General features: G+C 36.0%; 6 protein-coding genes across 9 annotated transcripts; 2 read left to right on the plus strand and 4 right to left on the minus strand.

Moving 5' to 3' along the window:
* The first annotated feature begins 6,760 nt into the window (after positions 1–6,760).
* Positions 6,761–9,857, plus strand: LOC100258773 (probable trehalose-phosphate phosphatase J). 3 transcript variants are annotated; one of them, XM_002263042.5, is made up of 12 exons: positions 6,761–7,025; positions 7,145–7,425; positions 7,544–7,684; positions 7,812–7,883; positions 8,067–8,159; positions 8,300–8,356; positions 8,452–8,553; positions 8,643–8,720; positions 8,843–8,912; positions 9,153–9,223; positions 9,342–9,434; positions 9,540–9,857. In XM_002263042.5, exons 2-12 carry the CDS (start codon positions 7,171–7,173, stop codon positions 9,603–9,605), a joined length of 1,098 nt encoding a protein of 365 aa, XP_002263078.1. In that variant the 5' UTR covers positions 6,761–7,025; positions 7,145–7,170; the 3' UTR covers positions 9,606–9,857. The 3 variants fall into 3 exon arrangements, with proteins under 3 accessions (XP_002263078.1, XP_059593671.1, NP_001306211.1); XM_059737688.1 differs by having other exon boundaries at positions 9,342–9,857; NM_001319282.1 differs by lacking the exon at positions 6,761–7,025 and having other exon boundaries at positions 7,171–7,425; positions 9,540–9,605.
* A 5,128-nt stretch (positions 9,858–14,985) lies between these two features.
* LOC104878321 (NDR1/HIN1-like protein 6) lies at positions 14,986–15,714 on the minus strand. Its single transcript, XM_010648486.1, has one exon. The coding sequence runs from the start codon at positions 15,712–15,714 to the stop codon at positions 14,986–14,988; it is 729 nt and encodes a 242-aa protein (XP_010646788.1).
* A 3,001-nt stretch (positions 15,715–18,715) lies between these two features.
* Positions 18,716–20,037, plus strand: LOC100854560 (PLAT domain-containing protein 3). Its single transcript, XM_003635171.4, has 2 exons — positions 18,716–19,272; positions 19,359–20,037. The coding sequence occupies exons 1-2, from the start codon at positions 19,204–19,206 to the stop codon at positions 19,815–19,817; spliced, it is 528 nt and encodes a 175-aa protein (XP_003635219.2). The 5' UTR covers positions 18,716–19,203; the 3' UTR covers positions 19,818–20,037.
* A 4,267-nt stretch (positions 20,038–24,304) lies between these two features.
* On the minus strand, positions 24,305–29,526 carry LOC100854530 (TPR repeat-containing thioredoxin TTL1). The gene is made up of 7 exons (XM_003635170.4): positions 26,900–29,526; positions 26,546–26,741; positions 26,250–26,422; positions 25,810–26,143; positions 25,489–25,699; positions 25,300–25,400; positions 24,305–25,106 (listed from the first exon to the last, which is right to left on the minus strand). The coding sequence occupies exons 1-7, from the start codon at positions 27,871–27,873 to the stop codon at positions 24,954–24,956; spliced, it is 2,142 nt and encodes a 713-aa protein (XP_003635218.3). The 5' UTR covers positions 27,874–29,526; the 3' UTR covers positions 24,305–24,953.
* Positions 29,527–29,630: 104 nt separating this feature from the next.
* Positions 29,631–54,600, minus strand: LOC100854421 (protein SCO1 homolog 2, mitochondrial). 2 transcript variants are annotated; one of them, XM_059738461.1, is made up of 8 exons: positions 54,529–54,565; positions 54,324–54,451; positions 41,328–41,454; positions 41,115–41,193; positions 30,547–30,747; positions 30,370–30,459; positions 30,111–30,243; positions 29,631–30,023 (listed from the first exon to the last, which is right to left on the minus strand). In XM_059738461.1, the coding sequence occupies exons 2-8, from the start codon at positions 54,392–54,394 to the stop codon at positions 29,912–29,914; spliced, it is 813 nt and encodes a 270-aa protein (XP_059594444.1). In that variant the 5' UTR covers positions 54,395–54,451; positions 54,529–54,565; the 3' UTR covers positions 29,631–29,911. The 2 variants fall into 2 exon arrangements, with proteins under 2 accessions (XP_059594444.1, XP_059594443.1); XM_059738460.1 differs by having other exon boundaries at positions 54,324–54,600.
* Positions 54,601–61,727: 7,127 nt separating this feature from the next.
* LOC100244487 (succinate dehydrogenase [ubiquinone] iron-sulfur subunit 3, mitochondrial) lies at positions 61,728–63,246 on the minus strand. Its single transcript, XM_019218349.2, has 4 exons — positions 62,940–63,246; positions 62,625–62,863; positions 62,210–62,419; positions 61,728–62,086 (listed from the first exon to the last, which is right to left on the minus strand). The coding sequence occupies exons 1-4, from the start codon at positions 63,207–63,209 to the stop codon at positions 61,900–61,902; spliced, it is 906 nt and encodes a 301-aa protein (XP_019073894.2). The 5' UTR covers positions 63,210–63,246; the 3' UTR covers positions 61,728–61,899.
* Between the last annotated feature and the right edge of the window lie 7,788 nt (positions 63,247–71,034).

Raw genomic sequence — 71,034 nt, forward strand, 5'->3', positions numbered from 1 at the left:
AAATTGATAAGGAATATACAATACCCAGAGTTAGGCAATTATTGGGGACCCATGTGGTCAACTCCTGCATCAATTCTGAAGTTAGGTCTGGCTTAGTGTATTAATTAAATTACTTTGTTATTAATTGAGGGAAGGGTAAAAGATGATAATTTTAAAAAAATACAAAAGAGGTTGAATGTGACCTGGCCATATATAATAATACAAAAGGACCATACTTTTGTTGTATCATAGACTCATAGTGGGTCTTGAACCGTCCCATAATTCCTCTAAGGGAATGTCACTTTTTTTTTTAATCCTGCTTCCTTCCCATTTCCTCCAATATTCTCGATTTTCGATAGAGGACGAGTCCATCAATAATTTGATTCTAGTCTATAAGTGTATAATATACATTGAACCACTACTTAAGCATTATAAAGCGAAAAAGGGTTGCTAGAAGCCCAGAATCAGTGCCATCTTTACACATATATGACATTTATCAAGGCATTATGCCATCTGTCACCTATTAAAGAATCAAAATTTATGTGCCTCACGTACTTGCTTAGGTAATCAACAATTGATCCACCTGGAATTTAACCAAAAGGTTACTTGATTATTAAGTAACAAAAAATGTTTATACATAATTAATATAAGTGTACGTTATAATAAGGTATTGTGGGTCGACCATTTTTTTATATTATTTAATACTAAGAAGGAGGGGGAAGGTTTGTGATTTAAAAAATAAAAAAAAATAAAAAGAAAAAAAAAATGGGGAAGGAAGAAGACAAAAGAAGTGGATATTGGGAAGGAGAGAAAAAGGGGAGATAGGGAGGGACGGGACGGGGTTGTAAATATGCGGAGAGCACTGAGCACTATGAGGTTATGGTGGGACCAGGGCAGTCATCTCATCTGTCAAGCTCCTAAAGTGAAAGAGGTGGGACCAGTTCACGCGTGGCGCTTTCACAGAGAGGGCCACTTCTACATGGCCCCACCTCTAACCGAAAGTTTCAAGGATTTATAGTTGCCGTGGCAGTTATTTTGGTTTCCCCTGTCATGGTTTCCTCCTCTTTCATTTTATTTATTTATTTTTTTTTTCCTTTTAATTTTGAGATTGATTCCTCCTTCATTCTGGTTTCCTGAATCTTCTATGTATTCTCCTTTTATGTGATCTGATGCTTTAAGAACTTGCCCAGGGAGCCCTTAAAAGCGATATATCCTTAAATAAGCCTCGATTAGGTATGTGGAAAATTTTAAAAATATAATATATGTAAGCTAATTAATACTACTTTTAATCTAAAAAGTGTTTTTAAAATTATATTATGTGTTTAACAAATTTTAAAAAGCATATTTAAAAATTTTAAAAATCACTTATATATAAAAAAAATACTTATAATATTTTAATATTTTTAAAAATATTTTTATTAAAAACACTTTCAATAAAAGTACATATTCTAAGAACATGTTAAACAATATTTCTAATCAAAGTGTTATTAAAAAAAAATCTTCTATCAAATGTTTTTTCATAAAAAACTATAAGTGATTTTTTTTAATATTACAAATGATATTTAAAATTTTTTTAAAGTATTTCCTAAAATTTATCAAATACTAAATATTTAAAATTTTTTTTTAACTAAAAACACTTTTTTAAATCACATATTTTAAGTAATATCTTAGATTTGAATGTCAATAAATGATAAGAAGATTAAAAATATCTATAATTTTACTTGATGAATAATAAAATTTTGTGATTTGATGGATAATCTTTTGAAAAATATGTTGTTTTTATTATTATTTTCAATAACAAATTTTATTAAAAGGAATGATACATGTAGAATGATTTTTTTTTATTAAAAAAAAAATCATATTTTCATTTATTTCTCTTAAAACTTAACAAAAAATCACATCACTTTTAAAAAAAGTTCTGGGAAAACTATTTTGAATAAATAATTTATCCTTAATTTTTAAATTTGTAACAAATGTTTTCTAAAAAAGGAAAATTTTTATTAGTCTCCTTTTTTTTATTTTTGTTTTCGTTTCATAATAAAATCACTTCTAATAATAGCATAGAAAGTAGGCCAAGCTGTACTAGGAGTTGCATTATTATATGAGGGAGACGCAGCATATAGATCATGTACTATATGAGCACATTTTCCTTTGGGTCTAGTCAAAATTAATGTGAGAAATAGGGTGGCAGCAACTAGTTGAAAAGATTATAAAAATTTGTCAGTTAGGTGATGATGAAGATGGCAGAAAAAAATCATTATTTCCACGTGGATGTACCTATTCAGAAATTGGAAATATTTGTGATCTAGTGCACGCGAGAGGACTCCCACCGAACATCACAGTCGCATCGTCAATAATGGCACAGAGCAGTGGGAGTTGTTTATCAGTTTAGGCAAGAAATATGATATTTTGCCGTATCCCAATTGGCTCCAACCCCATCACCCATCGCCCCACATTCAAATTTGCCTCTTTCCTATCGAGCCTTACCCTGAAAACGTCTCAAAACTGAATTACCAGTCCACCCGAGTCAATCACCTCCCACTAATACACTTGTCACCTTCCCTAGGCATTATTGGAATCCAACCAAAATATCATTTCTTTTTTCACCCGATTTACAATCAGTGTGATACTCCATAGTCAAAAAGTTAGATGCCAGCTAGCTAATTGGACTGGCAAACGTCCATCACAAGGTACAATGACTCATTCCAATCATCTCCATCTTACCGGTCATGAAGTACAGGAGTTTACCATTGCTGCACTCAAGAATGTGACACGAAGAAGCAACCGAATGAATAAGTCATGGCAAGAAAGAAAAAAGAAAAGGTGACAAGGTAGAAAGTGATGAGTTAGGTAGGCGCATTAAAGGTGGTGTGTGTATTAGTATATATATACATGCATGGTTTATTTACTAGGATTTAAGTAATTGGCTTGTCGACAGAAACACAACACAGTGAACTCGAGAGTAGCGAGGGTGGTGGTTCGGTTGCATAACTGGTAAAATTATGGGTTGTTTTTGTAAATGGTAAGACACGTTACATGCAGAAACACCACCAACATGTGAGGGGCTGTTTATTCCTGGAATCAGCCGACCATCGTAGTGGGTTTGTTGCTCAGCATGTGGCTCCCAACCCTAGCCCCACCATCTCTCTCCTTGCCACTCTCTCTACTCATGCGCCACGTATCCAAAAAATTTTACTCGCTTCTCTACAGGTAAAAGATTTCAAAGCACACGTGTGGTGTCGGGCATCCAGCCCTACATCGGGCGTGCCTACTGTCCCTCTGGTTTACACTACGCGTCGTCTACGCGTGACACGTATACGAACACGTCAGATTCTGATGTAGTGGGGATTCGTGGGTGTTTCTTGTTGGGTAGACCGCAAGCACTTTACCATTCTGGGCAGCCCAGCTTCTAAAAGTTTAACAAAGAAACAAGGAAGAAAGTTTAATTAAAGATAGGGTGAGAAACGAGAAAAAGGGAAAAGGAAAAGGATGGATAAAGTATGCTTTCGACTGTCCAATTAAACTTCACACTGTCAAGACTCAAGACTCAAGACCATAATTTAAAGCTTAATCAATTTGACTTCATTGATTAGGTTTGTTAGGTCAATAATGCTCTTATATGCCGTTTCTATTCATTCATACGGTCTGGAGGTTTGACCATATTGTTAGGTTTCCATTGTGACGCATATGCCGTGCATTAAAATATCCTCATAATTTCTACCGTCTATTTAGAAACTACAAACCAAACTTCATCAACTGAATAATTAAGTCGTAACATCTTCTGGTGGTGTTCACATTGACGTATTATAATGGGTGTTGGGATTAATAAAAGGATTCTCGAGAAGATGGGAAATCCAGGAGAGAACCTAAATGAATAAACAAACCAGGATTGGAAGCATTGATTTAGGCGGTGAAGCCGGAATCACGTTTGGATTAAGAAATACTTTCACTTTTACTTTTCTTCTACGACCCAAATACATGTAAAGTACTGGGAGGGCATCTCCAACACAACCCCTTGTTTTGAAAATAAAGTATTAGTAAATGAAGATCTCCCCCACCCCTACCCCCTGCAGGCCCCATCTTCTGATGTTCTAAACTTTAAAGTAAAGTATATGAAGAAAGCCAAAGATACCTGTATACCACCCGGCTACCCAAATGCCCATGCATCTGAAAAAGATGAATATGAACACCATAAGTACATATAATATATATCAGAATCTCATACTTTCTCATGAGGTCAAACAAATTAACAAGTATATTACAAATGTGTAGAGGCAGTTGTTTGATTGATTTAGCGTTACCCTGAACATATATTCTTTCCTATTACTCTAACACTTGGAAGAATCTTTCACATTCACATTCACGATCACATCCTCAGCAAGACCATGCATCTTGGATTGAAGAAAGAGTACTGTTGAAGCTAGCATTGTCTCCTCAACAAAGAGAGAGAGAGAGAGAGATGGAAGTTAGGAAAATGATGGAGCCTCTAGTTTCAAGTCTAGATGCAAAGAAGCGAACAATGGGCATAAAGACGAATCGTACGTTATTGGCTCTTTAACCACATTCACTTCTCTCTGTCTCTACCCATTATTTTGTTTGAGACCATTTGGAGAGAAAGGCTGACAAAGTAACGAGTGTTCTTGGACTCACGTGCCTCCAGTTCAAGCTTTTTCCATGTAATATTGCTTTCATATGAACTCAAAATTATTGACTACCTGCCACTGCGCTCTGCACATCACCATTTTCTCTACTTTTTTTACACCTGTCACCCTAATCAATTTCTTTTTCCTTTTCTTTTTTGCCTCTACGAGCCATATATGTATATTATGATTATAAAATTACAATGCGAAAAGATGATTGGTCAAAGCAACATGCAATGCAAGTTATAACATCAATAAAAGTTTTGATTGCGGGTACGCAACTGTTAGGTATTCTAATTATTGTGGTATCTCATGCATGACTTGAAGAGAAGTCCGGAATATAATATTAATAAAACGTAACATAATAATTTCAAGCATAAGGTGATAAAAATAAAATAGCGTTACATGATTATATTATTTGAAGAATTTATTCTTAAAAACCCTTATTCAATGATATGTCAATTGGCTGGTATATTGCAAATTTAGGATGATTTATCCTTTACATCCATTAGAAGTAATTTTTGGAGACCAAGACAACAAAATTATGACCGCAATAAGCAAATTAGGAGGCATAGGTATGTGAGATGATTGATCCCTTGCTTGGAAGTAGTGTCACCAGAAAGCAGGTAGGATTTTTGTGAAATATGTGAATGATAATGGTGGCATAGCAGTTAGGTATATGTCTCAAGGACTATGAAAAAAACAATGTCAGAGATCATTGCTAGAAAATAGAAAAGAAGTAGTGGGGCAACAAGGAGGCAATCAAACATTTAAACATAACATTTTGGGTTTGTATGGATTGGACCTTGGGTACCCTATATATGTTGTGATTTCAGCATAGACAAATGAATTGATAGGACACCCTTGATGCTGGGAATTCCTTCCGCCATCCTCAGTTGATTAGAGGAAATTAAAAAAAATAAAATCAGTGTGCCTAACCCATGCCAGTGCATGTGACCCAAGGCCTAGCTTTCGGTCAGTCTGGACTTAAACCTAATCCATGTCATAGTCACTCGATCTCTATGGTACATAATCCAATCTTCTCGAATGGATCTTCTATCCAGCCAGCTTGTTCCATTATAGACCAAGAGAAAAAAAAGAATCCTCATGGCCTTCCCCAACAAACCCTGAGGGAAGGAAACAATTCTGCCAACTTCCTGGCCAATATGGGACTTGTTTGGCTCCCAGTTTCATTGATTGTTTGGTTTGTCACAAAGATTGTTTACCCGGGCGATGGGGTTTGTATGCTTTCAGCCAACTTACAAGAAAGGATGAAAAGGAGACTAGAAATAGATAGGATTAAAGTAGGGTTGTTGATGTTTTAGTAAAGTTAGTTGAATGGACGTCCTGTGTAGTCGCTCTATCTTTGCAAGTCGGGTGAACTATTAGTGGTAATAACCACGTACATTTCCTTTACCCTTCAAAGTGGAAGATAAATAATGTGGAATTTTGGTTATGTGAGAAGCGTGCAACAAAATATAAAGTTGTGGAAAGTGAATTCTGTTAAAGGTCTTTTTCATGTACGGGAAGAAGGATGAATTAATGGGCGGGTGGAGCTCTTTTGGTAAAACAAGAAAGAAGAAGAAAAGAGAGAGGAATTTTTTTTTTTTTTTTAAATTAAAAACAAAAGTGGTTTTGGTAAATGGGTTGGTATGTGAACGATGAGCCGCCTGTTTTGATGGGTTTACAGGGGGCGACGAGGCATTGAGGCCCCAATTAAATATTAGAGGCAGAATTTGGTGATTTGAGGAAGGGTTTTGAAGGGTTTGAGCCATGAAACAGGGGGTTGGGGACCCAAAGCAAGGGTGGGGGTTCTATTTTGGGAAAGCCTTGTAGAAACCGTGGGTCTCAAGTCTCAACCTCGACCGTGAAGGTCTAGAGGTTTTTATCCACGTCAAGTGGCCCGCCAAAGAATGTCGGCCACGTGGAAAAATACCAGCTAAGCCGAGGCTGTTACAGTGACGGCGAAGACGGCGCCAGAGGCCAATATGGGAGTGGTGGGGGGCCACGTGGCCCTCTGGATTTCAAAGACTTGGAAGTGGGATCCACCGGGTCCCACAGAGCTTTGGGCATTGCCTTCGTCCTGTAGCGTGTGGTTGCAACTATAAATCAGCCCAAAATGGGCCGCCTCTCTCACTCACCTCCTCACACTCTCTCTCTCTCCCCCCCTCTCTTTCTCTGATCTTTGTCACTCGGTTTGCCTTTACGGCTTCTTTGTTTCCTGCTTTATTAAGCCTTCCCTTCATTTAGTTTTTCTTCCTTCTCTTTTTTTATTCTTTAATCCCTCAGCCTCAGAGCTGAGCTTTCAGCACAGAGCACTCTCTCGGCCTCCCTGTTTCTTTAATTTTTTTTTCTTTCATCTGCTTCACCGGCGCTCGTTTCCCTGTAAACTCTTAAGGCCTTTAGGTATTGATTCAATACCTTAATTTCCTCAAATGGGTTCCTTCCGATTTTGGATTTTTCGTTGTTTTGATTGACTATGAAAATGGTGTATGTGTGATTGAAAATGTCGGATTGTTGTGCAGTGAGTTTGATTGGAGAAAGAGCAGAGATGACGAGGCAGAATGTAGTTGTAGCCGATAGCAAATCCGGTATCAACGTGGCGATAACGATGACGGTATCGAACTCATCCCTGTTCACGAAGGCGGTACAGAAGACTCGGGAGACACAGGGGGGATGCATAAACATTCCACCGAAGAAAGTCGGAGGTGGAGCGAGAATCAACGCGTGGGTTGATTCAATGAGAGCTTCCTCCCCCACCCGTGTCAAATCCGCAGCTTCTCTATCCGACCAGAACTCTTGGATGGTGAGTACTACCAGTTTGGTAATCAATCTCTGTTTCACATACCAAACTTGAGTTTTTTTTGCTCTGGTGGTTTAATATGATCTGATGATGTCTCTGGTTTGAATTGCTGATAAAACAGCTTCGCCACCCATCAGCTTTGAACATGTTCGAGCAAATAATAGAAGCTTCAAAGGGCAAGCAAATAGTGATGTTTTTGGACTACGACGGCACGCTTTCGCCCATAGTTGATGACCCGGATCGCGCTTTCATGTCCGACGCGGTGAGTTCTTCAAAGCTCTCTTTCACTGTTGTATACGCGTATCCCTTTCTTCCCACACCCCCACCTAGCGTATGAGCCGCGTATGAGTCGACACTAATTAAATTTTCTTCTCGTGACTGTTCATTAGATGAGAGCAGCAGTGAGACAGCTTGCTAGATATTTCCCCACTGCTATAGTGAGTGGAAGATGCAGGGACAAGGTACATTTTTCAAGCTAGCTTTTGTTTCTATGCTTCTTCATCTTTCTTCTGTCTTTTCATCTCTACACAGTTGAAGCTTTTAAACTGAATTTGTTTACCTTTTCTTTGTTTTTTCCCTTCTCCTTCTTCATCTTTCAATACGTATTGCCTTCAACTCATCTTGTAGTCATTTTTAATGTGTAGGTGTACAACTTTGTACGATTAGCAGAGCTTTACTATGCAGGCAGTCACGGCATGGACATTAAAGGACCAGCAAAAGGTTCCAAATACAAAAAAGTATGTGAGCTGTTTACAAATATGCACTATAGTCTATATATATTACAGAGTCCTTAGTTTTCTTTTCTTTTTTCTTTTCTTTTTCCCTCAAAAATACTTCTTTTTTCTCATCTGTTCCACATCTTTCTACTCCTCATCAGGAGACAAAGGCTGTCCTCTTCCAACCAGCCAGTGAATTCCTTCCCATGATCGACGAGGTGAGTTCATCTTTTTCCATCGGAAAAACGTATTATTCACTATTCAAAGCTTCTTCTCCTTTCTCTTCTAAACTCTGTTCTCTGCCAATTTTCAGGTTTACAAAGCATTGTTGGAGAAAACCAAGTCCATCCCAGGAGCAAGTGTGGAGCACAACAAGTTCTGTCTCTCTGTGCATTACCGCTGTGTTGATGAGAAGGTACATAATCACATAACCATTTACAGCTTCTCATACGCATATACGTATTTCATTGAGCAAGTATCTGACTGGATGCATGGAAAATACAGAAGTGGAGTATTCTGGCACAGCAGGTTAGATCAGTGTTACAGCAGTACCCTAAGCTTCGACTGACTCAAGGAAGGAAGGTGGGGGATGCCAGACATTAACCTGTCTCAATGTTATTATATTTAATTAAATTTGTATATTAGGGTATGAGACGAGTGAGGGAGATTTCTCACTTTGAATATTGTATTGTTTATTAATACAGGTGTTGGAGATCCGTCCTACCATTAAATGGGACAAAGGGAAGGCTCTTGAATTTTTGTTAGAGTCGCTCGGTGAGTTTAGAACTTCAAACTTTAAGTTATTATATTATAAATCGTACGTTTGTTCCACAAAGTCACTTGAGAGCCCCTTGTTTGGTTGTTGGAATATATGTAATCCAAACTTTGACAACAGGAAAAAGTGTCCAAAAGGAAGCACCCCACTTGATTATTTTTGTTCACTTATAATAATAATGGTAGGCCAAAATAATATTGTTTTGTCACTAACCCATTATATTAAATATTCTTTTTTAGGATTTGGCAACTGTACCGATGTTTTTCCTGTTTACATTGGAGATGATCGAACTGATGAAGATGCATTCAAGGTATCCTATGTTGTAAAATTGATATTATACTCTTTTTTTTTTCCTTTTATTTATAGAAAATATTTGTTTTTTCCAAGCTTTCACTAACAGCTCTACGAATGTGTTTTACTGTGATCAGATCTTAAGAGATAGGGGACAAGGTTTTGGCATTCTAGTCTCTAAAATTCCCAAGGATACCTCTGCATCTTATTCCCTACAGGAACCCCTTGAGGCAAGAACCCTATCTTATTACATACATGCACTTATCTTATTCCTTTACTTACTTTCACACCTGCTTGTATTAATTATCATTTTTTTTTTCTTGATAAATCTGTAGGTTATGTACTTTTTACAACGCTTGGTAGAGTGGAAGCGACTGTCAATGAGGCAATACAGGGTGTAAAGAGCAGAAGAAATTGAATATTCTCCCTCCCTTTTGAGAAATGTCATAAGGGTTGGATGAAAATATGTAATTTCTTGTTGAAGAATTAGTTTAAGATAATGATTAAAAAAAAAAGGAGGGAAGAAAAAGGACTTCCCCCTTGGCTTGAAGGCCTTGTACATCTTGTAAGTTTGTCACTACCTGTGTACAAGGAAGAAAGTTTGTAACTGTGCAACTTGTCTAAATGGATAAAGCATCTTGTTTCTGCCTTAATCTTCCAATAATGCCAAAATGTTCAGCTTAAATAAACCCGTACTTTAAAACTAATACAAGTTCTTTTTTGGAAAAAAAAAATGGCAATGGTTCAGCAGAGGTGTTTGGTCGGCACATAGAGCGTGCACAAGAGTTCAAATCCAGGCAAAATGCAATAAAATTTGCGTACTTTCCAAATCAACTAGAAATTGTGTCGCATCATCTGCTAACTCAGGCGCCCCAATACATACTGTTGCCTCACTCTTCTTATTTCAGCAGACAAGACAACGTACAGCTTAATATTAATATTCAAGGATTTGTACGTTTGCAGTATGGATGGATGTTAACCTCTTTACGACTTCAAGTCTCGACCCATTCCCTCATTACAATGATTAGAATTGTATCCATGACCAGTACCCCTAAGGATTACTTTGAAACCCAAATCCACTCGTGCCAGCTGAGTCAAGACTCAAGGGTGGTTGCTATGGAGGGATCTTTTGAAGTAAAGCAAACTCTCAAACCTGGCATTCTATCTATTGGTTGATTGTAAATTATGGGTTTTAGTCTGCATCTTTACATTGATGGCTAAGTTTGTCAGACCTCCTTTGGGTTGAGAACAGCCTTTTTGATGAGATACCAGTACGGGCTATGGCCAGTAAGGGGTTCCTGAAATTTTAAGTCTCAGAGGTGAGAGAGCTAGAGTTCAGTTGCATTTTAAAAGAACCAGAAACATATTCTGGCCAAGCATAGGGACTTGGTGCATAGCCGAACATAGGATGAGTGCACATGAATAATTGAACTCATATTCTAGATAGCTTAATGTCATTAATAGTATATAATGATGAATGTCTTCAACTTTTACCTGAATATAGGTTTGCTATTCATGCGTGATAGATATGATTTTATGGATTCTTTTTTCAAATGGCATCGCACATAATCATTGCCATATTATAACCATGTATGCTTTATATATCTAAGGGCAATGATGCAGTTCTCTTTCTTGTTTTATTCACCATCAAACACCTTTCCAGCTTTGAAGAATAATGAGGAAACTAGCTGCAGCAATGAGATACAAAAACAGGCATGTAGTCTTTACACTGTGCTGTACCACTTCATAGACAAATCCACAAAATTGAAGATAAAGATCATAACAATTTATGGCTGAAGCACTGGGGATTAAGGAAATATGCTGGGCCCTCATAATGAAATATCCCCCTGTTCCATTTAACCTCATTTTCTCATGCTGAGTCAAAAGGATAAGTTGTGAGGAAGATATTCGAGCGAGCTCTGAAAAGATGGTTCTTCATATCGATATCCCATTGAAACTTTTACTTTAGTGTCAGCTTCATCATTTAGTTCTCTGTCTATAACAAGAATTAGAACCTTGATGCCCCCCGGCATCATATCTTATGGATAAATCCTTTCCTCGCACCATGGAGTCATAGAGAAGATAATTTTACCATCAACCAGTACAGTCATATATGGTTATAGTCAAACTTGTATCTCATATATTTATATATCTATATATATGTCATCTCTCTACATGTTCTTAGGTCAATAATTGGTGCAACATAGGGTGATTCTCTATCTGATGGAAACAGGACATTTACCTTTAGCTTTCAAGGATAATTGCCTCGCTGCACTAAGGCCTCGTTGGGTTGCATTCATGTGAGAAATGATTCAGGTCCCTGAAAAGTGTTTTCTATTTGTCCCTAATATGTAAATTTTTTGACATTCTTTCAAACTGAAGAATACTAGGCCTCACTTGCTCCTTTATGAGTAGTTGTAATCAAATGCAGCCCAGCTATAATCTATTGATTTAAAAAAAAAAAATACATTAATCTATTTGGTAATCTCATGTTAATAGCTGTCTCCGCTTTCACATACCATAATCTACATACAACCTTTCTTGAGACAAGGGAAAAGAAAAGATTTGGGATAACTTTGATGAGCTTTAGAGATACACTTTTAAAATATAAGTTGGCATCATAATAGGACAATAAGAGTGATCAATATAAAATTTCACAACACAAGTTGTATGAATTTGACTAGATATTTTTACAAAAAAAAAAAAGCTGATCCATGTTGTCGAAACAAGAAACATATTATAGGAAGCATGCACCATTGGAGAACGGGTTCTAACATATACATGATCCTTACAAACCCCACAAAGAAGAGGTCTTTTAGCTTATGGTATTAGGGACCTAGGTGGAATGTGGATTGAAGAATAGCCATTGCTCACAAACAGAAGAGCAGACCTACCCTCATTGGGTACTTAGATTTGAAGGAACCCCACCTGAGAGATGAATGGAATCTCCTCCATCTTTTTTTAACGTTTTCTTCTTCCTTTGTGAAGAGAGTGAGGAAGGATAAACCTTTTGGTTAGGTTGTGACAGGGAAACCCACCACTAGGTGAAGGGAATCTATGTATTGGGTTGAATGAGGAGTTGGAATCCACTTAAAAGAGTGTTTGATGTGAAGAAAACTCGTGGATTTTGCAATGGGGACACTAACATGGCTCCAAGTTTTTGACAACCTCGGCTCTTTCAGACGTGGAAAGATGGAGTCCACTAGATTCACCCCATCATTGGTGCCTTAACACAAATAAACTAAGCCCAGTGTTAACTTCAATTATTGGAGGGAAAGGAAAGAGAGAGAGAGAGAGAACCCTCCTCCCTATGCAAGCAACAGCCACTACCAATGCACCAACCCTTTTACTCCTACATCATTCGTGCCTTGCCTTTGCCCAAAAAGACACCTGTTTTCGATCTCGATTGTGCACTTTTATCTATTTTAATAGATATATGGGTTCTTGATCTTCGATGTTTTAGATACGGTCACGGCTGAATCCCTCTTGCTCCCACCAACCCAAACCCGTGAAATATGGTAATTATACTAATACTCATGTGAACCCCCTACACCAATCTCCATTATAATTTACATAATCGTACTCCACATAATGCAAGGTCATATATAAATATAAAATTGGCTCAGTGTGTTTGGAGATGGCTCGAGAGTTCGAGAAAGGAGGGGTTGGCAAATGGCAATGGCATGTCAGAGCTCATGCTGCCACTGCCATGGCGGTGGTCCTGTACCATACGTGTCTATTAACCGGGGATAGGGGAAATAGATTTGAAACACGTGTGTCGACGTCGGGAATCGGTCCCCGCATAGAGGGTCGAGCCAAGAAGGGTGGTGGTTTGTCTTGGAATACTATAAATATGTGTATACAGTGTAAGGGAGGGGTATGGTCGCGGGTGCCCAACTCTGTTCACATGGATTCCCATGTGACCCAGATGCCATTGTTATGGGGAACAAATGAATAGTGCCTATGTGTGATTTCTCCATTGATCCGAACCTGTCAGAACTAGTCTTGAAATGTTTGAAAGAGATGCATGAAGGATGAGAAAATTTAATAATTGATGTGTGTGCTGTTGGGCCTTCGGTGGGTTACCTCACAGTCCTGATCAAAGGGCAGGCGAAAATGTCTCTTCGACTCAACTCTCACCTCACCTTCCATACATTTTTTATCATGGAAATGGAGGAAGCGACGTGAGAGTTGGACACTTAACATGCTTTCAACTAGTCAAGTGTGTGTTTTTTCCGCATTCAAGATTTTTATCACTTGTGCTTCCATTAAGATTTCACAAAAGGCTTGTACTGCTAAAGTATTGCAGAATGATGCCCCATCTTAACTCACTTTAAACTCCATGTATTATGACTTATAACCATGTTATTGAAACCAGCAGGATTGCATTTTGAATCCAATAAAGATGGACATTGAAACCCGAAAAAGAGAGACATCATTTAAGACTAACCATGTGCTAAGTGCAAGTGAAAGTGCAAGTGAAAGTGCAAGTAGGAAAAAAAAAAAGGTGGGGATCCGGAGGCTCCTTTTCAAAGTTCCATAATTACCATATTTTAAAGTATTTTTTGTGATGAGAAAAAGAGACGGCCAGTTTTTAAAGTATCCATTGTCTATTCTTCTAAAATAGTTATCATTCTTTCAAAGCTTCTCTCCTTTAATCCAACACTCTATTAAAGTATTCCCGTCCTTTGCAACATCGCATACAATTATTGTTCTTCTCCACTGCTCCTTTGTTTTTAACATCTTTAGGGGAAAAAAATAAGCTAACAATGGGCTTCCACTATTGTGTGGTACATCTTCCCCATTCTGTATTTTGGTTGGTGGGTTCCGTTGTCTTACCTTGCATATCACTTTGTATTTTATCTCTACTTAAACTACTTTAATTGTTTGCATCGGCTAATCTAGTTTTGGAGCTTCTCAATTCACCCAACTCCTGCTTTTCTTAGTTGTAGTTTTGGACGAAGATTTTGCCCCAAAAACGAAAGCAATCTAAGAAACTATAAATGCCTGGTAGGTTTGTTTCCTCCACCAACTCAATAACAAGTGATGCGATTTTATTAAAAAACGTAATATTAAAAAGGAAATTGTGGGTGCCCTTACATCCATGAAAATGACACCAGACATCGTAGTCCAAAGGAAATAAGCCGCCTTGTGGGCTTCAAAAAGACCAAGTCCATTTCCAAATTAAGTTCATGAGTCTTACATATATCAATTGGATGGGCTCAATTTTAAGCTTTCCTTTGTGAAAAGGCCTCAACACATCATGGGCCTTGATTCTTTGAGGTACATCTGGGCTCGGTCTTGGAATCTCATAGAACTATGGGTGTGACAAACAATTTGCTCTGCTAATGCACTTAACTGACCAGACACATCCTTCAATTTTTTCTTACTTTTATAAGTATTTAACAAATGATCAAACGTACCCCTTTTTAAGTTGAGAAACTAATCATTTATTCTTTATACTTTTATGGGTTGATCGTACTCGTAAACTGCAAGCAAACCCCATCGTGGATGACCATATTATTGTCTCTTAGGCTCTAGGCTGCTGATGGTAATGCAAGAAAATGAAGCCAGTGGTATATAACATCCAATATCCAATCAAAAACTCTTATAATGTACAATTTGATTTGGAATATATGATATCTATACGTAGTCTAGCGCAAGATATAGAATATTAAGACCCATCTAATGTTATGCTTGCATGAGCCGCTATTTATAATAATTTGTAAGAGGGGTGAATTGGAATACAAAGTAATCCAGGATGGCCGACAACCAGCATCTTCATTTGGGCGGCGCCTTGATAGGGCATCTTTGATATAGTATGCGAGAGCTGTTGGCCAATGTGTTCACCCTAAACTTACAATCGAACACCAGCTCCTCAATCCATATCTTCGTCGTCCAGATCTTCATCCTCACCGGAACATTCATTGTGAGGCCTAAAGATAGAGGCAGCTTGGACGTGGTGTTTAGGATGCTGTTTCGGATTTCATGAGGCATCGTCTTGTTTGAGGCTCTAAGGACCATTTGCACCGCACTTGAACTCTTGTCTCCTTGGGCGAATGTTGGAAATGGCCCAGTAGCAACGCTTTTTTTCTTGAAAGAGAGGGCGGCTCTTCCGCCCTTCTCATAACCAACACCCACTCTGTTGTTGGGATTCTTGGCTTTCAAGGAGATCAAAAACCGGGGATGTTTGGCTAGTGGGTGTGTGACGAAGACATTGGAGATTGCGAGTTTAGGATATTTGGGGCTGAGAAGGAGGTAGATGACTCCAAGGGATGTGCCGACTATAAGGACAAGTGAAAAAAGAATGAGTAGGGTGACAATAACACGGGGACGATTAATGAACCCTCTCTTGTTGGAGGGCTGGTGGGGAGTTTCAGAAGCGGAAGCGTTATAGGGAGGAGGCAGACGGTGGGCTTCATCGTTTGGGAGGGGGAGGGTGCTGGTGTCGGAGCGGAAGCCTGGTGATGGGTGGAGAGGGGGAGTAGGGTCATCGAGAGTAGGTGCCATTGTGGAAATGGGGTGCGGTGCACAATGAGAAAGGGCATGGTGATGGGTAGTAATAGGGGTGAGCAGTTTGGAAGCTGGGGTGGCAGTGGCATGGTTTGGGAATTGAGAGGTGCGGGAGACATGGGGACGTTACAGCAGATACAACCAATAATCCATGAGAGACCCTGCGTCACTTCTTTACACTTATCCTCTTCCAACTAATCAAGCCTCCGATCCTATTTTTGTATCTTTTCCAATTAATCCGGCATCAACTCCTCGCTCCACACTTTTCAGTAGCACAAATTCAAGTTGTAAAGCTGATTTTAGAACCATCAAGTGAAGTGACCTAAGCTCGTTGGGCCTCATAAACCCCAGACCTATTCCACAACTTGGGTTGGGCCTTCCCACCCGTCTTTCTGCTGTTGGATTTATTCAAATTCAAATTTTCAAATAATATTAAATTACTTTCTAATTTGACAAAACTCTATCTATTTGACCGTGTTAAAATTCATGTTGAATAATATTCATCGTATCAAACTGCTATGAAGTTCCCAAATCTTTCTAAGTCCATGAATAGTATATCAATTCCTTATCAAAATTTTTAAAAATTGATAATCATTATAATTTCAATCATGCATGTCAATTTTTGCTCTTTTTCTCAAATTGTCACTTAACATTATCACGGTCTCCTTTGTGCTTTACTTACTGTTTTGAGACTAATTTTATTATTATTAAATATTAATTTTATATTAATATTACTAATATTAATATTATTTATATTATTTTTTTGTATTATTCATATTATTATTATTAAAAAAATTAGTTAAGTAATTTTAGTCTTATTTTTTGAAATATTAATAATATTATACTTATTATTATGTTATAATTTATACTATTAATATTTTCATTCATACTGTGACGATGCTTATTTTAATATTATATTATATTATTGTTGTAAGTTATCATAGTTTTGGTACATTAATTTTCAATAGATAATAAACTTAAATGCTTAAAGAAAGTATATATATATATATTATGGAGGTGGTTTATGTATGTTATACAAAAAATCATAAGTAATTGTTCACTAGCACTAAAAATCTAATATTTGGTCATGTCAAAGACAACATACTCATAATGCATTTCCCTTAAAAGAAAAAATAATTTAAGTATTTATTCTTAATTTAATTATAAATATTTATCTATTTATTATTAATTTGAATTAAAGTAGAAGTCTACTATTAGTTTAAATTAGAATAAATGATAGAATTTGAACACCTTAAATGTATTTGTATATAAATATTTATCATTATCAATGAGAATAAAAAATCATAATTTTCAAAATTCTCTTTACCTCTTGTTATGGTGCATTAATGTTATACAGGTTTGTTATAATAAATTTAGATGCTTCGAAGTATTTTATTTAATAAGAATGACTTGTATCATTACTTATTGTAGTTTTAATACATTTATACACAATTTTTACAAAAATCCAAAGTGTCATGAAAATGTTAAAAAGTATTGTTAGAATTGATAGTATGAGGTGACTTGTGCAAACTATGAAAAAGTATGCATGAATATTAACTTGCAATATAAAATAATATCATAGAGTATTATACTTATTACACCAACGAAAGCGTTAATGTAAACATATTAAAGGAAGAACATAAAAATTAAGCAAACAACATAAAAAGTACACAGAGTTTTAACATGGTTTAGTTAATCATGTTTATCTCCACGGATGAAAGATAATATTTCATTATATGATAGAGAATATTATAAAAGATAAAAATTAGATACAACTATTGATTCCTTTGTATCTTCACCATAAATTATGAGTAGTTTTGTTCTACTATGTGTCTCTCACTCTTCTTTACATCTCTATCTAGTAACTTTTTCCTCTCAACCTATAATATTTAAAAAGATATTCCCATTAGTTTTTCTTATTTTATTAAGAATCTAATTACAATCACATACAAAGTTCAGAAATATTTTATATAATATTCATTTAAAAATATATATATATTCTAAATAGGAATTTGAGACATCTTCCTAATAATCTTCATCCAGAATCAAATTTATTAAGTCAAACTTCAATCTCTCCGTAATTTACCATTTCCTTGTAAGCATTGCTCTCCTTATGTGGCACTTTGGCCACAATATTCCTATTTTTTGTATCATGTTTTGATGAGAGAATAATTGACTTCACCTTAACCAAAAATCCTTTTTACAATCATATTTTGTGTTATGTTCTTTTCTACTTTTCTAAGGCTTTCTTAAACATCTTCAACTAAAGTTCTCTCAAACTTCTTCAACCAAAACTGTTATACCACTTGTTATACCAACGAAAGCATCAATATAAATATATTAAAGGAATAATACAAAAATAAAGCAAACCATACAAAAGATATACAAAATTTTAATTTGGTTTTACCAATCATATGTACCTCCACAAATAAGAGAGCACATTTCATTATATAATGAAAAATATTATAAATGATAAAAATTAGATACAATTATCGGTCTCTCTATATTTTCACTGTAAACCATGAGCTCTTTTATTTTATCATGTGTTTCTCATTTTTTTTTCATTAAATTAGATGACTTTTTTTCCTTTTTGTGATTCCAACTTTTAGTAAAATAAGAAAAGTATAATAACTTCCTTTCATTTCATTGATTTTTTTAGGAATAAACATGTCGCTACTTTATTAATATCATACTTTTTCCTTGACTAGAAGTAATAAAACTTTTTTAAAAATTGATTAAATGAGTTATATTTATCAATATGGGTCAATTTTAGAATAAAATTAAGAAATAAAAACATAAGTAAACTTAAAAAAAAAAAAAAAAAAATCTTTGTTTTACAATTTCGAACATTCATAAAAAGTCATAAAATATAGATTGGAATTAATTTGAGAAAAAAATTAAAAAAAAGTTTGCCGCTTGGTAAGGTTGGACTTTGGAGAGTCGACCGATTTAATATCGCACATTCACACAATTTCTTCCCTTGTAAGTTGTGATTACAGGAGGGAAGACGCTCCTCGTGATATGGACTATGAAAAAGTAAGGAAAAGGAGGGCCCACATGCAATTTCTGGGCAAGTGAGTCCAGAATCGGCCACACATTACGCTGCCCAATGTGCCCTTGTCCTATGCCCCTTCCGCCACAATTTCCCCGTATTCACCATCTATCATAATGAGCATGGAATCAAATTCATTATTAACGTGCCAACAAAACCATTTCCTCCGTCACATTCTTGTCTATCCACTTTTAATCCTACACGTACACCTGTCTCCTGCTGGCTTTCCTTTGTAACCATCAGGATTCATGTCGTCAGTTGATTATCCAGAGAATAACACGTGTCCCTCAACAGCCTTCCCCTACTGTTGCAAAAGCACCAGATCATCCCGCGGATATGGTAAAAACCGTACCACCATGTGAAACATCGTCTCAAATTTGTGTATATAAAGGCGCGTTTGGATCGTATGATGTCTATCATACCTCCGCACAGCCATGGGACTCAACAATCTCTTCGTCCACCTCTTGATCCTCTTCTCCCTCGCCGTCGCCGGTCTCTGTGATGCAAGTTTCCCGATATATGCTCCGTTTTTTTTTTTTTTTTTTGTTTATTTCTGGTTTTAACGGTGTTCGGAAATGCGTGATTTCAGGATGATTGCATCTTCACGGTGTACGTGAGAACCGGATCTGCGATAAAGGGAGGCACGGACTCCATCGTCAGCTTACGCCTCTACGACGCCAACGGCTGGTATGTCGAGATCCCTAACCTGGAGGCCTGGGGAGGGATAATGGAGCCTGGGCACAACTACTACGAGAGGGGCAATCTGGACATTTTCAGCGGGAGAGCGCCGTGCTTGACCGCGCCGGCGTGCGCCTTGAACCTCACTTCCGACGGATCGGGCGACAACCATGGCTGGTACTGTAATTACGTGGAGGTGACCACAACGGGGCCCCACGTACCCTGTGCTCAGCAGCTGTTTACAGTGGAGCAGTGGCTGGCCACCGATATCTCTCCTTTTGAACTCACCGCCATAAGGAATTCCTGTTCCTACGGCGTTGACCGTCTGTCTCATGCCGTGATGAAGTCTTCTGCTTCGTCTAGTATGTAAGAAGTGAGAAGCAATTAAAGTGTAGTAGGGTTTTGGATGTCTGCCATTTTAGAATGGATAAGATCCATCTCTTTCTGTCTCAGTCTCTCAGATTTGTACCCTCAGTGTGTGTATGATGGACTACTACTGTCTTAATTACATCGCCCAATAGGGCTTCTTCTTTACCTTCTCACATCCTCATTTCTGTTCGTAATGATGCGAATACAAGTAAATTTGTTGACATTTTCATTTTTATTTATTTTTCCTTTTTGTGTGACGTTGAGAGAGCGTGTGAAAAGACAAGCAAAACCAAATTGACAATCTCACTAACAATATAATATGTCAACAATAAGTTCACCTTCTTGGGTAGTCTTGTTTGCACCACCATCACCCTTCTGTGAGAGTGACAGGGGTTTGACAAGGAAAATGGCCATATACCTTGGATTTGTGGAGTTGAGAATCCGCTACAAGGCCCATTTATCACCCTCCTCATCGGGTTCCACTTTTTAAATACTTTTCCAAAGATCCCTGGATCCACCGTAATGTTAAAAATCCAATTAGCCATTTTTTAAGTGGCTTCTCGGCCTTGTCTTAAACCATGCCAAAGACCATAGTAAGAGTGTGCTTGGAAATTATTATAGAAAATATTTTTAGTATTTTTAATATTTGAATGATAAAAAAATTTAAAATATTTAAAATATTTCCTAAATTCTTCACTTTTAGATGTGAACGAAATACTATATATGTATATATGGATAGTCTTGGGTATTCTTTCAAGGGATCACTGAAGTTTATGGATATGAAGTTTTTTTATTTATTTATTTTTCATGACACTTTTTAAATATATAATTTTTTTTAATTTTGATTTTATTTTATTTATTTTTATTTTGTAAAAATTTCTCCTATAGTCTTACAAAGACTTGTTAATTTATCAAAGCACAGAGTCAAAATGTTTCAATTACCCACCAAATTTGTATGTCTATAAATACTTTTACAACTTAATAATTTTATTTAAGTTAAAATATGTTTGAGAAAATAATTTAATCTTGCAATCCTAAAATTAAAAATCATTTTAAATATTAAATAAAAATATTTAAATAATTCTTAATTTCAAAATTCTTTTAATTTCATTTACCTCTATATACAGTGAGTTAATATTTTACAATTATAACTTCACATCCACAACTCTTTTTTTTTATAGTAAATATTTTATGGTTCTTTTATATATGTATAATAACAATTTAAATATAAATATTTAACAAGCAATTTTATCACTTAAAATTAATGAAAATAAATATTAGTTAAAATTAACGAGGATGAATATGTTAATGGTTGATTTAGAGTGAGTTTTAAATTGATTTTACCCAATAACCTTAATACTTAAAAGTAAAAATCAAATAATAGATTTTAAATCAACAACTTAGTAGTCTGACTTAAAATTGACTTAAATAATCAAATAATAAGTATTAAATTAGCAAATACCCCCTAAATCTCTATTTAATTTGTCTTAAGCATCGATTTGATTTTAGTTTTAATATGATTCACGTAATTTGAGTCTTAGTTTGACTTAGGTTTTGATTTGATTTGATCTTTAACATTACCTTAATATGATTCGAGTATTGATGTAAGTGACGTTGAACTTAAACCCCTTAATTTTATAAAGTCCTTTTATGACACTAATTTTGAAACTTGAAAGCGAAAGATTTGAATATTATGAAATTTGAGAAAATTTCGAAAGAACATGTTCTAAACACTTTGAAAAACATGTTAAATCAATTTTTGAAAGTTTTGGAAACCTTTTAAAGAGTTATGAACATCTATATAGAGTTTGAAAACCTTGGAAAAAAACTTGAACCCCTCTTCAAGTTCTTTAAGGTTTAGCAATTTGCTTTCAATTGTATTCGGGTTACTGAAAAATACTAAAAAATAAAATATCAATATAATTACAATTAATCAGAAGTTTATATATTTTAAAATTAATTAATTATTATATAAAAGAGCTAAAATATTAATAAAAGAAGACATTATTTGCTTATTTTCTGCCTATTCATTTTCTTGTTGTCTTGTTTTCCTTAATGATTTCATACCATTATCATTAATGGTTGAAAACATGCTCAAGTAATTTGTCATTTGGCTTGCTATACAGCTGGGGTGGTTTCCTTCAAGTCAGATCCCGAATGGGGATCAAGTCATCATGTTGTTTATTGGAAATTCCTTTTTCTCTTTCGCAGGAGGAACATCTGTCACACTTCAAATGCAATAGTGAGGTTTATTTATTTATTTATTTATTTATTGTCCTCTTTTTGTCATAGACAGTTCATGTGAGTAAAGAGGCTTCTCTTTTAAGAAGCATATTATGTTGGTGTCAGCCAAGAATACAAAATAGGAAGATGTAGGACTTGTTTGGAGTTAAAAATGTGTTTGGTATTTTTTTCTTTTCTTCTTCTTATAAAAACCAATTTTTAAGAAATTATTTTGAAAATAGGATATTTTAGACATATTTTAATTACTGTTAATTGTTTTCACTTGTTTTTTAAAGTTATTTTTTTGAAAAAGAATACACATATCAATATGAAGAATTATTGAAAATATACATACAAATAAATGTTGTTTTTAAAAATATTTGAAAATATAAAAAATAATTAAAAATATTTTGTGTTTTTAAACAAATTATTGTTCTAAAAAACTAAATTTAACTTACTATCATATCTATATTGATACACTTAGTTTTGATGAACTGGTCGGACAAAAGTTATTGATCCATTAATAGATTTCTAACTAAATGAAGCTTTAAGAAGTGCTAATATAGTGGAAGCTTCTAGAAGCTTACATGGTGGAAATTAACTATTAGTTAGGCTCCAATAAGATTGTCTTCACACGGCCCCTCAAACAAAAGAGAGATTCATTCACCTTGAGTTTAGCCTTGAGCTTTAAGAATTGAGTGATTGAAAGTGATTTTGTAAATAAATATGCTACTTGATCAACTAAAGGTACAAATTGAATATCTAACTCCTTTTGAAATACTTTATTACGAAAAAAATGCATATCAATTTCGATATGCTTAGTTATAGCATGATAAACAAGATTAGCAACTAGTGAGGCTATACCCTAGTTATCACACTAAATAATTGCTCTAATCCTTAATTGAAGTCCCAACCATGTTACTAACTACTTAAGTCAAATTAACTTAGTTGCTACTCAAGTTAAAACTCAATATTTTGATTATGTGCTAAACGGAGTAACAACACTTTATTTCTTTGAATTTTAGGAGATAAGATTACCTACTAGATATATATAATAGCTACTAATTGATTTTCTACCATTCAAACAAGTAGCCCAATCGATATTTGTGAATCTCATAAGATTTAAAGATTTGTTTGGCTGAAAATGCAAACCATGGGTGATTATTCCTTTCAAATAGCGTAATACCCTTTTACAAGCTTTCTAGTAGATTTCCATTAGACTTTGCACGAATTGACTTAATTTGCTAACCATATATGAGATGTAAGGTCTTGCAACAATAACATATTTTCCATTGTATAGTGATATGTAATATTTTTCATTTTAACAAGCAAAATGATCAATCATGGTCATAGATCCTTTTCTCAATAATTGCAATTGTAACTTTACTTGTAGTAATTTTACCTTTGATCTTAAGGTAAACAAATGCTCCAAAGTCATCCATACTTCATATGAAGTAGTGCATCAAACAACTTGACTTATAATCACATTCGACAACGATGAAAGCAACTAACTCAACAGTAAGCAATCTTCTTTGTTCATTGCTCAAACTTAAGATTGATATTTCTAATATTATTTTTCTCTTCATCTTGAGACTCAAAAAATTTGGTGGACATGACTTTATGCCAAACAAGTAGCCTCCTATGTCTTGGCCTTGAATATCAAGCAATACTTGAGATTTTTATATGAGAGAATTATCATGATTGAGTTTGGTTGAGTGTTGTGCTAAGTGTGGTCACAAACAAAGAATCCAGATTTGTCTTTGGGCAATAAGTTCAAACTTGATGCGGTAAAAGCAATGTTTGCCTGTGATTGAAACATTTTATTACTTAAAGAGAAAATGGTGGTCTGGGATATGATGAAAGATGTATTTTTCAATTAAGAGAAGGGGAAAGACAATGGAATCAAGAAACAAACGTTAATTTAATAAATTGAGTTTAGCTTATGAACAAAGTTGGGATCTTATGCACTTAAAAGTTCATTTGAACTTCCTATCATATCTTTATATATACACTTAGTTTTGATGGTAGGTGCTTATATGAATAGAAACTATTAGCTAAACATAGTTGAGATTGTCTTCACACAAGAGAGTCATTTAGATATCACTTACGATGTATGTAATATCATATGATGTATGAAATCATTTATGAAAAAATCAAAATGTTGTAATTATCAAAATGAATAATCAATTTGATGTGAATTCTCATGACCGGCAAATGTCCCAAGCTTTCACAAAATTTTTACTTATTCAAACATCTTTATTTTCACTTTTTGTTTTTCTCTCATTTGAAAAGAAATAATATTTTAGTGTTTCAACTTGCCTTTTGAATTCCTCAATTCTCAATCAAAAGTAAAAGCCGAAAGACCAAAATTCTTGTTGTTGTTAATCATGGTTTTTGAAGAAACAAAGAATGCAGCCAAAGATGGAACAAACTTGGAGAAATCATTTTCCCTGTAAAACTACTCACAAAAACCAACAATTTGCCTAGCTGTGAGCCACTCAAATCTAAAACCCTTATAATGAGTAGGCCCCTCTCCACCAAGTCTACCACTTCAAATCTGCATTCTTTGCTGGACAAGTGGGCACAAAAAATATACAGTAGACAAAGGAGTAAGTAACATCCCCCTTTTAAATCCACGAAAAGGTACACACATCTATATAAAAGTCATTTGAGCAAGTACTATTTCCAAACATATATTGCCTATCCCCTTTAACATCTCTGATTTAATTCATTGGGCCTCTCCTTTGTAATCTTCCGCTGCATGTTCCCTTTTGAGGCCCGCTATTCACGCCACTGTAATGGTTAATCTCATGTCTGTTTCTGCCCACTTTATTTCTGGCATTATGGTACAGAGGGGATGAGGAACCTACTATTGGTTTCCACCGTTCTCTCCTTTTTCTTCTTTTCTTTTTCTTCAGGTGTTATAGGATTTGACTGTGCTCTCTAACAAATCAAGGTTGTCTCCTGAAATTTCTTTGACCCTTGAGCCATTCTTGTATATTTTAAATGCTGGCAATGAGCTGACGCCTTCAGATCTTGCTATGTTAGGGTGCTCTTCAACCTCAACCTGTCATTGATTATAAGATTACAACTATGACCTGGCAAATTAAAATAGTGTACTCTGCATGAGAACTAATAATGGTGATGATAATACTCTATTTGAACTGGGAAAATTTTCTGTATTACTTGATGACAACAATATTATCTGAAGTGTGTAATGAAAATATTTTCTTTAGAGTGATTTTAATAGGAAAAGAGACCTTGAGGAAGTTGACTGATGGGTATCTCTTACAGAGTTGTTCCATAAACTGTATCACTTGTTTGCTCCCCTCCCCACTACAAAAAAGGGCCACAGAGACACCTGCAATTAACAAAATCAACTCAGGCAACGACCTTGTTGGAAAAATTTTCCAGATGTGTTTTCTAGACATGCAAACAAGTGTAGTTACCAGGTGAAGTGGCAAAGTCTTTGAAACGTTCGTGGCTGGAAATGTGGACCACTTTGGCGCCACTAGTATATTTCATGTCCCTCACATCTTCCCCACGTTGTTTCTTGAGCTGTACCTGGGCCTCAAACATGGCCTTGCCCACTTCCTCATCTTCTGGGGTTTCTCTCATCAACACCTCATAATCTTGTATTGAAGCTTCACATCTCCCCAACTAATAGTAATATCCAGACAACAATATCAGGATAATTTAAAGTTAATTCCATCCATTATAATAGTATTAATTTCTTCACTCATGAGAGTGACATTGGAGAGAGTTTTCACCTTAGCATTGCAATCAGCTCTTCTTAGCCTGGCTTTGCTGTAAGAGGGGCGAACACTTAGAGCCGCTGTGCAGTCCTCCACTGCTTTCTCGAATTGACCAAGCTTGGACCGACATGTGGCTCGGTTACATAACAACACTGAGTTGAAGGGATCATGATCCAGACCCTCTCCATATGCAATACATGCCTCGGAGAATCTAGATGCTTTGAAGAGATCGTTTCCCTTTGCTCGAGCTGAGATCACCCCTCTAGTCCTCCTAACCACTATGCCCACCTCTTTATTATTGGAGTCAAGGCGAGCTGCTTTTTGAGCTGCTTCAAAAGCATCGTCCAATCTGTCCACCCATAGCGAATCCATGTAAAAACCCTCAATTAGGATTGCCCAGCAAAACATGACCTTTATAATATGAGAATGAATGATGTCGGTCTAATAACACTAACCTGCCTGCAGCCAAATCCACCTGGGCTCTTATCATTAATAGATTAGCATTACCGTAGGGGCCAAAGAATTTAGTGCAGTCGTCCACACTGAAATAGGGAGATGCTGCCAATACAGCATCCGCTTCTTGGTGCCTGTGGAGCTTCAACAAGGCCTCCGCTTGCAAAGTATATATCTTTATTGGATGATGACAACAACCAAACAGAACCCAGGTCAGTGAATGTATACCCATGGCCTGATCGACATAAATAAGCCCAATTCTAGATATAGGAAAGGACTGAAATCTAAGATGGCTGACCTGTGGTGCTGAATCTGCCCCTGCAGATATGGTGTAGCCTGCTTCTTTGACTAGAGTGTTCCAATCTCTTAGCCTCCTAGCCTCGGTGCACTTGCTGAGATGGGCCTGAAGAGAATGAGCCTTGGCCATGTCCTCAGGATCAGATTCCGGTCCTGCATGTTTGAAGTGATATATGGCTTTTTCTGCTTCTCCTAATCTGCAGACACAAATATAAAATACAAACATATGAATCACAAGCTGGAAAAAAAATATATGCAAGAACATAAAACTGTTAAGCATTGTCTTCAGGTTAGATTCTGGGCGATTATTGGTACAAGTCTAAGAAGCTTGTCTAGTGGTTGGCAGTATCCTTACCTGAGATAGAGGTTTCCCAATCGTTGATGTGCTCTATGATAATAAGGTTCGATCCTAAGGGCTTCTCTGCACTCGAAAACTGCTTCTAGGAGCCTACCAAGGGCAGTCAATGCTGCACTCTTGTTGCTTCTGTATGAAGCCTTGTTTGGGTCAATAGAGATTGCTGCATCATACAAGGCCAAGGCTTCTGCAAATCTTCCATTCTTGTAATCTTCATTACCCATAATCTTCAATGTCTCAGGATCCATTCTAGTTGAGAGAGCTCGGCAGAGGGATGAGGGAGGTTCTTTCTCTCCATTGGGTTTCTTCACTACATTCCCCATTTGGCTACTCGAGTATTTCCCATTAGGCATGGAAGTCTCTTCTCTTGCAGCTTTTGGAAGATAATCCTGCACATTATTTGAAGTGAAATTGCCTGTACCGGGTTGCCTCAAGTTACCTAAATTGCTAAACAGCATGACATTGCTGGAGGAAGCTCGAACCAATGAGCTGTTTCCCTTTGAACTCTGGTGATCGGCGATCATGGCTTCCAGCTCCCCCGATATGCCAATTGCTTCCCTTGGTACCCTTCTTCCCTGGTTAACGTAAGCCTCCCTCTGTGACATTTTCATTGCACCTGAGCGCAACGATGGTTGCATGATTGCTTCATCACTTCTTCTTCCTTGATTTTGATTATATATTGGCGGGGTCTTGGTATGACTTGGGGAAGGTCTGATGATGGGTTTATCACCTAGTCCTGATGCCGCTTCTGACGAATTAGATTGGTTGAGAAAGGAGGTTTCATCGGAGCTGCTGCCTCGTCGCCTCTTTGAACTGGGAGTGCCCGAGACCCTGCTGATATTAATGCTGTTCATCGAGGGCAGTGAGCCTGTAGAGGTTGCTCTTCTCAACCAGAAAGTTCGCCGTCCAAAAACTGCATTCAGCAAGCCACAGCCCGAACTCTTATTTGGCGACGTGTCTACCATTTCCGTCATCGCTCTGTAACCCTTTCCGCTAAATTCTTTCTGACAGTGCTGAGATGGAAAGGGAATGATATCTTTCTAAGCTCTCATGGAGAAAAGTGCTGGCTAGCTGGTGGAAACGGAAACTTTTAGAAGAAAATGATAGGTGAGAGTGAAAATCAAATACCATGGATCAATGGCAAAAGATTTTCCATGGAAACTTGATCAAGTTGAAAGCAACAAACCAAGAGAGACGATCAAACCCATGCTGATAGACAAACTCAAAGAGCCCATGCTGGGAAAAGGAAAAGAAAAGGAGAGAGGGAGAAATAAAAGAGAGAAAGACGAAACAACCACTTGATCTTACGGCTTCCTTGGCAGGTCTCACAACATCGTGGAGTAGCTGCCAAGGAATAAACTCTCTTTTCTCGTCCCTCTTTCCGTTAGATAGATTAAATGAGATGGCATGGAGAGAGAGAAGTTGCAGAGAAGGATGACAATGGTTTCTATTAGAATGTACGTTGGCATTTTTTTCCCTTTCCCTTTTTTTAGGCTTTTTTGGGAATCGTTTCTACTGATTTTTGTGGGGTGGGAAAGGGGCACCTTGAGAGCCGGTCCTGGAAGAAATGAGGATCTCTAGACTATTAGAAAGAAAAGGTAGGTATTTCTATCATAAACCCATCATTTTCGGTTTGAAGTTTCAGTTATTCAATTTCCTTTTACAGCCAATATACAGGCATACACGCCCTGAGAAATGGGAGGAAGAGGAGATCACGTAGTTGAGTATGAGCGCCCCACGTATGATAACCCCACCAGCCACGAATGGGTATGCCTTTACACCTACCCACTAGGCCACTTCCTTTTCTTCTCTGCCTCTAACCTCTTATTTTGGTATCCTCCGGAGACGGGCGAATGGGTCGAGTAAAGGGTGCACCATCATAGAACGTGATGTCCTCTTTCGATTCACACGGTCGGATTGTCGATGGGAGGGGCGGAAAGGGGAGTTTTTGGCCCTTTTCCCAGAACACAATGAATAGTAACAACTCGTTTGCTATGCTGGACGATTGAAGCTGTTCAAGACTATCACCAAGCAAAAGACTAGGAATATATTTGATAATGATAATAAGAAACATTTCTAAGAATTGTTTTCAAATATTAAAAGTATTTCTTAAAACCAAGTCTCAAATTTAGCCTTGAACGGACTGAAATATGAAACTTATTGATGCAAGCTTTTGCCGTGCAATCGGATGCTTTGATGGCAACAAAAATCATGCAAAGGCATTTTTGGGAGATTGAGAAAATTAAACTAGGAAAAATTTAAGTTGGCTCGTGCCGGTTTGTCATATCAGCACCGAAAGATGATAAAATCAGAATGAAATCAAAAGAGAAAACGTCCTTTTATAGGTTTTTAAGCTTTTGACTTGGACTTTTTAACATTCATGTAGCAGTGGAAACTGGAAGAAGAAGTGAGCATCCATCGCATGATCTAATGCCCTGTAGCAGCATTGTAAGACCCAATACCACATAGAAATTATCTGCTTTGCAAACTGAGAGAAAAACTTAGTAAAAAACGTGCTTCATTCCATGAGTACTGTACTCATTTGATCTCAACTTGGCAAAAATTACAGAGGAAAATTGGGTTCACAACAAGTAAATTCATCAGAAAAGTTTTTCTAGCAAGGCAGCAGAACAAATAAAGATTTAAGGCAGTAGAGAATTTGGCAGAGGACCCTTCAGATATATGGTGGTTTCTCATTTATGTTGAATCAGAAAAGCACGTGGGAAGGAAATTTTCAAAAATAATTGAAGATGAGATTTCCAATATCACCACTTTGATGGAGCCATGTTCTTTCCAATCAATTAGGGGGTCTAAACTCAATGCAAATCAAAGTGCCGGACCAGTGCTTGGTCAAGTGTGGAATTCAAATTTGAATAAAGCCACTGCTTAAAACCACTTATTAACATTTCCCCAATGTTCATGAAAAACAAAATTAGAGAATCACAGCCCATGTATGAAGTTTCCATTACCCTGAAGGAGATGACGATTGTGCTGATGATGGATGGTGTGGAGCTATTGCGTTATGCTTCTCTTCACTTCCTTGAGTATTTCTTGTGACAACTCCTCTGCATTGTACTCTACACCAAAGCATCTCACAACCTCCATGTTTGGGTTCATCAAATACCTGTTTGTTTTCAAATGAGTTACAAAAATCCTCTTATTTCCACTCAGTGCAAACCGAAAAAGGGAAAGTAAAAGTAGTAGGGCTTACATGTTGTGAGAAGATTCAACAAGATAATCATCCCCATCCTCTTCAACCTTCCTAAAATACACTCGGTATTCCTGTGCCATCTGTCTAATGGCAGCATCAGGTCCAGTTAATCCTACTATTCTTGAGTCAAATTCTGCAGTCCTTTCAAATAAGTATATGATAAGGTTAACTAAAAAAATATTGTAACTAAAACTATAGCAAAAAATTACCATTTCCTGTGTATATCTTTTAGCAGAAAAAAGGGGTGGGGGAGACTGACCTTTAAGATAAGCTTGAAGTTGTGAAGGGGAATCACGCTGAGGATCTATGGTGATAAATACTGGTAGAACCCTAACATTTTGTTTTGATTCTTGTTTCAAGTAAAATACAGAACGTCAGTAATTATGCAAGGAAAACAGCTGGACATAATAGATTTGGCTCATAGAAATGTACCAACCTAAGAAATCTATTGCTTTAGCCATCATCTGAACTTGCTCTGGCCCAACATCAGGAGATGAAGTACAACCAAAGTAGAGTAGGACCCAGTTCCCTAGAAGGTTCTGCTCAGTGACCAGCTGATGCTTCGCATCAATTAGAGTAAATGGACCACCAATTATAGGCCCCAAGACAGCATTTCTCTCAGAGTTGTTACCCTGGCCTGACCAGAGAGGAATTAGGGGAAAAACAAAAGCACTGTCATTTTAGTCCATACAAAAAATAGTAAGAGAGGATTTAGAGGGAAAGAAAAGTGTCTAGCAATGTATTTTTTTCAAAGTAATAAATTTTACTTCAGACAGTTAAAACCCAATTAGATGTTTAAGAAATGATTTTTCTTGTTCCTAATTGAAATATTTGGTTCAACTAATAATGAAGATGGAAACATGTTACCTCTTAGCAGAGAACTTTTATAATGATTAAAAAATATTTCTTTTTAAATAAGAGCTCTACATATCTTTTTATGCATAGATTACAATATTAACACCTATACAAATATGTGCTATAGGTGCATAACTAGTGGAAAAGAGTCCTGTGTGAAAACCCTAAATACACTGCTATTTAAAATATACAGTCATACTGAAGAAGCCAAATGGTAGCATTTATATAGGTTCATAGGACACATGCATCTGGAGGACTTCCAAAGTACCCTTAGCTGTGGATCAGGTGTCAAAGCCTGCTAAGATGGACCGCGACGGATTAGGTAGGTCACTTTAGAACAAGTTTTTATGCTGCATTTGAATGACAAATAAAGATGAAAAGCCAATTTTTTGGGTGTCCTCTTTAATCAATCTGGGTCACTTGCTATTTCTGCTTCTATTGATTTTTTTTTTTTTTGGGGTAGGCAAACAAGACTATATAAAAGACATCAATCAAAGAGAGGGAGGCACATGCCAAGTACATAGGAGGTAAACGAAGGATGCCAAAATAAAAACAGAAACACCTCAAACAAGCACACAAAACACTCTCTCATTAACTAACACAACCAATCAATAAAATATAACAAGGAAACATGACCATCTTGAATATATTGGCGAGTCCAATGAAAACGGATACAATAAGAGAATCCTTTAATGTTTGATCTGAGTGTTGAACTCCATCAAAGTATCTTCGATTCCTCTCTTGCCAAAGAATCCATAACAAGCAAAGAGGGGCTGTTCTTCAAATCTATTTTCAATTTTGGCCAACAAAATGTCCATACCCTTTAGCAAATCTTTCATAGAAAAAGGGAGGACCCAAGAAAAGCCAAAGAGAGAAAACAATAAATGTCAAAGATCCCTTGCATTTCCACAATGGATTAGCAAGTGATTCATTGATTGTTCTGAACTCATACATAAACAACAATGGTTAGCTAACACCCAATCTCTTCTCTTAAGGTGATCTAAGTTCAAAAATTTTTCCCAAACAGCCTCTCAAGCAAAAAAAACCTACTTTCAAAGGCGCCCAAGAGCCCCACACTACCTTCGAGGGAAAATGAAATTCCTCTATCCAACTTTAAAGAAGAATAAAAAAATTTCATCAAGAAGTTCCAACTCTTGCTAACCTTCCAAATCAGCTTATCATCATCCTCACTACACTTCCCAAGCATTGGAAGCCTCCAAAGTAACTCCCAAATGATATGTAGTTCCCAATCTTGAAAGTTTCTCATGAAACCTGGGTCTCACACAGCCTGCCCACTAACGACCTCTCAAGCATTCACCACCTAAACCTCTTTATTGGAAGCAAAAGAGAAACAAGACAGAAAAGGGTCTTTTAAAGGAGCATCCCCACACCAAACATCATGCCAAAATTTTGTTCTTCTTCCATTGCTAACTATAAAACTTGTGCTAACCTTAAAGGCTTCCCAACCTCCTCTTATCACCTTCCACAAGCCAACACCATAACCCTCCCTCCTTGCAAGAGAGCACCATCCTCTAGGTTCTTCCCCAAACTTTCCCACTATAACCCGTCTCCAAAGGAACTCCCTTTCCAAAGCAAATCTCCAACACCATTTTCCAAGCAAGACTTTATTAAGAGAGGACAAAACCTTAATACGTAGCCCTCCCAACTTCTTATCTTTGCACATGGAAGACCACTTCTCTAGATGATGTCTTTTCTCGAGGGCTCCTCCCCCCCACAAGAAGTTTTGTTGAATTTTTTCCAATCTTAAAGCCAACATTTTAGGAATGACAAGAAGAGACATAAAATAGATAGCCAAGCTGCAAAGTGTACTTTTAAACAAAGTAAGTCTACTACCCTTTGAGAGGTATTGTCTTTTCCAAAGGGCTAACCTTCTATGGAACCTCTCCTCAACCCCATCCCACATAGAAGGGGACTTGAACGGAGCACCCAAAAGCAAGCCTAAACAAGTGGTTAGAAGCTTCCCCACCTTGCAACCCTACAATAAGGCAAGCTCCTCAACATTAGGGACCTCTCTCACAAGAATCAACTCACTCTTATCTAAATTAATTTGCAACCCTGAAGAAGCTTCAAATTAAAACAGGACCCAACTTAAGTAAATCAATTGGTATGAGTAAGGATCACAAAATAGTAGGTTATCTTCTGCAAATAAGAGGTGAGAAATCTCCACTCTCTCTCTTCTTCTGCCTCCTACCTTGAATCCTGAAATGAAGTGCCCCTCCTAACTTTCTTAAAAAAATATTGAGGGTCTCCATCATTAGCACAAACAAATAAGGGGATAAAGGATCCCCTTGGGCTCTAAAAGAAACCTAAAAGGTGAACCATTAACCAAGACAGAAAACCTAGTCATTCAAATATTGAACTGGATCCAATCAACCCACCTCTGGCCCAAACCCATTTTCTCCAACTAATAATTTCATAAGATAATTTAAATTAAGCAATCTTATAAAATATGAATTACCTCGTGTAAGCATGAAGAAGATTAATGAGCTCATAGAGTCCATACTCAATAGTAGATGTTAATTCACAACTAAAATAAATGAATTTTGAAGTCAGCGTAGCTATGCCTAAACCCCTTGTAAAGTGTGAACTATTTCCTCAAACTGTTATGCTCTTTCAGTATTTGTGACTCTAACCTTTTTAGTGTATGCTAGCTTTTCTTCTCTTCTTACCATTCTGCTCTTTTTCTCATCACTCAATCTTCTGCTTTCTTTAAAATTTTTCTATTATTAGAACCCCATCTGCTGTCAGGAACTGAAATGTATCTTTGATACCATAACAAATGCCCCACAAAGCTAAAATGGATCTCAAATATCTCTTGGGTCTAAACATCCTCTAATCCCTAATCCCATTTGTGAAGTCTAAAATCGAGAGAAATAGAGGAGGGAGGGGGGGAAGGAAGAAAACCATGTATCACCTAGCCATAAGTTTGTATGGTAAAAAATATGCATGATGCACAACTTGTGATGGGGAGATCGTCCTTTGTGTTCTCAATTCTCAAGTTTATTCAGAATTGTCATAGTTTAAAACCTTATTATTTCATCAATTTTTAGGTCAACCTTTTTTATCAGAATTTAAACTTCCGTCATAACCTTTTTTATATTTTATTTTTTATTTTGAGATAAGAGATCTTGAAAGACATATATCCTCTTTTTCTCATTTGCATTTATCTCTATTTGTTCCAAATGCAAGAGCTTGGTCTTTATCTTCTTCAAGTTTATCTACAATAAAATCCTTCTTTTTAGTCTTGTCCAACATGCTGATCCCATTCTATTATTCCCTACTAATTTTGTTTGGAAATCACAAGTCCCATTGAAGGTCAAGTCCTTTGCTTGGTTAATGGCACACAAGAAGGTAAACAACAATGACATGCTATAGTTAAGAAGATCCTAAAAAATCCTCAGTCTTGATATTTGTTTGTTATGCATGGAGAGGGATAAATCGATAGATCATCTTTTCTTACATTGTCCTTTGACTTTGAGACTATGGCATAGAGTATTCAAATTGGCTCATCTGGATTGGGTTCCTCCTAGGGGTATATGTGACATGATGATCATCTCATATAAAGAGTTAGGAAGATCCATTATAGGCCAGGTTTTGTAGGAAACCACTTGTCTTGCTTTGATGTGGATTGTGGGGCGGGAAACATTAGGGGTTTTTAGGACAAAGCAAGAACTTCAGAGACTCTTTAGGATATCATCCATTTCTTTGGCTTCTTTTGAGCCTCTTGTACCACAACTTTCAAGGATATACCCCCTTAATGTGATTCGACTTGGTTGGATGTCGGTGTGTGGTTCCAAGGGTGTGCTAGCCAAGCTACCAAGGAGTGATTGGTATTTATATATTCCCATATGGGTTGTGGCACCTTACAATTGTATAGATTTACTTAGTACTTCGGAGGTCCATACTTTTTGTGTAGTTTTTTTGAGAGGATTCCGCATCCTTCTATTATACATCTTGTTACTTATCTTAATATATTCTATTATTGTTTCTCATAAAATAAATAAAAATATAGAAATTAAAAAAAAAAAAAAAAGAAACAATATTGCCAAACAGCATATCTAAGCAAGCCCTAAACCTACAACTTGTTGCATGACCATTACAAGAAGCAATTATCAGAGTAGGACCTTTTATTTTGCCTTGCTTCCTGAATAGGATCGAATGGAAGCAGTAAGTGGTCTCACTGGAAAGTGACTTTGGCTATATTGAGGCTGTTGAGAGAGAGAGAGAGAGAGGAGAAAAACCTTATTCTCATTCATTGTAATCTCTACTTACAATTGAGAGATATATATATACAAGGCTAGGAGTCCTAACTACCATACATGTGACCTATATTAACAAGGAAAGATAGTATACTATACATACATTATATTCAACACTCCTCCTCAAGCTGGAGCATATACGTCATATGCACCAAGCTTGTTACAAATATATTTAATCCTAGGACCTCTGAGAGATTTAGTGAAGATGTCTGCTAGTTGATCATTTGAATTGACAAAACTTGTAGCAACACATCCTGATGCGATCTTCTCTCTAATGAAATGACAGTCAACTTCAATATGCTTGGTCCTTTCATGAAAGACTGGATTGGATGCAATATGTAATGCGACCTGGTTATCACAGATGAGTTTCATCTGTTCATCTTTTCCAAATCTCAACTCCTGAAGAAGATGTCTCAACCGTATGAGTTCACATGTTGCCAAAGCCATAGCTCGATACTCGACTTCAGCGCTAGATCTGGCCACTACATCTTGTTTCTTACTCTTCCAAGATATTAGATTACCTCCAATAAAAACACAGTACCCTGAAGTGGAACGTCTATCTGTGGGTGAGCCAGCCCAATCTGCATCTGTGTAACCAACAACTTGAGTATGACCTCTGTTCTCGTACAATACACCTTGGCCTGGTGTACTTTTGATATATCGAAGGATACGGATTACGGCATCCCAATGGCTATCACATGGTGACTGTAGGAATTGACTAACAACACTCACAGGAAAAGAAATGTCTGGACGAGTAATGGTGAGATAGTTCAATTTACCTACGAGCCGTCGATATCTCCCGAGATCTCCTAAAGGCTCCCCCTGTCCTGGTACAAGTTTGACATTCGGATCCATAGGTGTGTCTACCGGTTTACAGTCTAACATACCGGTTTCTTCCAGGATGTCTAAAGCATACTTCCTTTGGGAAAGGACCACACCAGAACTGGATTGAGCTATCTCAATTCCCAAGAAATACTTGAGTTTCCCCAAGTCTTTGGTCTGAAAGTGGGTAAAAAGATGTTGCTTTAGTTTCTGAATACCATCCTGATCACTGCCTGTAATGACGATGTCGTCCACATAAACAACCAGATAAATACACTGCCCCAAGGAGTTATGATGATAAAAAACTGAATGGTCTGCTGTACTGCGAAGCATGCCAAACTCTTGAACAACAGAGCTAAAACGGCTAAACCATGCTCGAGGAGATTGTTTCAAGCCATATAGAGAACGGCGTAACCTGCACACTAAACCAGACTCCCCCTGAGCAACAAAACCAGGAGGTTGCTCCATATAAACTTCCTCGGCAAGATCACCATGAAGGAAGACATTCTTAATATCCAACTGATAAAGAGGCCAAGAACACATAGCAGCCATGGAGAGAAGCAAGCGGACAGAAGCAATCTTGGCAACAAGGGAGAATGTGTCACCATAATCAGAACCATAAACTTGAGTATAGCCTTTAGCAACTAAACGGGCCTTAAGGCGATCAACCTGACCATCAGGACCAACCTTAACTGCATAGACCCAACAACAACCAACTGTAGATTTACCAGAGGGTAAAACAACAAGATCCCAAGTGCCATTAGAGTGCAGAGCAGCCATTTCATCCACCATTGCCTGTCGCCAGCCTGGATGGGAAAGAGCTTCATGGGTGCTCTTTGGAAGAGAAACAGAGGATATAGCAGAAACAAAAGCAGAATAGGGTGAAGATAATCGATGATAACTCAAAAAATTGTAAATAAGATGAGGATTACGAGTAGAGCGAGTACCTTTCCGAACAGCAATAGGTAAGTCATTAGGAGAAGGCAGAGCCGGGGCAGGTGAAGCCGAAGGGATAGGAAGGGAGAGGAGCAACGACACGAGGGCGACGATGATAAACCTGAAGTGGTCGAGGGGGCATAGCATCAGGTGGGGAGACAATGGGAATGGGCAAGACTTCAGAAACAGGAAGAGACTCAGAAGTGGTGGAAAAGAATGGTGAGTCCTCAAAGAAGGTGACATCAGCGGAGATAAAGTACCGATGAGCCTCAAGGGAATAACAACGATAACCCTTCTGAAGTCTGGAATATCCCAAGAAGAGGCACTTCATGGCTTTGGCGGAAAGCTTGTCCTGTCCAGGAGTGAGAATATGAACAAAGCAAGTACAACCAAGGACACGAGGAGGAAGGAAATAAAGTGGTTGGTCAGGGAAAAGAAGGGAGTGAGGAATCTGATCGTGTAAGACAGAGGAGGGCATACGATTAATCAAATAGCAAGCGGTAAGAACAGCGTCCCCCCAAAAGCGAAAAGGAACATGACTATGGAGGAGGAGAGTACGAGCTGTCTCAACAAGATGTCGATTCTTGCGTTCAGCTACCCCATTTTGTTGAGGAGTATGAGCACAAGAAGACTGATGAAGAATCCCATGATGAGACATAAACGAAGTAAATTGGGCTGAAAAATATTCCCTGGCATTGTCACTGCGTAACACACGAATAGAAATATTGAACTGGGTTTGGATTTTAGTATAAAATTTCTGGAAAATAGAGAATAACTCAGCTCGATTTTTCATTAAAAATAACCAAGTACATCGAGAATAGTCATCAATGAAAGTGACAAAATACTGAAATCCTAAAGTAGACGCAGTCCGACAAGGACCCCAAACATCAGTGTGGACAAGCTCAAAAGGAGACTTTGCCCAATTATTCAAACGCTTTGGGAACGAGACACAAGTATGTTTCCCAAGCTGACATGACTCACACGGAAGCGACGACAAAGTTGAAAAACGAGGAACCATCTTCTGGAACTTGGAGAGACTAGGGTGGCCCAGACGATTGTGAATGAAGAGAGGAGCATCAGTGGAAATGCAAACTGCAGGAGATGAATCTGAGGTGAGGTGATAGAGGCCTTGAGACTCACGTCCTATGCCAATCGTCTTCCCCGTACTCCGGTCCTGCAAGGTCACAAATTTATCAGAAAAGGTAATAGAGCAATTAAGAGTACGAGTGATTTTGCTGATGGAAATAAGATTAAAAGGACATTCAGGAGTATAAAGGACAGAAGTGAGAGGTAGAGAAGGCAGAGGAAGGGCCAAACCAATACTTTTATCCACAGTTTGAGAACCATTAGCTAAGGTAACAGTAGGTAAATCAGAGGTAGTAGTAATAGAGGAGAAAAGATCCTTATTACCAGATAGGTGATCAGATGCTCCAGAATCTAGAATCCAGGGTCCAAGAGAAGATGTGTGGGTAAGGCAGGCAGAGGCATTACCAGGCTGGGCAACAGAGGCAATAGAAGCCTGAGATGTCTGAGATGCGGAGGAGCTCGGAGGCTGAGGCAGCGGAGAATCAGAGGACTGGGCCATATGGGCAGTGCGAGAAGGTCTTCCATGTAACTGATAGCAAAGATCGCGAGTGTGGCCAAGTTTATTGCAATAGGTGCAATGAGGACGTTGGCCTCTACCTCGGGTACCACTGCGTCCTCCTCGAGAGGTAGTTTGAGAAACTAACACAGAAGAATCTGAAGCGCTATCAGATGGCAAAGTCTGAGTGGATGAGATACGGAGGAGGCGAGCAAACACATCATCCAATGACGGAACTGATGAACTACCAAGAATCTGATCACGAATAGGCTCAAGATCCGGACGGAGGCCAATAAGAGTAAGGACCATGAAGAACTTGTCAAGCTGTGTTTGTTGAGCCCCAACATCAGGAGTAAGAGGCATCACAGTCAAGAACTGCTCCTTAAGAGAGGCAATCTGACCAATATAAGTAGATAGATCCAAGTCCTGTTGGCTGAGATGGACAATAGCAGAAGCCACCTTATAAAGACGCTGGATATCATTCGTGTATAATCCTTTGGCCTGAGTCCAAAATTTAAAACAAGTTTTATAGGCCTGAAGATGAAGAAGAATCCGGGGATCAACTGATTGCCATAATACACTACACAACTGTGCATCTATCTTCCTCCACTGTACGCGGTCAACCTCAGGGATATCTGCCTCCTGGGTAACCAAGTGATCCTCATATCCTTGACCTATAAACCAAAGTTCAACAGAGGCAGACCAGGAGAGATAATTCTCACTGCCAACCAATTTCTCTGAGGTAATCAGAGGAGATCCAGAGAGAACAGACGTAAAGATCTGATTTTTGGTGGTCATATTCACGTATTTGGATCGAAGAGAGCCCTAAAATGGGTTCAGATTCCGGCGGAGAGAGAAAAACAGTGAAACCACGGCTGTGAGAGGTGCAATCAATGAAGAGAAGCAGCACCCAAGCCTCGGGGATGGAGGGGGAGCCCTGTCGGAGGTGGCCGGAATGGCAAGAAAGCCAAAAACAGGGAAAAAATGGAGATGCAGGGCTCGGGGAAGACTGCCGGAGGGCTAGAAGGCCAAGACGGCGCCGGACGAGCCTGGAGAGGTGTCGGAAGTGGCCGGAAAGTGAGCCACGCGCCGTCACGCGCCGGCGCGTGGGTGACAGTCCGGAGGAGAAGGGGGGAACGTGAGATGCCGGTTGCCGGTGGGGTTTCCACTGGCGTGTAGATCAGCCTCCGGCGGTTCGGAATATGTGGTCTTTGCCCGGAAAAAAAGGTCGTCGGAAAATTTCGCCGGAAAAGGTTGTCGGCGTGGTGGAGATCCGACGGCGATGAGGTTGTCCGGGGTGGTTCGGAAAGAGAGTGAGGGGACCGGAGTGAAAACACGGTCACTGGACGGTTCGCCGGAATTGAGTACACGGCTAAACCGAAAAAATTAGGTTTTCTCCTTTGGCTCTGATACCATGTTGAGAGAGAGAGAGAGAGAGGAGAAAAACCTTATTCTCATTCATTGTAATCTCTACTTACAATTGAGAGATATATATATACAAGGCTAGGAGTCCTAACTACCATACATGTGACCTATATTAACAAGGAAAGATAGTATACTATACATACATTATATTCAACAGAGGCCTTAATTCCAAAGCTCAAATTTAAGGTTCTGCTATGGATATTTACCACTCCAATCTTCCTTTCATAATTTCTTTCAAAATTTTGTGAATCTTATACCCAACAAATCATCACATAGTTCAAAACCATATTTTGCTTCCCGCCTTCTACTATCAAATTTAAATTTTTTTTATAGGTAAATAGGAGAATATATTAAAGCGCGCTAGCAAAAGCCACAGCCAAGTACTTCTACTGTCAAATTTAATTAAGGACTTCTCTTAATAGTTTCCAATGTCAGCACATATACATGCTCAGAGATAACCACAACTAAAATATCAATGTCCCTAAATAAGCTACTTACGGAAGAATGAACAATATTCCCACTACACAATTTGGTCAACTAAAGCATGGATGGTATCCTTTATCTGGTGCAGATGCAGAAAAAATATAAATTAAAATCTTACTTCAATTAAAAATATAAAAAATAATAATAACAATATAAAGAAAAAAGAACCCAAAAAACATACAAAAAAAAAAAAAAAACAACAACAACAACAAAGTTACACCAGTCAGGCATAGAAATCCAAATCATTAAGTGCATGTTTGGGTACATTTCCTATTTTTTGTTTCTAAAAATACAAAATTTTATACAAAATGTAAGAATTCCTATATAAAAAGTAGGCGCATACCTTGTATACCTGAAAACACATTTTTTTAAATATTTAAATTTCAAGTATAAATTTTTCACTTCCACGTATTTTTCATATTTTGAAAAGAGTTTTTAAGGACACAAGGTAAATTTATGCTTTTTGGGTAAGTGTTCTTATATTCTGTATAAAAATTTCTATTTTTAGAATAAAAAATAGAAACTGTATTCAAACGCCACCTAACTTTCTTAATTGCAACTTCCGACACAGTAAGATAAGTAACTTAACATTTGATGATACTGGTTTGGAAAAAGGAGTACCTTTTAAAACTACCCTCCTTTCATCATTATAATGTATAAATAGTGCTCCACCAGCAATTCCCAGAAGACCAGCAGCTGGCTGCACAAATCAAAATTCTAAAAAACTGAAAAATCATCCAGAGGCCACAATCAATCTCTTGATAGAAAAGGTACAATGAACTCAAAAGTCGGGACAAATCAGTATGTGGCAACAACGAGATTGGAGTAGCATACAATAATAAAAGCACTCCATGACTGAGAACCTTGGGTTTTCACAGGCACTGGAGTATGAATATCTGGCCTTCCATTGCCATACCATGATGATCTCGAGTAGCTACGACTCTGAAATCTCCTACCAAACCTACAACAGATTCACGGTCTAGTGAAAAGAAGCAGAAACAAGAAACTATGTGGACACTGCACATGCAAGAGGACAGAGAAAGATTCTACAAGAATGTATTAGTATGACACCTAAACCTCCAGATGTTGGCTTATGATATCATTTCTAAACTTAATTTATATAAGTGTAAATTAGTAAAAGTAATACTTATTATGATCATAATAAGAAATACTTTTATTCTTTTTGACACGATTTATCACCATATAACAATACTCTGTTTTTTAAATAGTTGTGCCTAAAAATTTCAAAATACTTTTTAAAATGTTTCAAAAGAACTCCATTCATCATAATAAGAAAAAGTTTCATTCCACTTGACATTTTTTATTACTATAAAATGATACTTTGATTGTTTTTTGAATATTTCCATTTAAAATTTTCAAAATAATTTTAAAAGTGTTCCAAAAGAAGTCATTTCATTCATTCCAGTTCAATGCTATAGGCAAAATCCCCATTTTTTCACATCCTTGTAGATGACTGATTGAAGACATGTTCAAATAAATAAATAAATGATCCTTTTTCCCTCACTTAGAAGAGTTTTTCCCTTATTTCCACTTTTTGCTAAGGGACATCAGAGTAACCCCTGAGGAGGATTCAGTGCTTTGGAAAGGTGGGGATTCTGACAGGTTTCGGATTAGGGGGGCTTACAATCTGCTGGCAGCCCCTATTCCTCTTGTTTTTCTGGGAAAAAATATTTGGGTGGATGAGGTCCCAACCAAAGTGGCTTTCTTTGCGTGGGAGGCTACTTGGGAAAAAATCCTCACGTTGGATAGGCTGCAAATGCGTGGGTGGCAGCTTCCAAATTGTTGTTTTTTGTGTGGTTGTGAAGAGGAAAATGTAAATCACATTCTTTTACACTGTACAGTGGTTAGGACCCTTTGGGATATCGCATTTGCCTTATTTGGGGTTCAGTGGGTGTTTCCAGTGAAGGTCAAAGAGGCGTTGTTCTGTTGGCGGGGCCCTTTTGTGGGTAAAAAAAGGAAGAAGATATGGAAGACCATTCCGCTATGTATTTTTTGGACAGTGTGGAAGGAAAGAAATAGGTTAGCTTTTAGAGGGGGTCTTTTGGCTATTCAGAATCTTAAGAATTCTTTTGTATGTAGTCTGTGGAGTTGGGCTAAGTTATATAGGGGAGAGGAGTCTTCTTCACTTCTAGGCTTCTTGGAGTGGGTAGCGGTCCCCTAAGGGCTGGTGAGGTGTTCTTGTTTTTGTTTTTTGGCCTTATGGCTGCTTTGTATACCTCCTGTATGTGGTGCGGCCTTTTGGCCTTCTCTAATATATTCTCTGCTTTGCTTATCAAAAAAAAAAAAAGCTACGCACATAATTGATACTTTTCTATCTAAGATGACAAACCATTACGATCACGGAGGGAGGTGTTGATTTCCTTAGAGATGAAGGTGTCCGAAAGCAGGTGTTGGTTCGCGATTGAATCGAAATCCTTTGAGATTTCAATTGATCAAGCAGGAGGGAGGCTAGTGGGTACGATCACGGAGAGAGGAAGAGGCTTTGTGGAGTGGATTAAATTTGGTGCTAAAAGCCTATCCCAGTTACTGGAAGGGGTAAAGGAATTTTGTAACATTGCCGAAAGGAAGAAGGACTCTAAGACGTGGTTAGAAGGAGGAAGAAGTTTTTGTTTGGCACCAAGGAGGAATACAGCAGGATGCTTTTTACTTTGCTTGGTCCGCTCTACGAAAGGACGAAGGTTTTCCATTGTGTTCCTTGAAGGAAGTGGGATGGTGGGAGGGTGGGTCTTGCTAGCCAATAAACTCAAAAGTCTTGGGATTGTGCCTCCTACTGTTAGCCTTGAAGTTCCTGAAATGGTCGTCTCCTCTCAAGGCTTGACTAATAGTCCTGTTAGAGGTTTGTCTTATGCTGAAGCAGCTAAGCTTGGTCGCAGGGGAGTAGAAGAGAAAGTGTGGCTCCAAATTGGGGAGATAAATTCTTTCAGCAAACTACAGGATTTAAGACACTGTCTTGTGGGGAAATGAGGAGAGGGGGAGCCCATTTCACTGTCTTCCCTAAGAATCTGGGCCAAAGCCTTTTGGAGATTAAAAGGGGAGATTCATCTTGCTTTTCTTGGAGACTCTCTCATTCTTTTTGAGTTTGAACTCTGTTCAGAGGTGGAGCGGATTCTCTCAGAAGGACCTTGTTTTTACAGGAGGAAAAGATTTTGGCTAGATAAATGGGTCCTTGAGGCTGGTTGTGTCAGAGAAGGTGTGGAGGTGGGTGAAGTGTGGGTAAGACTGTTAGGCCTTCCCCTCTTTCTCTGGGACAATGCCTTTTTCAAACAGTTTGGCGATGCTTGTGGGAGTTTTATAACGGTTGATAAGGACACTGCTGGGTGTCGGAATTTAAACTGGGCGAGGATTTTGGTGAGAATAGTTGGTGAGAACACTCCTAGTAGCTTGTAGGTTGTGGTGCAAGAGCGTTGCTTTTCCATTCCTCTATGGTGGGAGTTTTCCCCTCGGGTTTCGGTAGTGGAACCATGCAGAGGTGGCCATAAGCTGACGGTTGAGGATGACTTGGAGTGTGATTCATGCACGAGGGCGAGAGTTGGGCCTATCTTCGGGTGGGGAAAAGGCCCAACAGCTTGGGGTTGGTCCAAGTGTGAAGGAGAGGTCTTTAGAGGCCTTTGTCCAGAACAAGGATTTGGGCCAAGTCATTGGGATAGGCCTACTTCCAGAGTCAAGACAGAGGAATGAGCTGGGTTGTTTGACTAAAGCCCAAGGGGCCTTAGTAGGCTCTGAGGGCTCGTTTAGGAGGTTAGAAGGACTGGCCCAAATCCTTTCCTCTTTTGAAAGGGCCTCTGTGGTCTCGCAGAGAATGGTCTTGTTCTAGGGAGATGAAAGCAAACCTCGCGACCCCAGTTTTTTGTGGAAGATGTCAAGCTTATTCTTGAGCAACGAATTCCTCTTGTTTTTTATGCTTTGAGTTCAAACGCCACAAACAACGCATTGTTGGAGGAGGTCGCTCGCTTTACAGGTCAGATTCCCTCAGTCCTTTCTCTCAAGGGGGTCGGGTTATTCTCTTCTACTCCTTCTCCTTCTTCTTTGCCCTCCGGCTCTAAAGTCTTGGAACCCTTGGTCTATTGGGAGGACTCGGGTAGCTTTTCGATGGTTGGTGATGTTTTGGAGTCAGGACCTTTATGTATAGTCCAACTAGATGGCTCGGAGGTCCAGTGGCCCTCTCACCCAGGGTGTTTTGAGGATAAGGAAAGCAAGGAAGGTGCAATCAAAGGCGCTTTCTTCAACGAGACTTTTGGAAGATTGCTATCATTCAGTAGATTCGTGGGGTTGCCGGTGGATGGCTTCGAAAATGAAATCTTGACTATGTTTCAAAGTTTAGTGTAGAGAAAAAAGGGCAAAATTTATGTGCAAGGAGGAAAAAAGAATTATTTGCTTAAGTCCTGAGTCGAGAGAGGGTTACGAAAGCTAGAGTGTTCCATTAAGTATAGGTCCCCCTCAGATTCAGGAAAAAGGAGCAGGAAATTTGTTGGGGAGTGTTCAAGAAGTGTTGATGTTAATTAGAATTCTCTCTTGGAATGTCAGGGGAATAAATGATAAGGACAAAAGAAAGGTAGTGAAGGCCTTTTTAAGGTTACAAGGGGCAGACCTAGTTTGTTTGCAGTAAACAAAATGCAAACTCATGTCGGATTCGGTAGCAAGAAGTTTGGGTTTTGGTAGATTCGTGAATTGGGGAAGTGTGCACTCCAGAGGACAGGCAGGGGGCATCTTAGTTTTCTAGGTCTACAGAGTGTTGGAACTTCTTGAGATGGAATCAGGGCAGTATTCCATATCGTGTCGGTTCAAAAATTGCGATGACAATTTCATTTGGATTTTTACCGGTGTTTATGGGCCAGTCCATTATTTTGAGAGAGAATCCCTTTGGTCTGAACTTGGGGATATTAAGGGTTTGTGGAGTGATCCTTGGTGTGTCGGTGGTGATTTCTATGTGGTTAGACTGCCCAGTGAAAGGAGAAATTGCCTGAATTTGTCTTCGGCAATGAGGTGTTTTTCAGAGGTAATTGATGAGTTGTAGTTGAAGGATCTGCCCCTGGTTGGGGGTTCTTACACTTGGTATGGAGGTTTAAATAACAAATCAGCTTCTAGACTCAATCGTTTTTTGGTCTCAGAGGATTAGGATAGTCACTTTTCCAACCTTTCTCAAAGCTTGTTGCCTAAACCCACTTCTAATCATGCTCCTATTTTGTTGGATAGAGGAGGAATTAGAGGCAGAAAAACCTCTTTTCACTTCGAAAATACGTGGTTGAAAGTGGAAGGCTTCAAAGACTTGGTCAGGAAGTGGTAGTCTTGCTACAATTTCAGCGGATCCTATAGTCACATTCTTGCTTGTAAGCTAAAGGCTCTGAAGCAGGATCTGAAAGTGTGGAATAGAGAGATGTTTGGAAATGCCTCTTTGAATAAAAACGTTGCTCTTAGTCAGATTGGTTTTTGGGACACTAAGGAAAGAAACTGCGGTCTCTTTTTAGAAAATAGTGAGGCCAGAAAGCGGACAGTGGAGGAGTTCAGCAAGTGGGCAGTCTTGGAAGAGATCTCTTGGAGGCAAAAATCAAGAGAATTGTGGTTGAAAGAAGGTGATAAAAATTCAAAGTTTTTTCACAAGATGGCTAATGCTCGAAGAAGAAAGAATTTTTTTTCTTCTATTACAGTGGATGTTAGGAAGTTGATTGAGGAGACTGAGATAAAGGAGGGGGTGGTTAATGCGTTCCAGAATATTGTCAAAAAAAGAGGATTGGAGACCAAGTATTTTGGGGTTGCCTTTTTCTTCCTTGGATAGTGTTCAGGCAGGGCTCCTTGAGGATGCCTTTTCTGTGGAAGAGGTTCAGACTGCAGTCTTTGGTTTGAATGGGGATAAAGCCCCTGGACTGGATGGGTTTACTTTGGCTTTTTGGTAATTTTCCTGGGACATAGTCAAGCACAAAGTAATGGGCTTTTTTGCTGAATTTCACAATTCTGGCCGTTTTGAGAGAAGCTTAAAATCCACTTTTATTGTTCTCATTCCTAAGAAAGGGTGTACAGATGATCTAAAGGATTTTCGTCCTATAAGCCTGGTGGGGAGTCTTTACAAGATTCTAGCTAAAGTTCTGGCTAATAGATTGAAAAAAGTGGTGGGAAATGTGATTTCGAACTCCCAACATGCCTTTGTGGAAGGTAGACAAATTTTGGATGTTGTCCTTATAGCAAATGAGGCCTTAGATTCAAGACTAAAAAGTGCAAAGGGTGGAATTATTTGCAAGATGGATATCGAAAAAGCGTATGATCATGTGAACTAGGGCTTTTTATTAGCAATCTTAAATAAGATGAGGTTTGGGACTAAATGGGTGAATTGGATGAGGTGGTGTATTTCTTCAATCCGTTTCTCAATCTTGCTTAATGGTTCTCCTGTAGGCTTTTTCCAAAGTTCTAGAGGCCTAAGACAGGGTGATCCTCTCTCTCCTTTCCTTTTCATCATTTTAGCAATGGAGGCGTTGTCTTCTATATTGAAGAGGGCTTTACAAGGAGGCTTTCTTGAGAGTTTCAATGCTGGTGGGAGAGGAAGTGAGGGTGTGGTTGTTTCTCATCTTTTATTTGCTGATGACACACTAGTTTTTTGTGATGCAAGCAAGGAGCATGTGGAGGTCTTAAGTTGGACTTTTATGTGGTTCGAAGCGATTTCTAGGCTAAAAATCAATCTTCACAAAAGCGAACCGATTCTAGTGGGGGTGGTTCCTAATTTTGAGGACTTGGCTAGGGTGTTGGGCTGTAAAGTGGGTTCTCTTCCTTCTTGTTATTTGGGTTTGCCTTTGGGAGTTGCTTTCAAATCATCTCGGATTTAGGATGTAGTAGATGAGAGATTTCAAAAGCGGCTTGCTTTGTGGAAGAGACAGTATTTGTCCAAAGGAGGAAGGTTGACTTTGGTAAAGAGCACTCTTTCTAGCCTTCCAATTTACTTTATGTCCTTATTTATCATTCCTCGCAAGGTGAGCCCAAAGTTGGAAAAGATTCAAAGAGACTTCCTTTGGGGGGGAGGAGCTTCTCAAAGTAAGCCGCATTTGGTGAATTGGTCCATTGTTTGCATGGAGAAAAAAGATGGGGGCTTAGGTATCAGAAACCTTTCTAGGTTGAATAAGGCTCTTCTTGGAAAATGGTGTTGGAGATTTGCTTCGGAACAAGACTCTTTATGGAAACAAGTGATTGTAAGGAAATTTGGAGAGGAAGATGGTCGTTGGTGCTCTGGCGATTCAAGGGAGAGTCATGGAGTGGGGCTTTGGAAGGTGATTAGGAATAGGTGGATGGAGTTTAGCAAAAGGGTGGCTTTTAAGGTGGGGGATGGTAAAAGAGTGCGGTTTTGGAAGGATAGGTGGTGTGGAGAGGATTCTTTGGAAGAGGCTATTCCAAGATTGTACTATCTTGCCTCCTCCAAGGATGCTTGGGTAGCTCAATTATGGGATCGGTCCGGGAATTTGGGTTATTGGAACCCTGTTTTCACAAGACTTAACAATGATTGGGAGATGGAAGAGGTGGAAACTTTTTTCAGTAGGTTACATGGTCATGCGCTTAGAAGGGGGATTGAGCATGTCATGTCTTGGAGGGTTTCAAAGAAAGATCTCTTTACAGTTAAGTCTTTCTTCTCTTCCCTAGCTCCTTGCATCGGTAGAGAGTTCCCTTCAAGCTTAGTTTGGAATCCTTGGGTTCCAAAGAGAGTCAGAGGCTATCTAGGGAAGAATTCTAACTATAGATCAACTAAAAAGGAAGGGTTGGGCCTTACCAAGTAGGTGTTATTTGTGTAAAGCAGATGAAGAATCAGCAAATCATGTGCTTATTCATTGTCCCAAGGCAGCTATAATTTGGCACCTTATTTTTGCTTTTTTTGGTGTTCATTGGGTTTTGCCCAATTCTATCAAGGAAACCATTCTTGGTTGGAACGGCACCTTTGTTGGAAAGAAAAAATGCGTGGAATGCAACCCCTTTATGCTTATTTTGAACCTTATGGAAGGAAAGAAATAGAAGAATCTTTGAAGATATTGAATTAGCGGATCAAGCTATTTTACGGTTTTTTTTTTTACATGTTTTTGGACTGGGTTAGGGTGCATGTAAATTGTGTTTCATGGTCCATTTTCGATTTCATTGATTGGTTGGGTTGTAAGTAAGAGTTTTTTTGTTTTTTCTTTCCCTTTGGCCTTGTATATTTCGTGTATACTTTCAGGTGTACTTCAGGCTTTCTTTATACAATTGCTATTACTTATCAAAAAAAAAAAAAAAAGCTACGCACATATAGAAACATATAATAGCCTCAATTGATCTTAAACCTTTAGTTTCTAAAGTATCTCCAAGTTTTACCTCACAATTAACTCTTGCTTTGCTTTCATCAAGTAAAAACACAGTTACATATTGGCCTGAACTCCTTTCATTCATCGTGATTCAATGCTATAGGCCAAAAACCCCTTGTTTTACACCCTTATAAATAATTGATTGAAGACTTTTTAAAAATAAATAAATAAAAGGGGTTTTTCCTTCTCTTAGACATCAATTTTAACCATGATGTCATTTCTATTGCACCAAAGCTACACATTACACACATCCACACAAAGATATGCACATGCACACACCCACACAAAGATGGACATAAGTGCATACAAACGCTCATGCAACACACACACATGCAAATGCACAACATGCACACACACAAAAACACATCCACCTGTCCGCACAAACATGTGTGCGTCCCACCCCCAACACATGCAAGCACACACCCACACCCCACAAACTAGTGGGGGTGAGTCCCTCACGATGTATTAAAAAAATGAAGAAAAAATAAGGAATGAAAAATTTTGCTAATTTAAGTCCTTTAAATTCGTAATTAGTTAGTATTTGGTATTTGAGTATCATTAAGAACTTGAAAAGTTCTTGAATTGAAACATTCTTCCTAAAAGAAATTCATATATTTCTTGACTTTCTATTTCATAAAAAGTCTCTTTTTTTTTAAGTTCACATCTGACTTCTTTCTTGAATCTAGAAAATCTTCATTATTAAAAACTTTTATCACAAAAACTTTCTATAAAGTTGAGTTTTTAATTCTAAAAAGGTAGTTTCTATATTCTTTTAAATTCCATTATTTGGAGGATATTGGAGTTTTTGGAGAAAATAAAAAAATAGGACCCCAAATAAGTCTCTATATAGGTTAGGTTCCTTTTTCATTGTTTTATTGAGTTTAGGATATTCTAAAGCCTATATATAAGGTTAATTAGTAAAATGAGATTGATGATGAATAATAACAATTTATCTACATATCTTACAATTTCCATTGTGAGACTCTATTTCTTTTTTTCTAGGTGACGATCTTACAAGGCCATAGTGAGACTTTAAGGTTTCCCATTTTTTTATATCTTTTTCTTTTCTTAGTTTTATTTTCTTGTCCACATTATCATAATTTTAGTTCCTTGTTCTTCTCATCATATTCTAAAAGAGTAAAGCCTTACCCAACCTTATGTGATTGTAGATAACCACCTTCAACACACAGACCCATTGACATGCACAACGAAATGCATACTCACATCAACTTACAAAAGCACAAAGACACACCAACATATGCAAGCATGGATCCACACAAGACACAAACACACACGAACATGCCTACCAGCACCCCATAACTCCAAACCCCTACTCTCCCCCCTCCCAAAACATTCATATATTAGCCTAAATTATTCTATAACCTTTAGATTCTAAGGTATCTCTAACTTTTACCCCACACACATATCAGACCAATCAGCCTGGTAGGAAGTGTGTACAAACTACTTGCCAAGGTCCTTGCTAATAGGCTGAAATTAGTGATGGGGGAGGTGATTTATGATTCTCAGCAAGCTTTCGTCCAAGGGAGACAGATTCTAGACGTCGTTCTAATTGCTAGCGAGGCCCTTGATTCTAGATTGAAAGACAACACGCCAGGCCTCCTCCTTAAGATGGATATTGAGAAGGCTTTCGACCATGTCAATTGGGACTTTCTTATGGATGTGATGTCCAAGATGGGATTTGGGCATAGATGGATTAATTGGATGAAATGGTGCAGCTCTATGGCTACCTTCTCGATTGTCATCAATGGGAGCCCTTCAAGCTTCTTTCGTAGCTCTAGGGGTTTGAGACAAGGTGACCCTCTTTCCCTTTATCTTTTCCTTTTTGTCATGGAAGCTCTTAGCCAACTGTTGTCAAGTGCAAGAAATGGAGGCTTTATTTCCGGTTTCAAATGGGAGGAAGAGGAAGAGAGGGGCTAATCGGGTCCCATCTCTTGTTTGCCAATGACACCTTGATTTTATGTGACGCCGATACAGAACAGTTACAATATCTTAGTTGGACATTCATGTGGTTTAAGGTAATTTCAGAGTTAAAAGTTAATCTGAGGAAAATTGAGGCCATCCCAATGGGGGAAGGCATTCCTATGGAGACTCTTGCCTCAGTCTTGGGTTGTAAGATTGGGAGTTTACCTACCTCCTACCTGGGTCTCCTCCTTAGGGCCCCTTACAAATCCACTAGGGTATGGGATATAGTGGAAGAAAGATTCAAGAAAATGTTGTCTCTTTGGAAAAGGCAATACCTCTCCAAAGGTGGCCGGCTTACCTTGGTAAAAAACACCCTCTCTAGCCTCCCAACCTACTTTCTTTCTCTCTTTGTGATTCCCAAGAAAGTGTGTGCAAGGCTTGAAAAGATCCAAAGGGATTTCTTATGGGGCGGAGACGCCTTAGAGAATAGACCTCACTTGGTGAGTTGGAAGGTTATTTGTGCTGTTAAAAAGTATGGAGGCCTAGGCATTCGCAATCTAGCTATCTTTAACAAGGCCCTACTTGGGAAGTGGTCGTGGAGATTTGCTAATGAGAATGAGTCCCTATGGAAGCAAATTATCTCTAGAAAGTACGACCTTCAAGAGAGGGGGTGGTGCTCCAAAGGTGTAAAAGACCGTTATGGGGTGGGGGTTTGGAAGGCCATCAGAAATGGTTGGGAGAACTTTCGAATTCACTCCCGCTTCATCGTAGGGGATGGCACTAGAGTGAAATTTTGGAAGGACTTGTGGTGTGAAAATCAATCTCTGGAAGATGTTTTCCCAAACTTGTTTAATCTAACCATCAACAAAGAAGGCTGGGTTGCTGAGGCTTGGGAGGAGGATGGAGTTGGGGGCAGTTGGGGGCTTCATTTTAATAAACACCTAAATGATTGGGAAGTGGGAGAAGTAGAAAGCTTGTTAAGCAAGCTTCATCCGGGATGACTTGCTCCGGTGAAAAGAGAACAAGAATGGAACATTTTCAGTCAAGTCTTTTTATAGCTCATTCTCAAGGGGCATTAGACCTCCTTTCCCAACTAGAATTATTTGGTCGCCTTGGGTTCCAACTAGGGCTAGCTTCTTTGGTTGGGAGGCGGCTTGGAGCAGGCTGCTCACCATTGATTTCCTAAAGAAAAGTGGCTGGAGCACCCCCAACAGGTGCTATTTGTGCAAAAATGAGGAGGAAACCACATATCATCTTCTTTTGTTTTGTGAAAAGGTCAGAATGTTATGGCTTCTGATCTTCTCCTTTTTTGAGGTGCAATGGGTGATGCACTCCTCTATGAGGAGGAACCTCTTGGGATGGCTTGGTTCCTTTGTGGGCAAGAAAAGGGAGAAAGTTTGGAGAGTTGCCCCCCTCTGCTTGATGTGGACCATTTGGAAAGAAAGGAATAAGAGGGTCTTCGATGATATTGAGAGGAATGACCAAGAAATCAAATCCATTTTTTTGTACACTTTTGTGAATTGGGCTAGGGTATATATAGAGGAACACACTTTCTCTTTAATAGATTTTGTAGACTGGTTAACTACCAAGTAAGGATCAAGCTTGTTTGCTTTTTAGTCTTCTGCTCTTTTGTATCCTAGTATACTCCGTGTATACTCTTACTTTAGCCTTTTTGGCTTTTAATGAAATTCCTTTACCTATCAAAAAAAAAAAAAAAGGAATTAAGTTTTATTGCCTTCATTAAGTAAACACACAGACACAAAGACACACATATATTAGCCCAAACTAATCTAAGATCTTTAGATTCAAAAGTATGACACACATACCACACATATGTAAATTGGTTTGAATTGTTCTAAAACTTTTAGACTCTAAAATAACGCGAAGTTTTAACTTAGAATTAACTCTTACTCTGCTTTCATCAAGTAAAACTAGTATCTTGAAGATCTTGACAAATAACATAAAGGAATACACTATGGCATATCTTTCTAAATAAGGTAACTAGGGGCATCCAAAACTAATGCAAAATGCATAAGGGCTCAATGTCAATCCCTGGGAAACCTATGGGAACTTGAAGCACTTCTCTTACCTCAAACTTTTTCTCATCCCATTTACCACTCCAAGGTTGTGTTTTATGATTTATACATATAATTGACGCCTCTTTCTTTTCATAAAACCTACCAAATTTTCTAAAGAAGAAGCCAGCATATGTTTTTTGCATCAATAAACCTCGCATATGGTTACGTCCATAAATACTTTGTGCAAGTTTTCTTCATGAAACTTTTCCAAGAATTGCCTAATCAAGAAATAACTTCTACTGCTATCTCATTAATAGAAGAACAAACTAGTTTCACAATGCCCTTGTGTCTGGTCTTAGTCTATAATCCCTTTCTCCCAAAGTTTTAAAGGAATTGCTCATGAGTTTCATATTATGAAAATCAGAGCAGTTCTTATCTATATATGAACCTGAGAGCAATTCCAATCTTGTCGATCAAGTTAGTGATATGATCACACCATAATTACCAAACATTTGCAAGCCTCAATAAAAATACCAGCTTTTACAACATTTCCAGTTTCATCTTTTGCAAACTTCCACAACTTCAAGTACCATAATTTCTCAACAATTATAATCTTAGCAGGGAACTTAAGCTCCCTGCTAGGTTTTCATTGAATAATTTGGGAAAATACATTGCCAACTTTCTTAAGAGTCTTATCTTCCACTGAATTCCTCCAGACGCCATTTTTATTGCATTGTTTTATGCATCCATGCTTGCATGGTATCCAAGTGTAGCCTTCAATGTTCCATACTCCAATTTCAGATAAAAGCACTATTTCACTTCTTTTAAAAGGTTCCGGTTGAGAAGTGCTTCCCTGGCACGGTGTCCAAGTATAGCCTTCGCTTTCTTTGAGTCTTTAGCTTTGGCATTTTTTCTTAAAGCAGTGTGGATGTGCAAAGCTTAAAAGGTTTAGAATTTCCTCTAATTTTCTTTATCTTCAAAAATGGTATACCATGTCCATAGGGAATCCACCAAAATAACTTCTATGATTCAATTTTAATCCTCTAGAGTCGAAACTAAAGCTTAGCCAGATCAAGGCGGTAACAATCTCCATTGCTAGCGCTGCAACTTTTGTTTGCCATTTCTTGTTATTCTTTCAAACAAGCTTATTTTGGAAGCTGCTTCTCACAACCACACGTTCATCTAGTAAAGCCAAAGTTGCTACCATCAAAACCATTGTAAAAAACCTAAAAGATCGAAACCAAAAAAGCCCCAAATACTATTTCATATTGGAGTTAGCAATTCAGAATACATTCCATTTCAACGGAAAAACAGTTAGCAAATTGAACCCCATACAATGAATTGAGCAAAGCATTTCAAATATCAAATCACTCTTTGGATTGACATTAGGTTTTTGAAACAAACCAGGAAAAGAAACAGAGCACACTGAAGAGTCGGGTCTACAACAATTAAAAAAAAAAAAAACGAATACAGTCGTGTAACAGAATTCTCCTTCAAAAGGGAAAGACAATGCAAATGAAGAATAAGTAAGAAGGAAAAAAATAAAAGGGTGTTAAAGTGACCTTCGAAGTGGATTCAAAGCCTCTATCGAGCACTTCTTCGAGGCGGAAAGAACAAATCTGGACAAGGACATGGCTTTTGGTTTCTCAGCAACCGCTCTTTCGACCGAGCGCCTCCATTTCTACCGGCTCTGTTGAGGAACTAAGGAGGAGAAAATACCTTTAAATTACTTTTGAAAAAAAAAAAAAGAATTCTTTGACAAGAAACCGGAGATTTTTCCTTGTCCTCCAAGGTTTACGCAGGACTCCGCCCAATATAAAAAACAAACCAAAAAAAAAAAATTGAGGGATTTTGAGGAAAATATAGAAAATGTGATTGGACCGTATAGTCAAGATTCATGAGTAAAATTTATTGGGTTTAAATTGTCTTTTCCATGGCATGGTAATGATGAAAGAATTTATATATGGTTCTTAATTAATATAAAAATAAATGTTGGTAAAAATTCTAGAAAATATTGTAGGAAATTTGGAAATATTTGTTTTCAAGCAATTTTCTTTCTCCCCATAAGAATTTGTATATGGTTCTTAATTAATATAAAAATAAATGTTGGTAAAAATTCTAGAAAATATTGTAGGAAATTTGGAAATATTTGTTTTCAAGCAATTTTCTTTCTCCCCATATTTGAAACTTTTACTAGTGTCTCCCCCCTTCAATACAATCACAAATTCAATAGTTACTTTTGGAAAAAAGATTCCCATTGGCAAGGAAAATTCCAATTGAAGTTATAGGATATTTTAAAATATGAGAATTTCAATAAATTTTCAAGTGAAAATTTTTGAAGTTTTTATAATTCATTTATGAAAAAGAGGATTTAGATTTGATGTAAAATACACTTAAGCTAGGTTTGGTTCTTGGAAAATTTGAAGGAACATGTGAATGAAAGAAAATAGAGAAAAAAAATGGAAAAAAAAAAAAAAGAACTAAAAATAATAAATTATTTTTATTTGTTTTTTTAAACTTATTTAATTTATTTTTCTCCATTATATTAAGATTAAATAATTTTAAAATGCATAAAATTTTAACTAATTTTAATGATATTTGATTTTCTTTAGTACTTTTCATAGTAAAACCAAATATGAGAAAACTATTTTTCTTAACATTTGTTTTTTCTTTTCTTAGTACTTTCTGAAACCAAACATAGCCTAAAAGAGATTATGAAATAATAAGGAAGAGAAATTGAAAAGAAGAATAAGAAAAGAAAAGCTAAGCAATTAATCCATTTTTATTGACCAAAAAAAAAAATATTTATGGACTAGGAGCAATATAAATATGGTAATAATGTTGTCATTCATAAGTTGTCATACAAATTTAAAACATCCCCCTCCCCTCTATTATAATAATAATTATTCTTAGCATGTCTCATTAAAACCTAATTATGGAAAATCTCGATAAATGAAGACGAGTATAATATTCTTTCAATATCCTTTGAACTACCTTATTAAAGTTCAAATATGTGTTTCAAAGGCACATGAATAATGGAAATTATGAAATATAAAAGACTCAAATGACCTATTTTAGCATGAATTAGTGTTAGCACTCTAAATATGGATCTAACATATGTTTTAAGCTTAATTTCAAGTAAAAAGACAAAAAGAATGTAAAAAGAAGAGATCATCCTTAACCAAGATAGAAAAGGAAGGTAAACCATGCAAAGAATGAGATTTGAGACTTATGGACATGATGATGGTCTAAGCAAGGTCATAAGATGTATGCCATGAGCAAGAGGGATGAGAAAGAGATAGCTTAAAAGCAAGCAACCTTGGGACAAAAGGTTTTAAGCTTTGGTTATAAGTTCAAAAGTAGATCAAAGTCAAACTCGAACATGTGCAACAAATTAATGAAATGATTTTTATGATGTTTCTTGAGGTTTATTAGATCAAACTACATATATGGCTTTGAAGTTTAAAAAGTCACAAATATAACATTTTGAAGGTTTTATAAATTATAGTTGAAACGAGGAAGATATGATCTTTTTGAAGTGAGGTAGCATAGAATTCATGTTGAGTTTAAGATTTAAAATTGAAATGAAACTCAGCAAAAAGAAAAATAAAATGGTCAAAAGCTAAGTTCAAAATTCCTATGAATTTCAAAATCATTTCAAAGTAGATGAGGAAATTGAAAAAAAATAGGAGTTAAGTTTTAAAATTGTAAAAATAAAAAATAAAAAATAAAAGGAAAATATGGAGTTCGAAATTCAAATTTCCAAAATCACCGACAAACCATGTAGAATGAACTCGAAATCTTGAACCTAGCCTTCCAAATTTCAAACTCCACCTCCCAACTTCAAGCCACACAACTCCCAAGTTCCCAAACCTCAATCTTGGGCCTTCCAAGCATCCACTAACCCAATAAGAGTTCAAAATGTTGGAAATTCATACGTTATTTATTTATTTAAGATACTTTTATCTATTTTAGGATATTGTGGAGCAATAAGGATATGTCACATGTCTTACGAATGATTTTTTTTTTATTTAAATAGGTTTTGAAAGTAAGTACTTTATTTGAATAACCTAGCTTTGTAATTCCCTCTTAGTTTCAATAAAGGTTTAGATTTTTATTTTCTTTTTCTTTTTCTTTTCCATTTGATTCTCTTGGTAACCAAACATGGGTTTGTACTGTTTTATTACAATATTATTATCATTCGAGTGCTAAAATGTATTATCTTTTTACTGAAAAGACTTTCAAGAATAGGCTTGAAAATGTATTATATTGCTAGGACACACGTGACTATCATATTCAAAACAGATTTAGCTACCTCGATGAGTGGTTAAAAACTGCAAGATTGTGATGCTGCCAAAGACGGATCAAGAACCTCTAGTTGGATTTGATCCAATTATAGGAAGAATTTAAATAATTTCTATTTTTATTTTTGGGAATTATTTTTATTTTATTTTATTTTATTTTATTAGTCTTATATTTGTGGGAAGTGTCTTATTGAGAATTATTTTTTATTTTATTCTATTAGTGTTATATTTTTAAGAAGAGTCCTATTGGGATTGTGCTAGTGGAGTCTCGTTCCTTTTATAAGTAGATTCCTCTTCCACTTTGTGTCATCTTCTAATTACAAGTAGATTCCCATTGGGACTGTGTTAGTGGTCTATAAAGCAGGTCACCCCTCTCTCTATATATGAATACCAATTTTTCATAGAATTTTTCAGAGAGTTTTTCGGGGAGTATTCTCATACATCTATTTGGAGGAATTTTTTCAAAACCCGAGTTGTACACATCTCGCTTACAGAGTGCACCCAAGGCGAGATCTGGTTGTTGAATCCTAAAGGAAGACCACTGGTACCCTAGTGCACCAAGTTCGTCTTCGAGGAGGGTGGATCTATTTCAAGAACAGTGTTTGTCATGCCTCAACCAATAAGTTTTTCTTCTTATTTATTTTATTCTTTGTTTATGTCTTTTGGGTTAGTATTTTGTTTCCATACCCTTAAATCCAACAATCTTGAAACATATCCAAATGGAAGCTTCCCTAGTTCACACCTGTCCTGATACCTCTAAAATTGATTCTTTCAATGGGACATTTTTTAAGAGATGGTAGGAAAGGGTTTTCTCTGCAATTGATGTAGTGAACTTGGGACACATTTTGACTGACCCAAAACTAGAGGATGGTTCTCATTTATTACAAACATGAGAAACTGGAAATAAACAAGTTAGGCATGTTATTTTGAGTACCCTTTTTAATGAATTTTTTGATATTTATTATCAATTTAAAGTTGCAAAAGAAATTTGGGATGCAATGAATAAAAAATATATTTTGGAAGATGCAGAAACTTAAAAATATGCTATATGGAATTTTAGAAATTTTCAAATGATTGAGGATAGAGATGTATCATCTCAAATTCATGACAACCACTTGTTGATTAATGACTTAGCTATTGAAGGTATTAAATTACTCGAACCTTTTGTGGCTGGTTATTTAGTAGAGACTCTTCCAGAGTCTTGGAAAGACTATAAAAATAGCATAAAACATAACAGGAAAAAAGTATCCCTAGAGGATGTCATAATCCATATTAGGATTGAAGAACAAAATCGAAATAGGGATAATATTGAGACAACTAAGGAATTGTCTTCTAAAGCTAATGTAGTAGAAGAAAAATTTAAACCCATAAACAATAGGTCCAGGAAACAAAACTCTAGGACCAAGCCCAATGCATCAAATAAGGTCCATAACTCAACTATTAAAAAACGGGGTAATTGATTTGTCCGTGGCAAGTCTAGACACCATGCAACTCAATGTCGCCACATGAAGAGAACTGAGAAGACCAATTCAAAGGCAAATCTAGTAGAGCCAGAGCTGATCACAACAGTAATCTCCTCTTAGGTGAGCATGGTCACCAATATGAATGACTGGGTGGTAGACTCTGGAGCTACTAGGCACATGTGTGGGAATAGAAGTGCATTTACTTCCTATACCACTGTAAAGGAAGGAGATGAACAAGTGTTCATGGGTGATTCTAAATCTACTCCAGTGATTGGCAAAGGAAAAGTTCTCTTCAAGCTAACCTCTAAAAAAATGCTTGTCATCTGTGATGTTCTTCATGTGCCAGATATTTGCTAGAACTTGGTGTCAATATCTCTGCTTGGGAAAGTAGGAGTGAGGATCTTGTTTGACTCTGATAAAATAGTTTTAACCAAGAATGATGCATTTGTGGGAAAGGGCTATTGTAATTAGGGTTTATTTATGTTGAATGTTTATGATATTATCAATGATAATGCATCTTCTTCTTCTACTTACATAGTTGATTCTTGTGATATTTGGCATGGTAGACTAGGACGTGAACTTTTCATATATGAAGAAAACTGTTGAATTGAGTTTAATCTCTAAACTGTCCTTAGAAAACCATGGAAAATGTGAATCTTGTGTAGAATCTAAAACCACAAAGAAATCTTGCAAATCAATTGAAAGAGAATCATATCTACAAAGTTTAATACACAGTGACTTAGGAGACCTAAAAAATACAATGACTAAAGGTGGTAAACGATTCTACATAACTTTCATAAATGACTACTTAAGGTATACAAGGGTATATCTTTTGAGAAACAAAGATGAAGCAAGAGATGTTTTCATCAAGTACAAAAATGAAGTGGAAAATCAATTAAGTAAGAAAATTAAAAGGATTAGAACTAATAGGAGAGGAAAGTATGAGTCCAACCCCTTTAATTCTTTTTGTGAAGATCATGGGATCATTCATGAAACTACTCTTCCTTATTCCCCTAAGTCTAATGAAGTAGTAAAAAGGAAAAATAGGACCTTAATAGAAATGATGAATGCAATGTTGGTAAGTTCAGGAGCACCCTTGAACTTGTGGGGGAAAGTTATCCTATTCGCATGTCATATTCAACTCATAAAGAGTTTTATCAGTTTTCTTGTAAGGCATTTTATTTTGAATATGACATGCGGATAGGATAGTTTTCTCCTACAAGTTCAAGGGTGTTCCTGAACTTACCAACATTGCATTCATCATTTCTTTTAAGGTCCTATTTTTCCTTTCTGCTACTCCATTAGACTTAGGGGAATAAGGAAGAGTAGTTTCATGAATGATCCCATGATCTTCACAAAAAGAATTAAAGGGGTTGGACTCATACTCCCCTCCTCTATCAGTTCTAATCCTTTTAATTTTCTTACTTAGTTGATTTTTCACTTCATTTTTGTACTTAATGAAAACATCTTTTGCTTCATCTTTGTTTCTCAAAAGATATATAATTGTATACCTTGAGTAGTCATCTATGAAAGTTATGTAGAATCGTTTGCCACCTCTAGTCATTGTATTTTTTAGATCTCCTAAGTCACTGTGTATTAAACTTAGTAGATATGCTTCTCTTTCAACTAATTTGCAAGATTTTTTTTGTGGTTTTAGATTCTACACAAGATTCACATTTTCCATGGTTTTCGAAGGACAATTTAGGGATTAAACTCAATTCAACCATTTTCTTCATATATGAAAAGTTCACATGTCCTAGTTTACCATGTCAAATATCACAAGAATCAACTATGTAAGCAGAAGAAGAAGATGCATTATTATTAATAATATCATAAACATTCAACATAAATAAACTCTGACTACAATAGTCCTTTCCCACAAATGCATCATTCTTGGTTAAAACCATTTTATCAGAGTCAAACAAGATCCTCACTCCTACTTTCCCAAGCAGAGATATTGACACCAAGTTCCAGCAAATATCTAGCACATGAAGAACATCACAGATGACAAGCATTTTTTTAGAGGTTAGCTTGAGGAGAACTTTTCATTTGCCAATCACTGGAGTAGATCTAGAATCACCCATGAACACTTGTTCATCTCCTTCCTTTACAGTGGTATAGGAAGTAAATGCACTTCTATTCCCACACATGTGCCTAGTAGCTCCAGAGTCTACCACCCAGTCATTCATATTGGTGACCATGCTCACCTAAGAGGAGATTACTGTTGTGATCAGCTCTGGCTCTGCTATATTTGCCTTTGAATTGGTCTTCTCAGTTCTCTTCATGTGGCGACATTGAGTTGCATGGTGTCCAGACTTGCCACGGACAAATCAATTACCCCGTTTTTTAATAGTTGAGTTATGGACCTTATTTGATGCATTGGGCTTGGTCCTAGAGTTTTGTTTCCTGGACCTATTGTTTATGGGTTTAAATTTTTCTTCTACTACATTAGCTTTAGAAGACAATTCCTTAGTTTTCTCAATATTATCCCTATTTTGATTTTGTTCTTCAATCCTAATATGGATTATGACATCCTCTAGGGATACTTTTTTCCTGTTATGTTTTATGCTATTTTTATAGTCTTTCCAAGACTCTGGAAGAGTCTCTACTAAATAACCAGCCACAAAAGGTTCGGGTAATTTAATACCTTCAATAGCTAAGTCATTAATCAACAAGTGGTTGTCATGAATTTGAGATGATACATCTCTATCCTCAATCATTTGAAAATTTCTAAAATTCCATATGGCATATTTTTAAGTTTCTGCATCTTCCAAAATATATTTTTTATTCATTGCATCCCAAATTTCTTTTGCAACTTTAAATTATAATAAATATCAAAAAATTCATTAAAAAGAGTACTCAAAATAACATGCCTAACTTGTTTATTTCCAGTTTCTCATGTTTGTAATAAATGAGAACCATCCTCTGGTTTTGGGTCAGTCAAAATGAGTCCCAAGTTCACTACATCAATTGCAGAGAAAACCCTTTCCTACCATCTCTTAAAAAATGTCCCATTGAAGGAATCAATTTTAAAGGTGTCAGGACAACTGTGAACTAGGAAAGCTTCCATTTTGATATATTTCAAGAACAGTGTTTTTCATGCCTCAACCGATATTATCTTCTTATTTATTATGTTCTTTGTTTGTGTCTTTTGGACTAGTCTTTTGTTTCCATACTCTTAAATCCAATACCAATGGCATTTTAGCAACGCAGATTAATTTATCATGGTGTCCAACTAGTTAGCTGGGCCTCTGAATTCAAAGGGAAAGAGGCACACTACAACCAACTTTTTCATGTCCATTCTAACTGATGCAAGTTCCATCAACTAGCTTGTACAACTCACACACACAGATGTGACTCAGAAGTTCAATTTACTGGCCTTCAAACAACTCCACTGGCTGAGAAACCAAATGCCTAGTCTTCATCTTGTGGATGGCATTTGCAGGGTCTAGGCTTTTGGGGCAGTTGACTGTGCAGTTCTTTATAGTCCTGCATCTATATAAGCTCTTTAGGCCCTCCGTCAATGCCTGCACTCTTTCATCCGCGAAGTCATCCCGACTGCCAACACAAAATTCATACCATATATGAAAGAGAAATAGTTGAGAGAATTAGGGATAATAAACTGAAAAGCAGAAGACCGTCCACCATTTTCACTAAATAACCAAGTACTGAAGAAGAGACCTGTCGCAGACCCATCGATAAGCATGGAGCAAAGCTGCTGGTCCAGGGAATTCTTCTGGGTTCCACCAATAGGAAGGGCATGAAGTACTGCAGCAAGCGCATAGTATGCACTCATACAGCCCATCTAGCTTCTTTCTGTCTTTAGGCGATTGCCTGTATTCTCGCCCATCCTCTGGTCGCTGTCTTGCCTTAAGCCATGGCTCGATCGACCTATATATGCATGCATGTATGTATGTATGTCATCACATTAATCCACACCATTTATTGAACTTCAACAAAAATATGTTACCATTATACCATAGTGGTTTTAATTCCATCTGTACCCGTAAAAGGGATCATGAGTATTAATTCAAATTGACTAGCTTCAGACGTAAACTAGTGGCCTGTGGAAGTTAAAGATGCATGGTCATCTTACTTGTACTGCTGGTAGAAATTGGTGAGATCAACCACTAGATCCTTAATAGCAAACATGTGGGGGAGAGGAGTGATGGTGGTGGGCTTGGTGGTGTCTGCATCAATGGGCCTCAGACAAGCCACCGTGTTGGTTCCATCAATATTCATGGCACACGACCCACATATCCCTTCCCTGCATGACCTCCTGTAACTCAGGCTCGAATCTTCTTCCGCTTTTATTTTCTGTAGTGCGTCCAACACCTAGACAATCCCAGATACATTAATAACTGAAACACCCTAACATCTAGTGTGGAGTGTCCAGAAAAGAAGACTTAACCATGGGTCCACATGTCGAGAGGTCCACAAAATAAGACTGCAGATGGGGCTTGGTGTTGGGAAAATCTGGGTTCCATCTATATATCTGGAATTCCTTTTTCAAGGCATTGAGGTTCTCTTGGATGGTGCCTTGTGTCTCCACCGCTGCTTCCGCATGTTCTTGTGCCAATGGATGCCCTTCTAGTACTGGAAACCTTTTCGTTCTTGTGTCTGCTTTACTGAATAAACCAGCTACCTTTTTGTAGCCATGGCGGATCCACCTCTTCAACATCCCCCTCTGTCACCCCTTCCACATCCCTCTACATGTGACTGCTCACCAAACGCTCTCCATTTATAATTACAAGGTTTGTGCATGCCTATAGACACGTGGTTTCATGGAGGATACGTGTAATCTTGTACCGCGCCCCCACTGTCGATGGCGTGTCATCTACTTTGGGCTTGGGCCCATCTGAGTCGGTGCAGCTGTATGTTGGGCCTGATCTTTGTCCCACACTTAAAATCAGGGCTAAGTTCCTCTACACCCGTCACGGACTACCGTCAGTGAAATCTACCACCGCTCCATGCCGACAGCGGTTAAAGTAAAAGCGGTCGGGAGTGAGTCGAGTAACCCCAAGGGAAGAGCTAAATTACCAAAACTGGCCCTAAAGCTGATGTCAGGGCTGATTGTCTGTGATCTGCACATTTGGTCAAACAAACACGTGGAGATGATGAAGAGTCAGAGCATTGGATCCGGTGCACAACATCCACGGGAACCGCAGAAGTCAATGGTCAAACAATCCTTGTTAAACCAGTACTCATGGACCACTACAGTCCAGAGGGCCCCCCGTACTTACGATCTCGACCACTGCTTGGGCCTACTTTTATTTCTTTGACCAAGCCCAACTCTTCCACCTCTTCAAACTCGAGAGATGCGCTGCTCATCACGGATCCCTGATTTGAAATTTTCATTTTGGCAACGTTCCACTCCTAGAAAGTAAAAAGGAAAAAGAAAGAAAAAAGTCAAAAAAATTATTTATTTAATATTTAAATAATATATGCATATAAAGAAAATTATTCCCATAAATTTAATTCTATTTTTATAATATTTCCGTACACAATCAAAACAGACTGTAAGAGACAACTTTCAAACTTTTTATTATTTTTAATATATATATATATATATATATATATATATATTTATTCATTTTAATTTCCCAAAATTCTTCCATTATCACAAGGGTAGTCGGGATTTAAAGGGAAAATTGACCACAAATGCTTTAGGCATATACATTCGTTAGGTACTGATCGAAGAGGAAATGTTCTTCTAGGGGAGTTGTTGAGTTGGAAGATTCAAGGGAAGAGAAAAAAAGTAGGATTGTTGGAACTTTGAAGATTCAATCCAGTAGGGTGTTCATTGTATGTGCTTTGTTAAATGAAATTTATGTACTAAGGAGCAATTAAAAAATATTGTTGAACTCAGAGACCGAGCCCCATGCAAATTTCAAATTTGAGTCAAAAAAGAAGATTAAAAGAAAGATAAAAGAGGGTTAGTGGTGTCTAATCGTATGAGTAAGAAACGTAAAACTTAAATCTACTTAATGGGTTAGGTATGCTTTGATAAAGAAAATTCCCAGCTTCATGAACTGGGTACTTGATTTCAGTCAAGGGTCTAGAAAGCCATTGTGACAGAATACGTGATTTACAAGTTCGAGAAAATTTTGAAGGGTCTAATTTCAAACTTTGAATTGTGGAATCATTATCTTTATATATATATATATATATATATATTAGTTAATTGATATGTGATGTTTGATTATTTGAAGAATAGATAAATCAATCAGATGTCATACGTTCATTGGGATAGGAAATAACAAATTTGTTGCTCATATTTGGATTTTTTGACCGAGTATTTGTGACAAATAAAAAATAGAAGATAGAATTAAACAAGTAGGGTGCGCTGATTATAATAATGATTATCAAAGGTTATCTAGTGTAGGATGGATTGGTTGTGACAACGATCGCTAAAGGGTTAGCGAGTTTGATAAGTTTTTAAAAGATTTAACATATCTCATTTTAAAGTCAAACATATTTTTACCTTGTATTTTTTTTTTTATTAATTATTATTATTATTATTATTAATCTATCGAGTAAGAATAATATTAATACTAATACCTATAAATAATATAATAATTAATCATAAATTATTTTTTATAATAGAAAAATAAATTTATTATATTTTTATTATAAAGATTTCATAAGAAAATATTACAATAATTTTTTTATATTTTTATTAAATATATTTCAAAAAATTTGAGTTGTTTAACTTTATAATATAACTATTAAAAAAATATTATAATAAAAAAATTATAATTGTTAAAAAAAAAAAGAAATTAAGACATCTCATAATATATTACATTTTTAATATAGTTATATTGTAAGTTCAATACATAAGTGTCTTACCTACAATTCCCTTGGATCTATTTTTTTTTTTCTTTCTAATCATCGTCATCATCAATAACCTATAAGAATAATATTAATAATAATACATATATCTAATATAATAATTAACAATAAATTATTATTTCATTAATTATTCTTTTAAAAATATTATAAATAATTTATCCATAATAATAATAATATAATTTTACAAATTATTGTTTCATTCTAATAATTTAATATATAAAATTATAAAAATATTTATTATATAAATTTCATAAATTCATCCCTAATTTTACAAATATAACTATTAAAAAAATATTACAATAAAAAATTGTTTTTATAATTATTAAAAAGTGAAATTAAAGCTTAATATTGTATCATACTATTAGTGTACTTATGTTGTAACTATGATACATAAATGTTTTACCAACATTTTGCAACAAATCTAATAGCATTAGAAATATTGTTTTATTCTACCATATTAGTAATATCAATGCATTTTTTGCATACATATAACTTAAATGTAATATTAATTATATTAAAAATATTAATGAGGTGTTGATAATAATAGTAGTAATAATAATATTAATGATAATAATAATGCAATTAGTCTTAATGTAGCATATAAAGCATAAAAGACAAAAAAAGAATAGTTTTTTAATAAAGTTTTCAAACCTTAAGAATTAAAAAAAAAATAGAAATTATCTTTTAGGGTTTCTTTGTAGTAGTAATAATAAAAATAATTCAAATGTCATACGTCATTGGGGTATAGAAATAACAAATATGTTGCTCATATTTGAATTTTCTATCTGAGCATGTGTGAAAAATGAAAAATAGAAGATATAATTAAACATGTGCGCTGATTGTAATAATGATCGTCAAGGGTTATCTAGTATAGGGTGGATTGGTCGTCAAGGGTTATCTAGTGTAGGGTGGATTGGTTGTGACAATGATCGCTAAAGGGTTATCTAGTTTGATAAGTTTTCAAAAGATTTGACACATCTTATTTTAAAGTCAAACATATTCTTACCTTGTATTTTCTTTATTTTTATTAATTATTATTATTATTATTATTATTATTAATCTATCGAGTAAGAATAATATCAATACTAATACCTATAAATAAAATAATAATTAATCATAAATTATTTTTTATAATAGAAAAATAAATTTATTATATTTTTATTATAAAGATTTCATAAGAAAATATTACAATAATTTTTTTATATTTTTATTAAATATATTTAAAAAATTTTGGGTTGTTTAACTTTATAATATAACTATTAAAAAAAGATTATAATAAAAATATTTTTATAATTGTTAAAAAAAGAAATTAAGACATATCATAATATATTACATTTTTAATATACTTATGTTGTAAGTTGATCAATACATAAGTGTCTTACCTACAATTCCCTTGGATTTTTTTTTTCTTTCTAATCATCATCATCATCAATAACCTATAAGAATAATATTAATAATAATACATATATCTAATATAATAATTAACAATAAATTATTATTTCAAAAATATTATAAATAATTTATCCATAAAAATAGTAATAATAATATAATTTTACAAATTATTGTTTCATTCTAATAATTTAATATATAAAATTATAAAATTATTTATTATATAAATTTCATAAATTCATCACTAGTTTTACAAATATAACTATTAAAAAATATTACAATAAAAATTATTTTTATAATTATTAAAAAGTAAAATTAAAGCGTAATATTGTATCATACTATTAATGTACTTATGTTGTAAGTATGATACATAAATGTTTTACCTGCTACATTTTGCAATAAATCTAATAGCATTAGAAATATTGTTTTATTCTCCATATTAGTAATATCAATGCATTTTTTTGCATACATATAACTTAAATGTAATATTAATTATATTAAAAATATTAATGAGGTGTTGATAATAATAGTAGTAACAATAATATTAATGATAGTAATAATGTAATTAGTCTTGATGTAGCATATAAAGCATAAAAGGCAAAAAAAGAATAGTTTTTTAATAAAGTTTTCAAACCTTAAGAATTAAAAAAAAAAAAAATAGAAATTATCTTTTAAGGTTTCTTTATAGTAGTAATAATCAAAATATAATAATATTATTTTGAATATAATATTTAAAATTTAAATAATAAGGTTAATAATAATCATAAAAATAATAGATATTGTTAATAAGAACGATGTTAATAATAATATGAATAATTTAAAATACTAATATCATAAATAATAATATTAAAAGTAATATCAATATTTAATAATAATAATAATGCCTAAAAACGTTCAAAAGAGAGAGAAAAAAAAAAGTAAAGCTAGGTGATAATAAGAGAAAAAGATTTTAAAAAAAATGGTAGAATTGGGACTTAAAAATGGTCAACTTTTCAAATCATTACTTAAGAATTTGATAAGAATTTGTAAATACGATAACCCTTAAAATGGAATCATTAGTCTTTCCCCACCCTATTTTATAACTTTCCCATAATCAAATATAATATAAGCATTAATTGAATCTATACTGACCACAGGTTAATTTTTTGCATGGATATTATCGGTTGTCATTTCATGTTTTTCAACAAATATTAAAATACAAAAAACTGTAAAAATATATGTGGTTGGATTTTATGTAAATATCAATAAATATTAGACAAAATTTAAAAAAAAAATGAAAAATGTAATTAAAAGTTATAAAAATATCATAAATACTACGAAAAATGATAAAATAAGTAATAATACACCAATATAAGTTTCTTTGAAAAAAAAAATTATGTTAATTTTGAATAATTAAAAACAAATTTAATATTAAAATGGTGATGTATTTTATTTATATGTTGATTAAATTTTTCTTTAAAATTATTTTAAATTTTATTTATAAGTTTAGGTTTCATTTGTATTTAATTATTATAAAAAAATTGTAAAAATTGCTAAGAAGATTATCAATTTTTATTGTTAGAATAAAATGTAAAAATAAAATAATCAAATTAGCTTATTGTTGAGTTTAATTTATGCTCCTTCCATTTTTATAAAGCACGTAAAATGAAATACCTAATTTTCCCATGATTATCCTTACACCTACTTTTCTCATCATTTTTTCTTTCTATACCCTTCATAACCCTTTTTTTTTTTTCTTTTTTTAACCGATGTTTTGGTAACTTTTTATGCAAATACAACATTTTCTATTGTGTTTCACGGGTTATTGGGTCACAAAAATAGACATCTTTTATATGATCAAACAAATAGAGTTCTACATCGAGGTCGAGGATTATCTGTAACATCATTTGTAATAACTTGCTCACTCTCATGTAAACATTGTATACTCTAGACTCAAGGGGTCCTCACAGCTATATTGGAAGTGCTACATGTTTGTTATCTTGTGTTGAACTTAAAAAAGGTAGATAATGAAAACATTAAACATATGAAGAGTTTAAATGTTTATTATGTTGAAATTGGAGTTAGTTAAGTTACATTTAATCCTAAATGCATATGAAACTTTAGAAAAAGTTTCTTCCACATGATTAGTTTGTAAGTGTATAAAAAAGTATCAAACACTAATGAAAATCGATTAGGAACTATATTTGTAGAGATTACCTAATTTATGATGTAATGTGAATTTCAATAATTTTTTGTATTTTAGAAGCTAAGGTTTTGGGAAAAGGAAATTTGATTAAGATTTATTCAAAGACTTTTATATTATGATATTTCCCTTACAAGAATTGAGAGAATAAATTATATATATGTGTGTTTTATACGTATAATTTATGCGTTTGTCAAATTTTGGACAACTCATGGTGACTTTTAGGGTGCTTAATGAGTATGAACTTAAACTTATTATATCTATAAGTGTTTGATGGAATTTAGAATAGCACCTCAAATTTTATTTTAAAGAGAAATACATAATTAATGGAAGACTGAAGAATTGGTTCTCTTGTTATGAATTATAAGTTATGTTAGTAAGAAGCTAATAAATAACTACTGAAAATTATTATTATTATGATGGCTTCAACTTTTGCAATGTCTAAAAAAATAAATAAATCTTATGACAATGATAGGAGAGTTTCTACATCCAACAATTTTTGAATGTTTGAACTAATTTCTTTTAAAAAAAATCATTTTAGAAACTACATGGAACAAGAGTTGAGAATTATCTTTAAAATTGGTGTTTTAATTCATTAAAGCATTTTAAGAAATTGTATGAAGTAAAGAAAAAGCATAAATTCTAGAGGCAATTCATCAAATTATTAGGATGAATCTTTGGAAAGTTTCTTTAGAATGTAAAGAACATTTCATTCCAAGAAAAACAAAAAAAATTAATGACGCTTTTAAAGTGTCAAGTAAGCGATAAATGACACGTTTATATGAAGTATCAAATTATTGGCTATCAAAAAATGAATATAGCATATGTTGATGATTCCTAAAATGTCATCTTCTGTGCTAATAATCTTGGATGCTTATTACAAACATCATCTTTCTTTAAAAGAAGTGTCATTATTTATCAAAATAAGCATCACTATGATACAATGTTTTCCTTGACACTTGTAATAAGTGTTATTATTTTTGTAGTGAATTTTATCAAATTGTCATTGTAAGTCATCATTCGTTTCATTAATTAGTAATGCCAACACCCATAGAAAGTGTCATCATATGTGTAATTAGATAATAGACTATAACAAAACAATCAAGAGGAAAAAGTTTGGAAAACCATTTAGGTGGTGTTTGTTTTTTTTAGCTTTTTGTTGAAAACAATTTTGTTTTAGAATTTAGGTTGTTTGTTTTTCTACTTTTTCATGACTTATTATAAACTTTTTACTAAATAGAAAAAGTCAAAATATGTAACTTTTTCTGAATAGAAAAAATAACATAATGGTTTTTTTTACTTTTTAATACTTAATAGAAATAAAATATTACAAAACAAACAACCTAATATTTAATACTATTAAGCATTAAGGTTCTATTTAGAATTAAGTAAAAAAACAAACACCACCTTAGTATAAAGTTGAAACTCATGAAGTAGGTATCTAGTATAAAGGCTAATATGTTAAAGATAGATATACCTATCACCTTTATCAAAACCAAATCTAGCTCCACAATAAAAGACAACAGCAAGGAACCAAGTATCACTATACACAACAACAAGAGAGAGCAATCATTTTCTTACATCCTACCTTTGGCAAAGTTAATACCTACAATAGGTTCAAAAAGCTCAAATAGCATATTTTCAATAAGTATCATTTATTCCCACATTGTAGTTGAGAATAAAGGTAAAGATTCTTTTTCTCTACAACATAGATTAGTGAGTTGAATACAATATTTCAATAACCATCTACAATTAAAGTAGTTATGAATTTTTATTCATAGTAAACGTTGAACATACCTAAGTCCATTACAATTGCTAAAGCTTTACAATATAGATTTAAGAAACTTGAAAAGAAATCAATGAACTAACTACAAAAACAATCAATGAACTAACAAAATTCATTTTTCTTAAGATGAACTAACAACAAAAATATGGTTCAACTAGAAAAAAACATTAGAAAGGGTTAAAGAGATTTTGTTCCAATAGCTAAAAGCCAACTTAGGTCCTTCTAGACAACCCAATGTGAGATGTGGATACATAATATTCTATTCATCTTTGAACCTTATTCAAAGTTAAATATGTG

This window comes from Vitis vinifera, chromosome 7 (assembly GCF_030704535.1).
Source record: "Vitis vinifera cultivar Pinot Noir 40024 chromosome 7, ASM3070453v1".
NCBI classification, from domain to species: Eukaryota; Viridiplantae; Streptophyta; class Magnoliopsida; order Vitales; family Vitaceae; genus Vitis; species Vitis vinifera.

Coding starts and splice junctions, on each gene's coding strand:
- LOC100244487 (XM_019218349.2), bottom strand. CDS start 63,209: ATGTTGAAGAGGTGGATCCGCCATGGCTACAAAAAGGTAGCTGGTTTA. Junction 62,864..62,939: donor TCTCGACATGTGGACCCATG/GTTAAGTCTTCT, acceptor GGGATTGTCTAG/GTGTTGGACGCACTACAGAA. Junction 62,087..62,209: donor TATCGATGGGTCTGCGACAG/GTCTCTTCTTCA, acceptor TTGTGTTGGCAG/TCGGGATGACTTCGCGGATG.
- LOC100854530 (XM_003635170.4), bottom strand. CDS start 27,873: ATGACGGAAATGGTAGACACGTCGCCAAATAAGAGTTCGGGCTGTGGC. Junction 26,423..26,545: donor GGGCAGATTCAGCACCACAG/GTCAGCCATCTT, acceptor CATCCAATAAAG/ATATATACTTTGCAAGCGGA. Junction 25,401..25,488: donor AGACTTTGCCACTTCACCTG/GTAACTACACTT, acceptor TGTTAATTGCAG/GTGTCTCTGTGGCCCTTTTT.
- LOC100854560 (XM_003635171.4), top strand. CDS start 19,204: ATGGGACTCAACAATCTCTTCGTCCACCTCTTGATCCTCTTCTCCCTC. Junction 19,273..19,358: donor CCGTCGCCGGTCTCTGTGAT/GCAAGTTTCCCG, acceptor GCGTGATTTCAG/GATGATTGCATCTTCACGGT.
- LOC104878321 (XM_010648486.1), bottom strand. CDS start 15,714: ATGGCACCTACTCTCGATGACCCTACTCCCCCTCTCCACCCATCACCA.
- LOC100854421 (XM_059738460.1), bottom strand. CDS start 54,394: ATGTCCTTGTCCAGATTTGTTCTTTCCGCCTCGAAGAAGTGCTCGATA. Junction 30,244..30,369: donor ACTTCAAGCTTATCTTAAAG/GTCAGTCTCCCC, acceptor AAAGGACTGCAG/AATTTGACTCAAGAATAGTA. Junction 30,024..30,110: donor GTTGAATCTTCTCACAACAT/GTAAGCCCTACT, acceptor GAAAACAAACAG/GTATTTGATGAACCCAAACA.
- LOC100258773 (XM_059737688.1), top strand. CDS start 7,171: ATGACGAGGCAGAATGTAGTTGTAGCCGATAGCAAATCCGGTATCAAC. Junction 7,685..7,811: donor GCGCTTTCATGTCCGACGCG/GTGAGTTCTTCA, acceptor ACTGTTCATTAG/ATGAGAGCAGCAGTGAGACA. Junction 8,160..8,299: donor AAGGTTCCAAATACAAAAAA/GTATGTGAGCTG, acceptor ACTCCTCATCAG/GAGACAAAGGCTGTCCTCTT.